The 72,089-nt window shown below is 47.4% G+C and overlaps 2 protein-coding genes across 2 annotated transcripts; both read left to right on the top strand.

Annotated features, from left to right (window-relative positions):
* The first annotated feature begins 20,729 nt into the window (after nt 1-20,729).
* LOC133359720 (nuclear factor 7, brain-like) lies at nt 20,730-31,286 on the top strand. The gene is made up of 6 exons (XM_061578238.1): nt 20,730-21,342; nt 27,088-27,183; nt 27,448-27,681; nt 28,401-28,423; nt 28,648-28,760; nt 29,926-31,286. The coding sequence occupies exons 1-6, from the start codon at nt 21,034-21,036 to the stop codon at nt 30,462-30,464; spliced, it is 1,314 nt and encodes a 437-aa protein (XP_061434222.1). The 5' UTR covers nt 20,730-21,033; the 3' UTR covers nt 30,465-31,286.
* A 26,147-nt stretch (nt 31,287-57,433) lies between these two features.
* On the top strand, nt 57,434-68,740 carry LOC133359704 (E3 ubiquitin/ISG15 ligase TRIM25-like). The gene is made up of 6 exons (XM_061578225.1): nt 57,434-58,123; nt 61,262-61,357; nt 62,103-62,336; nt 62,768-62,790; nt 64,622-64,734; nt 67,856-68,740. Exons 1-6 carry the CDS (start codon nt 57,566-57,568, stop codon nt 68,404-68,406), a joined length of 1,575 nt encoding a protein of 524 aa, XP_061434209.1. The 5' UTR covers nt 57,434-57,565; the 3' UTR covers nt 68,407-68,740.
* Nucleotides 68,741-72,089: the final 3,349 nt, after the last annotated feature.

Here is a 72,089-nt window from a genome sequence, read left to right as displayed (position 1 = left end):
TGGCATTTCGGAATGCTCTCAGTAAAGGGTTTGATATCCCTTTGAATATCAGCGGCAAGATGGGATAGCCTTGTCTGGTGCCGCTACCCAAGGGAAAGCCATCGAAAGTGTGGCTGTATAGAGGCGATATGTGTCCGGTTCCCCTGAGTTGAGTTTGAAACATCCTCGCCAGGATTTCCTTGTAGAGGGAGAAGGATCATGGAAGGGGATCCTGGCTTTCTTATATAGAAGGATGGCTTGGTCATTAAAACCTTCTCTAGTTCCAGTTTGTTGATCTCTCTCATGGTACTTTGTGATTATATGTTATTGTAGTCTTCCTGTAGGGAGGCAAGTTTCTCTTCCAGCACACGTTGCTTGTTTCTGATATTTGAATTGATCGACATTAATTCTCTGATCTCTTTTCCGACATCCTCCATCAGCAGCTTCTGATGCAGGAGTTGGTTGTTCAGCGACCAGAAGCTACGTGCCAAACACTAATCATGGACACCAGGAATGTGACAATTATTTTAAAACCAGAGCATCACCGATGCAACCGAATGACTGAGCAAACCGGGAGGGATAAGGGATAAGGATTAATCAATTATTAATCATTCACAAACCCGGTGTGCGTATACCCAAAGCCAACTGGTAACCAATCGGCATATTTTGATTACGTGAATAACCTTACTAATTGGCTGCGTCAGGTGGTGGCAGGTTTCACGACACATTTATATATTTATGCGATCTAACCCAAAAAACCTGAATTAAAAATTATATTGGTTGTAAAAGCCTACGTGTTAAAGTAAATAGAATGAAAACAAAATGTAGTGTACAATACTGTATAGGTAACCGTGTACAGTACTGTTCACTACAGGAAGTAAAAATCCTGAGCGGCTGAACTTCACTCCCTCCCCACTAGTCTAGGGACACCACGTGGCCTGGGATACCGCGATGTGACACTTGGGCGATAACATGGGGACAAGATGGCGCATTGTGTTCTTCCATGGCAGAATAATCGCGAGCAGTACAGTTACTATGTATACAGGAATCTCAAGATCAACTGCGAATGGTCGAGCCACAGGGGCACAATCGGCGAACAGTACCTCAATAAATTTGGCCCAAAACAGCAAAACCTCGTGGGAAGGGTTTGCTGTACTGTGTTGTGTCAAAATTTATTTCAGAGAAGCTGTATTTCTCTTGCAAACAAGGCTCTCTTAACCTCAAACAGTCATTCTTGTAAATTATCTAACCTTGTCACTGTCTGTTCTTCTTTCATTAGCTGTAAATTAGCCATTACTATCTTCTTGGTTCTTTCGGTAAAGTCACGTAGAATGGAAATAATAAAATAATAAAAATTAAACATAATAAAATAATTCTCACGACGTTTCGGCCACAACGCAAGCAGCCGTCTTCAGGTGGAGAACAGGTCTGTCGAGAAGACTATGTTCTCCACTTGAGGACGGCTGCTTGTGTTGTGGCCGAAACGTCGTGAGAATCATTTTATAAAGTTTTATTTTTATTATTTTATTATTTCCATTCTACGTGACTTTACCGAAAGAACCAAGAAGATGAATCCCTGCAGTCACGAAAGCTTTAAATCGAAATTTAGCCATTACTAGTTAAAAATCTGATCCAACATGATGATGTACTGCTTTTTCACCGTTTTTTTTTGCAATAGTGATGTTTGTTATTGAATTGTCGATAACGTTTGAGTCGACATGCAAATTTAGAAGTGCATTACTATTACAAATGTGTGAATAAAATGTGGTTTTGAAAGTCAAAACTGTGAATATCACAATGTTTGAAATTCCTTTCATAATTTAAACAAATCTGTATCTTGCAATGTGCAGGAAGAAAGGAGAAATGCCTTATGCATTGGCCTTACACACCTGTGGAGGACAAGGAGGAACAGACTTCAGTCTTGATGGGAGGAGAAATGGAGCAACGCTGGAAAAAATCTGGGTGTGGGTTGGAGGGTGGAAGATTAAGTGCGTGAAGACCTGGCTGACGGACGGAAGGTCTGCACAGTACGCTAATCACTCGGGATCTCACAAAGAGTTTGTGTTCCAGCCTGGGGAGCTGTTTTCGTCCCTCTCACTGTGGGGGAATGGGGCTGGCATACGCATGGGCGCCTGAAGACTGAAGACCGAGGACTTGGCTGGTAGATTCCATGCACTGGGACAGCAACAACGACAACCCGGCCTGCTTCTCCATACCGGGCTGTTATCCTCCCCGGCGTGGCCGGGCTCTGCCCCTGGCCAGGCCCCATTCCAGAATCTTCTCGAGGGTTCTGGTTCCCCATCACGTGTCCCTCTCGCCCCCTTTGGGGGGTAGCCCCTTCTAATTCGTCCGGTCACGTGTCCTCCTGGCTTCACCCAAGGGCCATGTCCTCACCCTCCCTCTCTCTCACCTTTGCCAGGGCTATGGCCCTACAGTACCATTCGTCACTTGGTACTGTCGCTGCCCTCTAATGACACCTAGTATGTCACTACATCACCCCCCCCCCCTTTGTGAAATACAGCCTGGGGGTGATAGGGTGACGTGCAAACCTTTTTGATGCTCAACAGATCACACATCTTCATAAACAAATCTTTGTTGATAGACATCTGGCTTGCAAAGTACCATCGTCTTAGAGAGATCAATTTCGCGTGAGCCATCCACATTAAAATAATGATAAGCCACGGCAGAAAATTGGTCCTACCGTGTTTCAAATCTTCCTTATGCTCACGAACACGGTCCGAGACATGTTGCTTAGTTTGCCCAATGTAACTGCTGCTGCAGATACAGCTTAGTTTGTAGACGCCAGGATATTGCATATCAGGAATCTTGTCCACAGATGGGATCAGATCACAAATTTTATGAACTTTGTTAAATCAGACCTGGATCTTGTGTTTGTTCATGATTTTGGAAATATTTTTGGTTACCCCTGCTATGTATGGCAAGGTGATGGTTTTGATTGGATCCTCAGATGGCTCCTTCCTCACGGTTGGGGTGATGGCTTTGCGAATTGTGTAGTCAGATTATCCATTCGCTTTAAGAGCTTGGTGTACGTGTTTGAGTTTACAGGTGTTCATGGTCGGAGATACATTGAGCTCTATGGTGTAGCGTTTTGATTTGGGAATTCTTCTGGGATGGATGGTGGTGGGAATCAGGTTTTAGGTAGGCGTCAGTATGGGTTACTTTCCTGTAGACATCCGGTCTATTTTTGATTAGGACATCCAATAAAGGCAGCATGCCATCCTTTTCTACCTCCATGGTTAATATGATGGTTGAGGAATTGGTTCAGAGCCGGTCGGCCATGTGGCCAGATGACAAAAGCGTCATCCACGCACCTCTTCTACAAGGACGGGCGTAGAGTGGATGCCTGGATGGCGTCTATCTCAAAATTTTCCGTGAAAATATTGGCTACAACCGGAGATAAGGGAGAACCCATTGGGGTGCCTTCAGTTTGTTTGTAGAATGTTCGATTCCAGGTGAAGTATGTATTGGTGAGGCAGGGCCGGGACATCAGCAATGATTGCAATGGTATCAGGCACAAGACCTTTGGTGAACAAAGAAACTACATCGAAACTAACGAGGAAATCACCTGGGGACAGTGAGATGTCTTTAATTGACGATACCAGGTGAGCTAAGTTCAGAAGAGGTTGTCTTACCAGTGAATTGCTGCAAAGTCTCAGACAAATATCGGGCCAGTTGGCAGGTTTCTGATTTACTGCCTTCCGGTAAATCATAGCGCTCTCCTTGGCCCAAGCCTGCGCCCATCTCACGGGGCGGGGAGAGGGCTGCGCGAATGTGCGGAGAGGGTGCTGGGGGGGGGGGGATGTCACGCGAGATGGAGCACCATGGGGTGGGGAGTTGGGGGTGTTTGGTGAGGTCGGGGGTAACTAATTTTACTGCCAGCACTGGTCCAGAGATGTAGCTTGAGTCACGAATTGTGACCAATTCTGGACATCGTTTGGAACCCAGCAGTGTCTGGAACGGTGTGGGTGTCAACCACGTGAGGGCGCTACCACTCCACTGCAGGGATTCGCGCAGCACACTGAATAATTAACGTGGCAGCCTTCAGTCTTTGTCACAGTGGAGCTGAGATTCTAATTATAATGGTTAGGTTATTTAATTAGTGTCAGGAAACTCTTCGAGCAAAGACTAAGGTTTGTAATAAAAGACGTCGTCAGGCACTGCTGGTCTCCGTTGCTCTTTTATTTAGTTTCCTCCTCGCACCCCACTGGTCCTGACCGCGGACCAGTGTCTCCTCGTGCGCACCCCGCACGCGCTCCCTCGTCGGCTCCTCTCCTCGCGCGCGCCCCGCACGCGCTCCCTCGTCAGCTCCTCCGCTCTTCCTCGCACCCCGCTGGTCCTGACAGCGGACCAGCGTCTCCTCGCGCGCGCCCACGCGTGCTCCTCCAACAGCTCCTCCGCTCCCCCACTCCGCACACTGCTGGCCGACGGCGTGCCGAAGATCCTTCAGCCACGTGGCCGATGGCGCGGATCCCCTCCGGCCACCCAACGTGGCTCAGCCTCTTTACTCCAGTAACTGACCTGGATCCCTTCGGGGCTGCCACCTATATCCTCTTTATCACGTGACCCTGACTCCTCCCCTTCCGGATCGTTAGATCCGGCCTTCCCATACTGCCCTGCTGGCTCCACCTCCATTCACCTCGCTTCCAATTGGACTCGAGGTGAACGGCGGCCCCTCCCACACGCCCCCCATACTGGGCTCCGCCCCCCAATACCCCGGGCCGGGTGATTGGGCCAGAGCCCAGCAGCAAACCCCGCTTATGCTCGCATTACAGTTGTATAAATGTTTTGAAGTTACGAAATATTTACTGGACATGAAGGGACTTGCATTTCTCCTCTTCAATCTGTAATAAAAGACTCGAACACGATGTCTGGCTTGGTGTCCTTTATTCGGTTCGTTTGCTGTCTCCCACACGGCTGTCCTCCTTTGAGACCTTCCACACGGTGCCGACGCTGTTGTTACACCCGTCACCGCTAACAGCTCCGCTGTTGGTCTCCGTCGTTCCCGTAGCCTCTTAGCAGCCTCGCTGCTGTTACCCTCACGCAGCCCCCCTGGCTGTACTCGCTGCAGCTCCTCCTCGTGTCGCTCCCGTAGCCTCGGACAGCCTCGCGGCTGTTTCCCTGTCGCTCCCGTAGCTCCTAGCAGCCTTGCTGCTGTCTCCCATACACAGCCTCCCCGGCTGTACCCGCTGCAGCTCCTCCTCGCTCTCCCTTTCCAGCAGCCCCACTGCTGTCTCCTCCCGCAGCTCCGCTGGCTGCTCCCTTAGTTGGTCACCGCTGGCCGACGGTGCCACTCTTCCCTGGCTTCGCCCTGCGTGGCCTTACCCTTGCTCAGTCTCCCACTCTCTCCCGTCTCCTTCTGGTTTCATCCCTTGAGGACCCGAACCTTACTCCCACGTCACATAACTCCACCTCTCCGTGACGTCACATCCGGAAGGTCGCTCGCGCCCGCATTACACCACCCTCCCCCGTAGAGAAAAACCCAGCCGACCTCGGCTGAACAATACCAACAGTAATGCGGGCGAAACCGACCTTGACACACCAAAAGACACCAAGCATGCAATATAACAGTAAGAACAATCAACACAACATAACATTCAACGAACACACGAGAAGCAGGCAATAAATATAACAGTAAGAACAACAATGCAACATAACAATCAACGAAACACAAGGGATTTAGAACGTGTGCGGGTCGCCGGCCCGTCCCGGACGGTCGGCGGCCCACCCGCAGAGCGGGAACGTGATGGAGTTTGAGGAGTGACAGGGCGTAATCCTCCTGTCGATGTTGGAGGTCCACCAACGTCCCGTGTCCCTGAAGAATTAGCCACGGGCGTGTCCCGCGACTGTGCCTGCAACGGGGTCGGAAGGGCCGCAGGGCCAGGAGTTCCCGCAGTCCTGGCAGGCACCCTCCGAGCAGGGCTCTTCATCATCTGCGGCGTCACGGCCGGTCTGTCTGGAACAGGCACGACAGGCGCTCTCGCAAGATCAATGGACGCAGGCAGGAGAGAGTCGGCAGCAACAGACCCCGGCAAGGCAACATTAGGAGATGACGTATCATGTAGGGGAGCAACATATGGTTTCAAGCGCGACGTGTGAACAAACCAGCGGCGAGATCCAACCTGAACACGCGCCGACTGAGGGTTGGGAACCTCAATGAGGCGGACGGGCCCTTGCCAAGGTTTGTGAAATTTAGGAGAGGTACCCGGCCGCACCTGCGGGCAATGGAGCCAGGCCAGGTCCCCAAGCTTCCAGGGGCACTCCCCCTTGGAACGTCGAGCATACCTCTCGTTCCGGGCCTGGGCTTTGGCCGTAGCCGCGCGGGCACTCTCCCGTGCCTCCGAGACCCGGCGAACAGTGTCCCGAATGTAATCTGGGAGTGGTTTACGAGGTCCCCTCACACCGGTTCCCAACTGCACATCCATCGGCGGCACGTTTTCCCGACCATACATAAGGTAAAACGGCGAATAACCTGTAGCCGCATGAGGAGTCATCCGGTACGCCAAAAGCACCCCCGGGATGTGCAGGTCCCAATCCGATTATTGTTCACTCACCGTATGGCACAGCATGGCAGACAATGTCCGGTTTAGCCGCTCAACCATACCATCCGTTTGCGGATGGTATGGGGATGTCCGTACTTTCTTAGTCCCAAGGCCCGCGCACACTTCCGCCAATAATTTAGAAGAGAAATTTCGGCCCTGGTCCGTGAGGAGTCTCTCAGGCGCACCCTTGTCCATAACGTACCCGAACAAAAAGGCGTCGGTAATGGTCACGGCCGATTGGTCGGGCAACGGCCAGGCCATCGGCCAACGGGAGAGGTACTCAACCCCAACCAGCAAATATTTATTACCCCTCGTCGATGGTGGGAAAGGTCCCAAAATGTCCAGTGCCACCAATTCATTAACCCGAGACACCTGAATTGACTGTATAGGCGGCACATAAGGATGTTTAGGTGGCTTTCGTTGGGCACAATCAGGGCACGCGCGGACGTGCCCCACGACATCTGTCGCCATGCCGTGCCAAAAGTAATGACGTTGCAACGTCAATAAGGTCTTCTGCACACCCAGATGTAATAGCGTGTCACAATGGAGAGTTCTAATCAACTCGTATCGCAGGGACGCTGGCACAACCAGACGCCAGCGCTCCTGGAGACCTTCCCTCCACATGAGCAGACCATCTCGGAGCGCGGTTTCCGGTACCCCATCCGTACCCGGACTCCCATTCTCCACTTTAGATCGCTTCCGCAAGGACAATAACGACTCATCCATCATCTGCTCCCGAATCCAAACAGACCGCGGCAGATTCAAAACCCCGTCAGTCGGCCCCGGTTCCATAGGAGCATCCGACTTCTCGACAGCTAACGCCAGCGGCTGAGGGGGGGATAGACTGGGCGTACATCTATGCGTCCCCGACGCACATTTGCAAGGGGAGCGCTGCGGCAATCTGGATAGTGCGTCTGCGTTCGCATGGCGCACCCCCTTCCGATGGTGAATTTGGAAGGAAAATTCCTGCAGCGTGTCCAACCAACGCGCCAACTGGCCGGATGGCTGATCCATTTTAAGCGCATATTGCAAGGCCGCATGATCCGTACGCACGACAAAGGAACGACCGTAAAGGTACGATCGAAACTGACGTAGAAAAAAAACAACGGCTAGGAGTTCCCTGCGAGTGACACAGTAGCGGGTTTCCGCGGGAGACAAGACCCGGCTACCATACGCCACGACGCGCTCTACGCCCCCTTTAGACTGGGATAATACCGCGCCAATACCTGTGTCACTCGCGTCCGTATCAAGAATGAATGGGCGATCGAAATCGGGATAATCCAATGTTGGGGCCGTAGCCAACAGATCGCGCAGACTCTGAAAGGCCGCCTCTTCCGGCGGTCCCCACGCAAACTTACGTCCCTTACCCGTAAGGAGGTGCAAGGGCCTCGCGATCATCGCAAAATTCTGCACAAATCTTCGATAATACGAGGCAAATCCCAAAAACCGACGTACATCCCCCACGGTGGCCGGAGTTGGCCAATCCCGGACGCACGCCGTTTTTTCCGGGTCCGTGGACACCCCCTCAGCACTCACGACCTGCCCCAAATAACGGACGGACCATTGCAGTAGGTGACATTTCTTTGGTTTGAATTTCAAATTCGCGGAGCGCATCCTCGTGAACACCGTCTCCAGCCGCCTTAAATGTTCATCAAATGTGCGGCTGAAGACAATAATATCGTCCAAATATATGAGACATGTTTCCCACTGCAACCCCGTCAACACGAGCTCCATCAGCCTTTGAAATGTGGCAGGGGCCGCATTCAGCCCTATCGGAAGGCAGTTGAATTGAAACAATCCCTGTGGCGTACGGAATGCGGTTTTCTCCCGTGAGGGCTCGTCAAGGGGAAACTGCCAAAATCCCGAAGAGAGGTCCAGTGTAGAAAAGAACTTCGCCCCCGATAATGCATCGAGGGAGTCGTCCATACGCGGCAGGAGATACGCATCTGCCACTGATATCTTATTCAATTTGCGAAAATCAACACAAAATCGCAATGTGCCATCCTTTTTCTTAACCAAAACCACAGGCGCGCCCCATGGGCTGTTAGATGGCGATATAATGTCCGCAGCCAACATGTCTTCCACTGCCCCCCGAACGTGTTCCGGCTCGGCGGGACTCATTCGGTGCGAATTCAACCGAATAGGGGCAGCGTCGCCTGTATCAATATGATGGTAAAGCAACGAGGGGCGTCCCAAATCCAAATCATTGGAGCTGAACACATCCGAATACGTCAATAACAATTTGTGAAGCGCACCACGTTGATCCACGGACAGGGAAGAATTTCCGTCACATAAGTTAGCAATCCAGCGATCATCTGAAGCCACATGCTCAGAAACACCAGCAACCACCCCCTGGCTATGCGAACAATCCTGAGCCGTAAATGCCGTCGTGGCATGTGCCACAACCGTACCAGCCGGGACGCAGACGTTTTCCGCACCCGCATTGAGCACCTGTAAAAACGGTAATTGATCCGGCCGGATGATGGTCTGTGCCCCAACCAGCGCCAACCCGGCCGTTATCGAGGCTGACGGAGACAACAAGACCCCAACCGCTCCTAGCCGATCAGGCAGGGGCTTCCGATACCGCAAGGGAATAAGCATCTGTGAGCCAGGTGGAATGTCAACAGATGCCACGGACAGCGCCTGCACTTGTGCGGCTGAAGCAGGTCGCCCCCAGGGCGACGGCAGAAACGAGATTTGACGGCCACCCGGCAGTTCAATACAATTCTCATTAATTTTGATCAAAATAGGCATCTTAGCCAGGAAATCAGTGCCCAATAAACAAGGAACTGCCAAGGACCTTGAAATCAACACAATGCCCGAGGCCGACACCTCCCCAATAGATATTTTAGCGTCCACCTGGCCCACGATGCCCATGCTACCCCCGTTCGCAACGACGCACGACCCGTAAACCGGACGCACGGCCCCGGGTGGGATGCCCAACAGATGGAAAATGACATCCGAAATAATAGTCGCGGACGCCCCGGAATCGACCAAAATGCGCACGTCCACCCCTTGTATAGACCCCGGTACAGTGGACGAACCCGTAGCGGCCGCGACAACCCTCCGTGCCAACTTGCGCCACTGCGTCACCGAGCGACAAGGCCCCGTCGATGGCCTCTCATCAACAACAACATTTGGATCGCACAACGAAGGTGATGGGTGAGGTGCAAAGCCTTGCCGGGTGTCTGGTGCGTGCCGACTTGCCTGTTTCGGAGGTTCCTTGGTCGGCTTGTCCGTTGATGAGGCCTCCTGTTGCGGCGGACCCAGGATGCGGGCCCAGCAGTCCTTTGCGTAGTGGCCCCTCCGCCCGCAGCGGAAGCATTCGACGTCGTTGCGCCGAAGCGCAGGCCTTGCATCCCGCCGGCCCCGTACCGGTGGTGCAGCACGCGGGCCCGGCCCACCGCGTCCCGACCATGGACCGGAGGCGGCCGTCAGCTCCTGAGGGCCCCCCCCATCCGGCACGTAGACCGCCTTCGTAGGGTCCCAACCCAGAGCGCCACCCTCTGCGACGGGCCCCCCCGTCCACGCCGCGACTTGTTTCCACCGTCGGAGGTTGAATTGTGCATCCAGACATTTTGCCGCCGCCCGGGAAGTGAGCTTCTCATGCCCACACACAGGCATGGGAATCCCAAGATCCCGAGACAGCTCGAGCATCTTGCCCAAGATGAGAGGCTCGAGCAGGTCAGGTGTTGTCTCTGGATATGCGGCCATAGCCAAATCAAGCACCGCACCCCTGTATGCAACGGGCGATTCCTCGGGCGCTCGTTGTCGTTGAGCAAATCGCCGATGCGCATCGTCAGGTGGCTCGTAGGCGTCGGCCATTTCTTCAAAAACTCCATATAATGTCTTCTTCTTTTCGGCCTTTATGGAACGAAAAAATCTAACTGATTCATCGTCCAGAAGAGTCGGCAACACTTCTAAGGCCTCAGCATCGGTCCACCTCGCAGAACGGACCGCCGCCAAGAATCTGCAGGTGAAAGCGCTCCAATCGCCCTCGATGGCGAATTCCTTGACTGTGGTAAGATGGCGACTCCGACTTCTCTTTACTCCGTCCTCCACCGATGGCTCCTCCGGTGGCAAGTTCAAAATGGCGTCGAACCGCGGCGTGGTCAAGATGGCGGTTTCCCGCCGCGGAACGCGCAAAATGGCGGCCTCGTGCCACGTGGCTGATGGCGTCGGAAGCGAAGACAATGTGGCGGCCTGTGGGGCACTCCCTGCTCTCTCCGTCCCCATCCTTGGCGCGACGAGATGACACAACTGCGCCAGGACGTCCTTGAGAGTCTCCAGTTGCTCCGCCATCTGCTGCCATCGTGGATCAGCGTCCGATGATGTTGGCGGGCCCGCCACCGCGGCGACATCTTCAACTCCAGTCCCCACGCTCGCTTCAGCAGGGCTCTCCTCCACCACCCCAGCAGAATCCATGGTTGGAGGGAAGTCGTCGTCGTCGGACGAAGAAGCCGATGCTGGCGCCGGAATAATTTTCTTTCTTACTTGCTTCGACATGCCGTTGCACTTCCGACACCAATGTAATAAAAGACTCGACCACGATGTCTGGCTTGGTGTCCTTTATTCAGTTCGTTTGCTGTCTCCCACACGGCTGTCCTCCTTTGAGACCTTCCACACGGTGCCGACGCTGTTGTTACACCCGTCACCGCTAACAGCTCCGCTGTTGGTCTCCGTCGTTCCCGTAGCCTCTTAGCAGCCTCGCTGCTGTTACCCTCACGCAGCCCCCCTGGCTGTACTCGCTGCAGCTCCTCCTCGTGTCGCTCCCGTAGCCTCGGACAGCCTCGCGGCTGTTTCTCTGTCGCTCCCGTAGCTCCTAGCAGCCTTGCTGCTGTCTCCCATACACAGCCTCCCCGGCTGTACCCGCTGCAGCTCCTCCTCGCTCTCCCTCTCCAGCAGCCCCACTGCTGTCTCCTCCCGCAGCTCCGCTGGCTGCTCCCTTAGTTGGTCACCGCTGGCCGACGGTGCCACTCTTCCCTGGCTTCGCCCTGCGTGGCCTTACCCTTGCTCAGTCTCCCACTCTCTCCCGTCTCCTTCCGGTTTCATCCCTTAAGGACCCGAACCTTACTCCCACGTCACATAACTCCACCTCTCTGTGACGTCACATCCGGAAGGTCGCTCGCGCCCGCATTACAAATCAATCAAAATTTATTCTAAGTGCCAATATTTCTCTCAATATAGTGGGCATCAGTGCACATTACAGCAACATGGGACTGGTACAGGGGCATAAAGCAACATGAATGGAAAAAGAAATCCCACCTCAGCATATCACACCAACTGATGAAGACCATTTGTGTTACGATCAAAACGTCGTTGGTTTTTCGCTTTATTTTTAATTTAAATTTTATTCCATTTTTAATTTTTATTTTCAATCCACCTGACTTTACCGACAGAACCAAAGAATAATTGAAGACACCGTCTTTTCCCCCTTCTTAAATTGTGGATGTTGCTGGCAGGCGAGTGTGAAAAGATGCGTCTCGTACAGACCACGGAGTTGAGAGACACTCGGCGCGTTTCCGATGTCCGGTGGCAGGGTGTGCTCGAGACGGCTCGTCCCCCCAGCGTCAGATTAACAATCCTTGTACAGTTTGGATAAATGTATTCTATCACTTGAATGCTACTCACCTATTGCATATCATATAAAGTATGGGGAAAATAACTATTGTTGAGAATATTCTTAGGTTTTTTCGGTAAAGTCACGTAGGTAAAAAATTTAAATTAACAAAAGTAAAGTAAAAAATTAAATAAAAATCACGACGTTTCGGAGGCAACACAAGCTTCCGTCTTCAGGTGGAACTGTCACAGCACGATTGCTGTATCAAGTAAGAGAAATTCGAAGAAAACAGTCCTTGTATATATACTGGTTGAGGGTGGGAGGAGCCAAGGCAGGCCCCTAGATATTATTATTGTGAGGTTCGGTGCGGCTGAAGCACGCTGCTAGGAATGAGCCTTTGTTGTGTAGACTGGTTGAATTGGGAGGTTCCAAGAGTTGTTAAGGTGCGGCTGATGTAAAGGTGCGGCTGCTGTAAATGGGACTGAACCTTTGTTATGTAGATGAAACAGCACTTTGCTACGTTGCTGGGATTAATTCTAGATGTGCCAAATATGTGTGGTAAAACTTAAAGCAGGAAAACCAGTGTGTGAAAAAAGAAGAAGAAACTATACAGTAACTGAAGAATATTGCCTGTCAAATAAGATGGTCCAAATATGTGTAGTTAAATCTTTTTTGCATGGTTAATAACATCTTTCCAATGATTACTAAGTTTGTACCAATCATCACGGTTGAAATTATGTCTGTGTTTGTATATTTGGATGGCTTCGTGTACAAACCTTTGATGGTAGCCAGCTTCAAATCTAGAATTAGGTAGCCAGGAGGTTTGCAGAGCACCTTGGTCTCGGAAAAGACAATTTCATGAGAGCCCACAGCGTTGTAGCAATGATCGGCAACGGCGGAAGAATCAGTTTTGCCGTGTTTCAGATCTGACTTGTGCTCGCGGACACGATCAGAGACGTGACGTTTCGTTTCTCCAATGTAGCAATCACCACAGCCTTAACTCAGTTTGTAGACTCCAGGGTATTGTAAGTCAGGAATGACATCTTTCACAGATGGAATTAGATCACGGATTTTATGTACTGTACTGAATCGGACTTGGATCTTATGTTTGTTTAGAATTTTGTAGATCTTTTTGGTCACGCCTGCTATGTATGGCAACGTGATAGTTTTGATCGGAGTTTCATGTGGCTGTATCTGTATGGTGGGAGAAACAGCTTGGCGGATGGTGCGGTCAGAGTATCCGTTCATCCTGAGGGTCCGATATACATGTCTTAATTCACTGGCCAGGTGGTGTTGGTCAGAAATGCAATGAGCTCTGTGGTATAGCGTTTTGATGAGATAATTCTTTTGAGATGGGTGGTGGTGGGAATCAAGTTTCAAGTAGGAATCTGTGTGGGTGGCTTTCCTGTAGACAGAATGTCCCAAGGATCCGTCATGTCTCCTCTCAAACAGAATATCTAAGAATGGTAGTTTACCATCTGTCTCCACTTCCATGGTGAATCTGGTGGATGGGTGTCTGGAATTGATGTGGTCCAAGAAGTGGTTCAATGCTGGGAGGCCATGTGGCCAAATGACGAAAGTGTCATCCACATACCTCTTCCACAGGGAAGGACGCAGGGTGGATGTCTGGATGGCGTCTCATTCAAACTTTTCCATGAAGACATTGGCTATCACTGGTGACAAGGGGGAGCATTGATGTTGACTTGCTCAGTGGATCATTGTGGAATCGTAGGATTCACGCCCTACATCTACTGTGACCTGTAAACGAATCGTCATAAATCGATAATAATTGCCTTGAGGAGCAGTGAGAGGCAACTCTGCTGAGCAGCTCACAACCCAGCTGCTTGAGAGGAGGAGAAAAAGCGAGTTTCGGGGCGAGGGTTTATCTTCAAAGAGTCAATTTGGAAGAAAACATATATGCTGACTGCCATTGGGGAAAATTTGAAATATACATTTGATACAGTACTGTACTGAACAAGTTTCGCTTGATTTGCGACACATTGTTCCTAATGAAAGAATCATCGATGAGGTAATTGATTCTTCAAATAAAAACAAAAGTGCTGCTGCATTCATGTGTCACCTGACATTTTAATGGGAGACGCTTTGTCGAAAATGCTGAACTGAATTGCCAATATGAAACAAACTACAATGGACAAAGACACATCAAGATAGCACTTGCGTTGTGGACATTTAAATGGTTTGAACAAGTGGAATTTAATATTCTAAAGTAATTAACAGGGTTACTCTGGATACTTGGTAATGTATGTTCATACGTTTAAGCATTGATGTTGACTTGCTCAGTGGATCATTGTGGAATCGTAGGATTCACGCCCTACATCTACTGTGACCTGTAAACGAATCGTCACAAACAAGCTGCGCCATAGGCATGCCGGGTGGCAGCAAGGAGGAGATGCTTGCGATACACGAACAATGCGATAGGACCCACCACTGGGGAAACCCGCATTGGAAACGAGGCCCTCGGGTAGAGCTCATTCCCAGAAGAGACATCGCTGATGAGCTGCGGTGCGCTCTCTTGCAGGCCACCACCTCAGAGCTTGGCATCGTCAACAATGAGAGTGGGCACAGTGGATGGAGATAATTTAGTTCTGCGTTTTTACAACACGCGGAACAATCCGGGCACACATCGGAGAGCAATTATTTGACCATACTTCACCACGCTTGTCAGTGCGGGTTGGGGAGACGCAGTAAATGTTGGAACATTGTGCAGCTCAACTGCACTTTCCTCTCCAGAGAACGAAGCCCCACGACAGTCGATGCCGCTTTCTGTATTCCGGTCACCCATCCAAGCACCATCCAGACTTGCGCTGATCAGCTGAGATCTGACAAAATCTGACGAAATCGGCGCATTCTGGGCTGCTGCTGTTGCTGTGCGAGTATCAGGGGCAGCTCTGAGGAAGTGGAGAGGGGGTCAGGACTAGGTGGCTATGGGGGCAGTTGGTCACTGATCACACGGCGGGGATTCCGCTTAGCATGTTCGCGTACGTGCGCCTGTGGACGACTCCGTGTGGGGAGCGGTGGCACAGTGGTTAGCGCACTGATCATTGCCAAATAGAGATCGGTAAAGTCGAGTGTTTCTGCTATGGACGGAGCTTTTCATCGACGAGGCATCCATTTCAACGTATGCAGCTATTCATCAAGATATATTTAAGAATTATTAATTTACAGCATCCACAGGCCATGCGGGTCGTGGAGTTGTTTTGGCCATACTTCACCACGCTGGCCAGTACAGGTTGGTGCTAACGTGGGATCTATGGACAGAGGTACATATTGCAGTACACAATTTAGATTTTTATGCTTTACCATGTCCTACCCACAACAATGCCCACCCCAGCAACTAGAAAAGAACTGACAGACAGAAGCAAGTCACATATAGGGCCACCTTGAAGATTTAACAAACCTGCTTCATGTATAACATCTGGCTACTTTGCAGTCTCAGCTATTTTTAGTTTCACAAATATTCGTAATCCACCAACCCTTCCTCAAAATGCTTCCACACAGGTGAGTTCCACCGAGTGATGCTAATGAAGATGGTGATGAAGCTTTCGCAATCTGTGCGTGTGTTCTACTGCCAATGCTATGCTTTACAAATTGTAATCATCTTAATCACTCAACACATTCATCAATGACGTTACCATGAAAGGAAATGCATATACGATTACAATACGCGACGTTTTTAGAAAGTTCAATTCTTCTTAAACCCATCTTGAAAATGATCTGAAGAAGGGCCATTTCCTGAAACGTCATCAAGAAAGCGTTTAATATATTTTTGGCTGTTGTTGACGAATGTGTTGAGAGTTTGTTATCTTTTGCTTGTGCACAACTGGCAACGTTATTTAATTAAATAATAATTATAAATCTACACGTTATTTAAGAGGTTTGTTTAACGTTGAGGACTGCCAGCCATCTTAAAGGTTAAAATACCTGCGAAGTAGTATTATTTATTTATTTTATTCTAAAGTTGAGTGCCTTATCTCTTGAATAGCAACAGTGAACATAGTTTAAGCACGAATTATCATTCCATTGAAACACTCTCAACAGGAAAATACAAATCACATGACACTTTTCAGGCAATTTTGGGACAATTAGGGGATATCGTCTCAAAAGTAATCGAGACTGCCTAACACCTCAAATAGTTCAACGAAATAAGTTCAACATGCATCCATAGTATACATGCATTTGTCTGATATTTGTTGAAGTCTGCATGACATTTTTCAGATGTCCCAGAATGTCCAGAATCTTTTATCGTCTCCTAAACAAATGAGGTGCAGTCAGTCTCATGAAATGCATATATTCACCGTGTGCTTTTCTAGGTTGGGTGGAGTGTTGACTATTATGCCTCTCAAGCATTTTCCAGGTGGCAAAGTGGGCATTTAAAGGAGTTAAATACGGAATACAAAAGTTACCTATATTGCGAATCCTTACGATGTCAGCAGCACGCTCATCAACGCGCAGCCTAGCTGAAGAAAGTAACTTTAAAATGCACGAATTGCTTTCTCATTAAAATTACAATAAAAGCATACAATCTCGGTTGGTGAAGTGGGGTTGAGGACCATTTCATAATCAACTTGTCAATGATGTTAGACATGGCTATATATTGAACTCGTATGACCAGATTAGCCTTGACATATCTTCACCATCGACATTGTTAGCTACTCTCACTTAATTTGCCTCCTGAAGTTCCAATGACTACTTCATTATCAGAGGTCATTTGTATAGCTCAGTGGGCCTTACCTGGAAAAAATAAATAGTAAATAATTTGTGGTGTCATTTTTTTATTTGGAAAATGACACTCGCACACAATGAGCCTATTCTTGTGACTGATGTCCGAGAATTCTTAACGTCGACTGTGCAGTAGACTGAGCAGTGACAGTTACAGCACTCGCAGTCATGGAACCTCTGAAACGAAGTGGCAAGCACCGTCGCAAGGCCACATCGCTGCTCAAAACGTGGCTCAATCGATTTTTATTTTACGTGCCAATATCGCCTTCACTGAAGTAGGCATTGGTGCACGTTATAGCAAGACGGAAACGGTACGGAAGCATAGAACAACAATAATAAAAAAAACATCACGACCTCAGCGCCTAACACCGCACTGGGAAAAATTTACCCGTAAAAACAAAGTTTTTCACTATAAATCCTTTATATGCGTGGCGGATAGAGTCCTCTCGTCCTCTGGCTTGAGATGGCTGCCACCTATGGGTCAGATGATTGCCTGCCACCATTAAGCAATTGGTAATTAAATATAATTTATTTTTTCCTAAAAAGTGTAACATTTTTGAAAAAAAATTTCACGAAGATAAATTGTCACGCACAACGAGTCTGTGTGCAAAATGTCAGCTCGATTGGATCACGGGAAGTGGGTTAAAAAACGACCGAAAGATGTGCACGGTCGTAAGCGTGCAAGCAAGTGAACTTAATATAAAGGATTTAAAAATAAAGTGCAAATGCATGCAATAATATATAGCGTGAAAAAAAATTAAGTCGTAAATAAAATAAATTATAAGTCGAGACATCGTTTACAACATAAAATTGGGTGCAAGTGGTGGGCAAGTTATCTTTGTTGGAACGACATTTGCTCCCACGCGTAATTCTGCGCTCCTTACGGGTGTAATTTTATTTGGCACACGCTGAGCCAACTTATTTTTGGCCTATATGCAAGTTAACCACGCAGTGAGGGTGGCCCGTGATGAAATATTCAGCATTCAAATGTTCCACCTGGGAAATGTCAACCGAGATGGAACCTCTCATTAGCAAGACAATGTGTCCAGGGTGCCAATTGACTCACGGCAAACAGAAAAACAGAATGAGCATCATGAAGAATAAAATAAATGCCTTCAAAATGCAACCAATAAACCCGATTTCGAAAAAGCCCCATTCAGGAAAACAGGACTGGCATGGTTCTGCCGCTCGTACAAGCCACGCACAACGCATTCCACCCGCTGTCGCCTGAGTGCAAGACTGATCCGGTTCGATGAGGAAGCCACTGGAGCTATGCACTTTTAAATACTCTTGATTGGCAGATTATTTATTTAGGACTGCTGGTTGTTCTTTTTAGTTTGTTGTCCTTCCCCCGCACCTCCGTTTAGCAGGGTTCTCTATGTACGTTGCCAAAGAGGCGCAACATGCCTACGACTACACACTACACGCCTATACACTCACCACTGTACTAATTTCTTCAGAACTGCTATTTGTGTTTAGTTTGTTGTCCTTAAACCGCACCTACAATTCACACGGTTCGCTACATACGGTGCCAAACACGCTGATAAACCCCTACCAACACACTCGGGGGTTGTAAAACTGCAGCTCTTGAGCCGTGTGCAGCTCTTTAAGGACCGCTTCCTGACGTTGTTTATTAAGGACCAATGCCAAGTCGCCCTCGTCAAGAAGCATAAACCATCACACAAACTCCGGTCAGCAACGGCTTTTGACTGGAAATCAAACAAAGATTGCCACCGCATTGCGCAGCACTTTAAAATGCGCTTCTGTGGTCGCCTGGAACGGTTTTCCATCCGACATTAGTAAAACACTTGAGATATGACTTTTAAATACCCTAGATTGAAAACTCATTAAATTAGAACTGCTTGTTGTTTTATTTAGATTGTTGTCCTTCCATTGCACCTTCGATTAGCACGGTTGGCTGCGTACGATGTGAAAGAAATTCAACACAAATACGTCTCGCATTCACATGCATTGCAGCTCTTAAAATATAGGTTCCCCCCCCCCCCAAATTAGAAAAAAACGGTTGTCATTGTTTTGGTTGCCGACTCCTGACCCAACTAGAGGTGGAGGAAATGCCCGGTTCTCTTGTGGCGGGCAAAGAGTTGGAAGAGCCAAGCCACCAACGACAAAATTTGCCCACATCTGCCGGCTTGGTCGCCCTCATCATAGAGCGTCTTAGCTCAATGGGCTCTACTCAGGAAATATCTTCCTGGTTCTTATGTGAGTGGGCGAGTGAATGAGTGGATGGGTGAGTAGTTAAAATTGTGGGTGAGTAGTTAAAATTGTGGGTGAGTGAACGAGTGAGTGGCCGAGTGAGTGTGTGGGTGCGGAAGTGAGTGTTTGAGTAGGCCAGTGAGTGTGGTGTGATTGTAATTGTGCAATGCTTTGATGTTGAAATCGCGTTTGAAAAAAAATCGTTTAATCTCAATGGACTTTACTCAGGAAAGTATAAACTTTTGGTTGTGAAGTGCGTGAGGGTGGGTTGGTGAGTTGGTTGCTATAAGTGTATGCGTGAATGGGTGAGTGAGTGTGCTAATGAGTGCCAGTGATGTTGTGAAACGCATTATCTGCCGACCAAGTAATGCTCGAACAAGAGCTTCCTAGCTCTACAGCTTTACTCGAGGAAATACGTTCCTGATTCTTCTGAAAAACCTTGAGCTGCCACGATGCCTGTGCATTGCACCATGCTGTACCCTCAACAAGCTGAGGAGCAGCGTGCTGTGATGTACAAAAACGGACCATTTGGAGAGGGGAGGGAAATGTGAAAGGATTGATGGAGGACGCGTGTTCAATAGCACGCGTACGTGGTAATATGAAACAACGCAGGTTAAATAGGCAGTGGATGTGGCCGTGAATGGTCGGCAAGGAAACTTCAGTCTCAGTCAACGAGAGGGTGAGAAACGGTGAAATCGCCAACAGTGGGTGATGGAGGAAGGTAGAGTGGGTGATAGATTCACACTGCAGGCAAAAGGCTCAAATTAGCATGGAACTGTAAGATAGGAGAGCGGCCTCCTATCTTACAGTAACATGACAATTTCTCACATTAACATCACTGGCCCCGGCCACTTCTTTATAACCCTTGAGCTACACCCATTTCAAACCTTTAAAAACAGTCTGGCTCAGCAGCAGACCATGCTTTCCCACCTGATGATGGATGCTTGTGTTGCACCCGAAACGTCGTGATTGATTTTATTTTATACCTACGTGACTTTACCGAAAGAACCAAAGAGTATGGATTCCTGCAGTCACGAAAGCTTAAAATCGAGATTATTAGAATTATGTTTTTTATTATTGTACCATATAATGCCCACTGAGCCCGTTAGCTCATTTTCAGAAGTGAACTGGCCACAAATGATAGCTCAAGTAAGAGGCTTATGTGGAAATTAATTGCAGCCAAATACTCGAAACGCGTGATAGTGATTATAAATGTGGATGGAAACCCGGAGGACAGGAGAAAAATCCACACGACCCGTGGGCGAGAGACGTGCAAACTCCAAATATACAGGCGCCAGAGTTGGGATCGAATCTACAACCTCCTGTATATCAGGGGAGGGAGATCTTGCCTCCGTGGGAACCAATCCATTGCTATCTTACCATAGACATTAACCTGTGTGCAGAGCTATGGAAGGATAATTGAATCTCTCGATACTCATATCATGAATGAGCTACCACAGCTGAGCCTCACCGATTTATATTTTTATTGTTGTTTTAAACAGTAAGTTTCTTTCATATATTTTGCTCATTTAAAGGTGTTTGCAGTAACCGTGTTCACCTTGAAGCTGGTGTTTGTGCACGAAGGTCGCAGGTTCACATTCCAGGCAGTATCTCGTGATGTCAATCACGACAATGAAATAATTTTACTTCCTTGTTCACCGTCGCTGTAAGAGAGAGTCCAGTGTATTTCTGAGCCACACAGCGAGCGATCCAAGCGAAGCCCATGGGTCGTGGCGAGCGCGAATCCAAGTGAGAGTGTGGATAGTGAGCTGAGCTGTTAATATCTGCCTGGGCACGTTCGTCTCCCCCTCCACGTTGAGCTGCAGACACTCGTTGTGCCTCCGTTCCCTGGAGGCTGCCTGGGAGACAGCGAGGAGCTTCAGCTGCCCACATTGCCAGGTGGCCTTCCCTGTCTGACCCCAGCTGAGGAGGAACGTGGCCCACGCCAACCTGGCGGAGCAGCTCAGAGTTGGAGACAGGATGGCCACGGCCGTCGTGTGTAACAACTGCGTTGACGGCCAGACTCCTGCAGTGAAGACCTGCACGAAATGCGAGACATCCTACTGTGCAGCACACTTGAGGCCTCACTTGGAGAATCCCAGGCTAAGTGACCACGTCCTGGTGGCTCCCATCGCGAATCTGGACGAGCGAAGATGCCGGCAGCACAGACAGGAGCTCATTCTTTACTGTGAACAGGATAGGAGCCTGGTCTGCACAGTCTGCACCATCTATGGGGAACATAGAGGGCATGAGGTCATTCCAGTAAAAAATGCACAACAGACAAAGCAGGTGAGATTTAAATCGCTGCTGTAACCCAATATCATAAAGTGTAACTACAACATTCTATTTTTCGATTTAAAGCTTTCGTGACTGCAGGGATTCATCTTCTTGGTTCTTTCGGTAAAGTCACGTAGAAGGGAAATAATCAAATAATAAAAATAAAACATGATAAAATAATTCTCACGACGTTTCGGCCACAACGCAAGCAGCCGAAACGTCGTGAGAATTATTTTATTATGTTTTATTTTTATTATTTTATTATTTCCCTTCTACGTGGCTTTACCGAAAGAACCAAGAAGATACAACATTCTAGGCGTATTTTGTTAAGATAGTCTGTATTTTATCATTTATATTTGCATATTATTAGCTGACTCCGATTGTGTCAACATTGTGATGGTCAATTACATCACTGTGGGCAACAATTATAAATCTGGCACACGAAAGACAGTCTATATACGGAAGACGGAAATGTTGATTTGAATGGATGGAAAAGCATGGTGTTCCATGGTTTTGTTATAAGACAGAGCACTTTGTTTTATGGCTGGCAAAGATGTAAAACATAATTCACATACGATTCATACATGTGAGAAATGTTGAGTAATGTGAGATACTTCAAACGTGAGATTCTTAAAAAGTAAACTGACCATGGACTTTAAAGAGGTAAATGGAAGGCAATTTCAGTGGGACGGTTTGATTGTTTATAGGGCGGATTTTGATTTGATTTTGTGACAATGTTTGGTGTCGAAAATGAAACAATGCCTCTAACCTTGGCCTCCATGTATTTAAATTACGTGACAGAACATTGGAGTGTAGTTGAACGTTGCCAAGGTGAAGCTTGGCCAACCACCAGAATGTTTAGCCTGGCACAGTATTTTCAGGTGAAATGGGGAAACACGCGGGACTAAGGTCACTTAGCCAGCAAAATGGGTGGGACTTGGTGTAAACAGAGTATCATGTTTACAGCGCTTCATCCTGCCAGTGACAAGCCCTGCCACAGGAAATCAAATGGGGGACAGCTTAAGGCAAATATCCCAATGAAGGATATTGAATTTCGATTTAAAGCTTTCGTGACTGCAGGGATTCATCTTCTTGGTTCTTTCGGTAAAGTCACGTAGAAGGGAAGTAATAAAATAATAAAAATAAAACATAATAAAATAATTCTCACGACGTTTCGGCCACAATGCAAGCAGCCGTCCTCAGGTGAAACCAGGTCTGTCGAGATGACAGCGTCTGAATGAAACAGCACACGTGCTTGGAGCATATATATAAGCTGGGTTGGAAGGGGGGGGGGAAAGGGCGCCTTGACAAAAGAATTTGCATATCAAGAGGAATTTAGAATATTTATGGGAAATGCAGGTATGTGATTAGTACTATTTATGTCCGTGCATTATGCAGGATTAGCAGCATCCAAGGGAGGGGATAAGGGAAATGCAGGTATGTGATTAGTGCTACTTTTCCCGTGTATTATGCAGGATTAGCAGCATCACAGGGAGGGGATAGGGGTAGCATTAATAAAGGGAAGAAGTGTTAATAGTATGTAGCTGCAGAAACTAAAACCACCACGTAAACAACTAAAGTATAAACTACATAGTATCATCATTATACTAAATATACTCTACAATAAGCTGAGTTACTAACAGTAAGTAATACATTACAATTCTACGTCGTAAAAAATATAATATGCTTCCATCTAAACTTTAAACTTTATTCTCTTACATCACACGAGTCTACACCGTAGACAAACCCAACATTGAATTATATACTGTATTGCTATAAACCACCCTAAACCATATCCATTGTAATATTACACTATGTATTATTCTACCCACCCGAATGTATATTACACTGATGTATATTCATTATACAATTACGATACTATATATTACTTTGTACATTGTATTAAGCATATACATTTTTATACTATTTGTTATTATACATTGTACCGTTGACCGTCGTGTGAAAGATACTAAGAGGAAGAAACAAGATATGTCAATGCAGCAGAGCAAAGAATCCATTCCCTGCGGAGAATACAATGCCAGTGAGTGGAACGCGGTCTGAAAGTCACCGTAAACGTGAACACAATCAGTTAAGATCCGAAATGGTTTATTACGTCCTTCCAATGATTGCTAAGCCAGAATCCATCTTCTCGGTTGAAATTGTCTCTGTGTTTGTATATGTGGATCGCCTCATGAACGAATCTCTCATGGTAGCCAGATGGCTTGCAGAGAACCTCTGTCTTGGAGAAGTCAATATCATGTGAGCCCACTGAATTGTAACAGTGATCTGCCACGGCTGAGGTGTTTGTCCTACCGTGTTTCAAATCTGCTTTATGTTCACGGATGAGGTCCGAGACATGTCGTTTGGTTTCTCCAATGTAACTGCTACCACAGAGGCAACTTAGTTTGTAGACACCAGGGTATTGCAGAATTCGTTTAGCATTAGAAGAAGTTACAGCAGCAGATGTTAGTGTAAATGCGTTTGGTATTACCTTAGAGTCGCGGCATCTCTTCAGAAAGGTGAGAGACTCGATTATCTGAGCCTTCTTATCACGGAGCTTGTTGAATGTTGTATCAAGATTATAAGGCTTACCAAAGATACATAAAGAAGATACACCTCTTCGTCCCATTGTCTCTACTATCAACTCCCCCACCTACAAACTGGCTTGTTTTTTATCTGAAATCCTACGGCTTTTCACTGGAAAAACCACCTCTGCGGTACTAAACTCTACCGACCTGGTATCGACAATCAAGGGGATTTCCCTGTCCCCAGACGACCTGCTTGTCAGTTTTGATGTGGTTTCCTTATTCACCAAAGTTCCTGTACCTGACACCATCGCAATCATTGAAGACTTGGTTCATCAAGGACTGGATACTGGGGTACCCCCCCCTGGTGAGACACTGCTTAACCAATACATACTTCACCTGGAATGGAACTTTCTACAAGCAAACTGAGGGCACCCCAATGGGCTCCCCCCTATCTCCGGTTGTAGCCAACATTTTCATGGAGAAATTTGAGACTGACGCCATCCAGACTGCCACTCTACGCCCGACCTTATGGAAGAGGTACGTAGATGACACTTTTGTCATCTGGCCACATGGCCGGCCTGCTCTAGACCATTTTCTCGACCACATCAATTCCATACACCCAGCCATCAGATTCACCATGGAAGTCGAAAAAGATGGCAAGCTACCCTTTTTGGATGTCCTAATTAAAAAGAGACCTGATGGTTCAATGAGCCACTCTGTCTACAGGAAAACCACCCATACGGATGCTTACCTAAAACCGGATTCCCACCACCATCCATCCCAGAAGAATTCCCTCATCAAGACTCTATACCATAGAGCCCAATGCATATCCGACCAGGAACACATTGCCAGTGAACTCAAACACGTACGCCAAGCTCTTAAGGCTAATGGTTACTCCGACTACACAATCTGCAAAGCCATCACTCCAACCATCAAGAAGGATCCCGTTGAGGAGCCTTTCAAGACCATCACCTTACCCTACATTGCTGGGGTCACAAAAAAGATCTCCAAAATCCTGATAAAACACAAGATCCAGGTCCGATTCAACACAGTACATAAAATCCGTGATCTGGTCCCGTCTGTAAAAGATGTGGTTCCAGACATACAGTACCCTGGCGTCTACAAACTAAGTTCCCTCTGTGGTAGCAGTTACATTGGAGAAACCAAACGACATGTCTCGGACCTCATCCGTGAACATAAAGCAGATTTGAAACACGGTAGGACAAACACCTCAGCCGTGGCAGATCACTGTTACAATTCAGTGGGCTCACATGATATTGACTTCTCCAAGACAGAGGTTCTCTGCAAGCCATCTGGCTACCATGAGAGATTCGTTCATGAGGCGATCCACATATACAAACACAGAGACAATTTCAACCGAGAAGATGGATTCTGGCTTAGCAATCATTGGAAGGACGTAATAAACCATTTCGGATCTTAACTGATTGTGTTCACGTTTACAATGACTTTCAGACCGCGTTCCACTCACTGGCATTGTATTCTCCGCAGGGAATGGATTCTTTGCTCTGCTGCATTGACATATCTTGTTTCTTCCTCTTAGTATCTTTCACACGACGGTCAACGGTACAATGTATAATAACAAATAGTCTAAAAATGTATATGCTTAATACAATGTACAAAGTAATATATAGTATCGTTTTTGTATAGTGAATATACAGCAGTGTGATATACATTAGGGTGGGTAGAATACATAGTGTAATATTACAATGTATAAAGTTTAGGGTGGTTTATAGCAATACAGTATATAATTTAATGTTGGGTTTGTCTATGGCAGTATATAGTACGGTGTCGACTTGTGTGATGTAAGAGAATAAAGTTTAGATGGAAGCATATTATATTTTTTACGACGTAGAATTGTAATGTATTACTTACTGTTAGTAACTCAGCTTATTGTAGAGTATATTTAGTATAATGATGATACTATGTAGTTTATACTTTAGTTGTTTACGTATTGGTTTTAGTTACTGCAGCTACATACTATTAACACTTCTTACCGTTATTAATGCTACCCCTATCCCCTCCCTGTGATGCTGCTAATCCTGCATAATGCACGGGCAAAGTAGCTCTAATCACATACCTGCATTTCCCTTATCCCCTCCCTTGGATACTGCTAATCCTGCACGGACATAAATAGTACTAATCACATACCTGCATTTCTCATAAATATGCTAAATTCCTCTTGATATGCAAATTCTTTTGTCAAGGCGCCCTTTCCCCCCCTCCTTCCAACCCAGCTTATATATATGCTCCAAGCACGTGTGCTGTTTCATTCAGACACTGTCGCCTCGACAGACCTGGTTTCACTAGAGGACGGCTGCTTGCGTTGTGGCCGAAACGTCGTGAGAATTATTTTATTATGTTTTATTTTTATTATTTTATTACTTCCCTTCTACGTGACTTTACCGAAAGAACCAAGAAGAAGGATATTGAAGTCAATAATCATCATCATGAATGTGTATTGTTGTTGTTGTTGTCGTTGTTGCTACTGGATATATTCCTTGTATCGTTATATGATTATAGTGTTAATATTGAAATTATTGTGTTTCCTGCTCCTGGCAATGTTATTTTGCATATATTTATTAGTATCATTATTATAAAAATTGCTCATACCATATACACTGCATTTCTAGAAAAAAAATTTTAATGTGTACGAGTGTGCGGCTCCTGCTTGCGGGAGCGGTGGTGTCGTAGTTAGCGTGCTGCGCTATGAACATGGTCACATGGCTCTCCCTACCCTGAGTTCTGTCCAACTTGTCCTGTCACACCCGAACAACAGCTCTACCAGCAACAGAGCTGTCCGTACTCCTATACCACTCTGGAACTTAGCTTGGTTTCCTTTAAGATTTTGGATTTAAGTTGTGGTGCTTACCACACTGTCACGAAAAGTGTGTGCTGTAGATATATCGTGAGTTATAATTATTGGTTACGCTCGATTACATTGTTCAGCAAAACTGGAGAAAACATGAGCATGTCAGTGAGCGCCCCTCAATAAACCACGCTGTAATCCAGCCACCTACCTGAAACACGACTGTCGTGCCACCTCCTAAACACCACCTCGCAGCCTGGGAGGTTGGACGTTTCAAAGAGCGATGATTATCTCTCAGCGATCCAGGAAACCTGCATGCATGGCTCTGGGTTAAAGACATGTGCCACATGATGATAATGTTGGGAGCAGCAAACATTGTGTATTTGTCTACCTTATGTATAGGAGGTGTTCAGACTCAAGAAGATGGTCAGAGAGGAGAAGAAGAAGACGACAGCATCGCAGACACAGCAGCTCAGAGAAGCTTACCAGCATGTGCAGGTACAGAGAGATACACACAGATACGCGCAGGTATCGACAGAGACGCATAAAATCTAGGTACATAGAGAGACATTGGCATAAGAGTGCCCATGAATATTCTGTCAAAATCTCCTTCTTTCATGCATTTCATTACTCCACGTTTTCCAAAAATACGTCACCTGCCTCTTTGTGTGGACTAAGAAGATGTGGCTTCATCGAGGTCCTTTATGATGTAATATCGCTCTGTGTTGTGTTTCAATAGCGCGTCATCGTATCTCTGCGTAGGAGTCTCTCCGTGGGACCAAGGAGCGGATCAGCCGAGAATTTAAGCGCAGGAGGGAGCAGCTGGGGGAGGAGGAGAGGGAGTCGCTGGAGCGCGTGGACGAGGAGGGCCGCTCCGTGCTGTCCCGCATCCAGGCGGATATCACTCGCTATGAGAGCAGAACACGGGACTTGGAGCAGGAGATCAATCAGCTGCTCGCCGCCCTCAGCGAGCAGGACCCACTCTCCTTCCTGCAGGTGGCCCGACCTCCATTCACTCACGGTTTTGCTTTATCAGAGATATATCTACAACTAAGAAAGAGTCACCACTCTGTGAAACATTGACATTGCAGGCAATCATATTTAAATGTTTTTCGATCTGGGTGGAAGCGGTGGTGTCTCGAAATGGAGGCGAGTTTACTTCTATGTGGCACTCAAACCTGGTATATAGACGGGTGTGGGTTCGTTCCCAACCCTGACACCTGCTGTATATTTGGAGTTTGCGTATCTCTCTCACTCTGTGGTCTTGTGGATTTTCTCCAGATCATTTGTTTTTACCTCGACACTTAGAATCAACATCACGCGTTTAGAGGATGTGGTTGCTAGTATAAATTAACACGTGATAAGCCACTTCGTTGAGCTATCATTTGTGGCCTGGTCGCTTCTGAAAAAGATCTATACAGCTCAGTGGGCCTTACCTGGTAAACAAAAAAGTTGAGTTTATTCATAGTATAAAAAATACGAGTTGTTGGACGTTATTTAACCGGTGCTGAACACGACCTGTAAAGAGCATTTTGTTACTTGTTAAATTCCGTCCGTGTCCAGTTAAGAGAGCCGTGTTTTTCACCATTCTCAGATTGGAGGTATTTGTTAATTCTCTGATGTCGTGCTACACTGTGGACAGCAGGTGATTGTGCGGAGGAGGAGCATCTACTCAGGATGTCAATGTTAATGTGAAATGTGGGGTTGTTTTTCAGGATCCCGTGCATGAGAATCTCAGGTCAGTGCCAACCCAGACTCAAACTACTGTTCTGTCTGCCACCTGGTGGACAAATAAGTGATCGGTCGTGATGTGCTTCCTAATAAACTCCATTCGATGCAGTTGCATTCCATATTTGCCATGGGTAGAGATAATTGACCCTCATTTGTCTACGTGTCTCGTGCATGTCTATAGGGACATGGACCCTCATTAGACTCCGTGTGTCCCGTGCTGTGTGAGTGCAGAAGCTCCGACTCACAGGGAACCCAGGATGCCCCTCCTCCCACATTCAGTCACCAAGAGCTCACAGAGGTCATCTCTCTAGGAGGAGTGAATACAAAGCTCATTGCTCTCGTGTGTGAGTCTCTCTGCGCTGCATACTGATCTCTGTCAACATAATTAATGACAAACACAATGTTCCAGAAAGGCACTGCTGGGTAGGCTGGTGACCTTTGTTAAGACAGGTGACATAGCATTGGGGCATGTATCTTCAAAAAATATTTGTATTTTACCAGGTAAGGCCTATTGAGCTATTTAGCGCTTTTTCAGAAGCCGCCTGGCCACAAATGATAGCTCAACGAATTGGATTATCACTTGGAAATGTATAATATCAGTCAAATAATCTAAACGCGTGACATTGATGTATACTCATGTTGATTCTAAATGTGGAGCAAACAACCGGAGGACCTAGAGAAAAATCCACGCGACCACGGGGAGAGACACACAAACTCCAAATATACAGCAGGCATCATCAGTCAAATGCACGACCTCCTGCACATCAGGCGGATCTAGAGTAAGCCTAGTGAGAAATACAGAGAAATACAAAGTTTCCCCGTATAACCTTAAAAGACTATTGGGGCAAGTCTTGTTAGCGAGCACCTATACAGGCCGGCACCGCACACGAGAAAGTGGGTGGCCAGCACCACGCCCTGCCGCTTTTGTCTCCCCTGCAACAAATGTTTACATATCACGCCAGCAGAGGGCAGTGGAGTATAATTCATTGTTGTATTGTACCTCTATGCTTCTATGGTTATGATCCCAACCTTCACCAACGAAAACTGACAAGAGTAGTAACGTATGGGCAAATAACCCTCATGACCTGCACAGGGTGGAGAGGCCCTCATCAAGCATTGGATTGACAAAATGTCTGTGCGAGGCTGTGGTGACTATTGTACAAAAGCCGTGTTTATAGAGAGATGCTACAAGAGTGGCATTGACATCGTCGTGCTGGCATCATCACCAATGTTCATTACTATGGCACACACATTCATAGTTCTATTAGTATTATTAATAATAATCATATTCGTAAGTATTTGTGTGTACATACTAGTATGCATTTGTTATGCATGTTATACTCATTGTGCATCTGTTACGTATGAGATGTATTATTTATTGCATTATTGCCATAACATAAATGATAATACAATACACAATGTGTTTTTCTATATTATCCATGCAATGCTTGTGTTGCTACTCGCCTTGCTGTGACTGATATGCGAGCGTTGTCGCTCTCGTCACCACAGATGGACGCTCACCGACTCTGGACACAAACTCAGCCCACGACAAACTTCAGATTTCCTCGGATCTCAGAACGGTGACGTGGAACGACATCTCCCAGGGTCGCCCCCACCACCCACACCGGTTTGATTGGTATCCACAAGCCCTGTGCTTTGAGATCTTCTCATCGGGTCAGCACTATTGGGAGGTGGACGTGGGGAGCGTGGAGTCATGGTGTCGGATTGGAGTCGCATACGGGTCGATCCCACGGAGAGGGGGTGGTGCTGAGTGCAGCCTGGGAGGGAGTGACGACTCCTGGAGTCTACAGAAACGTAACAACAGCTTCTTCGTGTGGCAGGGCGGGGTGAAGATCTCACTATCGGTGCCAGAACCTCCACGGAGAGTCGGAGTTCATCTGGACTGGGACGCGGGCCTCCTGTCGTTTTACGACGCCGACTCCATGACGCTGTTACACTCAGTTCGCCAAACCTTCACTCAGCCCCTACAGCCTGGACTGTGGGTGGGGGTTGGTAGCACAGTGACGATTGTGGATCTGAGTCGTTAACATGAACGCCGTAGAGAGCAGACACCACGACACACGACGCTCGCCACCGTCATCACCGTTACACGCAGTGCCACGCCCTTGACTGGTAGATGGGCGTCAGTGGTTAGGAGTGCCTAGGGTCTGCATTAGAATGTGGGTGAGTGTAAATTCCTCGCAACCTTCTGGAGAAGGAATTGGCAACCAAACTAACAAGAAAGCCATTTTATTTACGAATTCGGTCAAAAAACCCATCACTATTTCAGGAGCCACAATGCACGTGATAAATACGAGACGGTGGTCCTTAATAAATAACGTCACGGAGCAGTCCTTGAAAAGCCGCATGCGGCTCCGGAGTCGCAGGTTGCTGACCCCTGTCCTAAGGGGTGATAAAATAACAACCACCCTGTGTGTGGCGCTAAAATAGATGTATTCACCCTGCCAGAAGAGTGTGATTAGAGTGTAGGGGTGTAATTATTATATTATCAATGGTGAACTGGGATGTGCTTATACCGCGGTGATGTAACGCATTGTGGGAGAAATACAATCCAAATATACATTTTAATAGAAATAAATGTACACGTACTAAAATAGCATTGTAATGCTTGTATCGTTAATACTAAAAAAAAAATATGAAACAAAAATAATAATTTCGTTTTATGTAGCGTTATTCATGCTCATTTATTCATACAACGTTGTGCATTAATTAAATATGACGACCAAATACTACATTCAGCAACTACCAAACACATTCAATATAAAAATGAATAAGCAAATAAAGAAATGGCACCAAAAAAAAGGCACTAACAATAACAATCTAAATTTCGATGTAAAGCTTTCGTGACTGCAGGGACTTATCTTCTTGGTTCTTTCGGTAAAGTCACGTAGAATGGAAATAATAAAATAATAAAAATAAAACATAATAAAATAATTCTCACGACGTTTCGGCTACAACGCAAGCAGCCGTCCTCAGGTGAAAAACAGGTCTGTCGATAAGACAGAGTCTGAATGACACGTCCTGGGCTTGGAGCGTCTATTTAAGCTGGGAGGGAGGAGGAAGAGCGCCTTGACAAAATAATTTGCATATCAAGAGGAATTTTAGCATATTTATGTGATATTACACTGAGCCAGAGGTTCTCTGCAAGCCATCTGGCTACCATGAGAGATTCGTTCATGAGGCGATCCACATATACAAACACAGAGACAATTTCAACCGAGAAGATGGATTCTGGCTCAGTAATCATTGGAAGGACGTAATAAACCATTTCGGATCTTAACTGATTGTGTTCACGTTTACAGTCACTTTCAGACCGCGTTCCACTCACTGGCATTGACTATATCTCTTGTATTCTCTGCAGGGAATGGATTCTTTTCTCCGCTGCAAATCTCCAACCACCACTCTCCCATTGACATATTTCGCCGCTTCCTCTTAGTATCTTTCACGCGACGGTCAATGGTATAGTGTATAGCGGATTGTATAATATTAAATAGTATAAAATTGTAATGTTTAATACAATGTACAAGGTAATATATAGTTTCGTAATTGTATAGTGCATATACAGCAGTGTGGTGTGCAGTAGGGTGGGTAGAATAATACATAGTGTAATATTACGTAAAAATGCTAAAATTCCTCTTGATATGCAAATTCTTTTGTCAAGGCGCTCTTCCTCCTTCCTCCCAGCTTAAATAGACGCTCCAAGCCCAGGACGTGTCATTCAGACTCTGTCTTATCGACAGACCTGTTCTTCACCTGAGGACGGTTGCTTGCGTTGTGGCCGAACGTCGTGAGAATTATTTTATTACGTTTGATTTTTGTTATTTTATTATTTCCATTCTACGTGACTTTACCGAAAGAACCAAGAAGAATAACAATCTAACTATTTTCGACTTCATCTAATAAAAAACCTTTATTATGAATAATATTGGGTCGCGAAAGCCTACGTGTTAAACTTCTTCAAATTATCTGCTGCTGTATTATCGGCGTAGTGACGTCACCACGCACGCTTTGTGCGCCGTGACGTCACCACGCACGTTCCCGGCACGGTGACATCACCCCTCAGCAGCTGGTCGAGGAATTCTCAACCTCCTTGCCCAGCGCCAAACCCATCCACTCCCTCGCTGGTCCATCACTACTGGACATCTTTGAAAAATAGCTATATAGCTCATCGGATCTCTCCTGCAGTATAAATAAAGATTCAGAAAACAAAACGATATTCTGCCTTCCCGACACTGGGGATTCCCTGCATTGTAAACAGAAGAGACATCGCTGATGAGCCATGTGGGCGCTCTCTTGAAGGCTGCCACCTCAGAGCCTGGCATCGTCAACAACGAGAGTGGGCATAGCGGGTGGAGATAATTTAGTTCTGTGACTCCACAACACACGGTTACAACCTGCTAACACGTGAGAAAGCAATTTTTTTTACTATACTTCACCATGCTTGTCAGTGCGGGTTGGGGAAGGCGAGAAGTGTAGATGTTGGAGCGCAGTACAGCTCAACTGCACCATCCTCTATGGCAGGGGTACGTGGCAATGTCCCAGGGGGTACGTGAGGTCATTTATAAATGTGTGAAATTACATCACACATGAAAGTCATTGGTGAATAATCACGTATGAATCTGCGAAAATAAAATAACGATGATAACATTTAAATCTATATGGTAACCGACAACGATATAGTAGACCTTTCTAAACTCATTAATTGCAAACAATATGGTTGCCAAGAGTAACCAGCAGAGCACGAAGAAATTACTCCATGCATGTCTAGTGTAATAGCACCGGCTGGTGGACAACGGCAGCAACTGTGGACAGACAGTGCTCACGCCAGTGAGCGTGTGCACGGGTGTGATGCAGCGCAGATAAACTAGGGCAAGGGTCACAGAGGACCCCATCTGGAAAACCCTGGAACCTGCTTGTGGGTTCGAGAAGGGAGGCGCGGCCAGGGCGGGGCCAGGCCGTGCTGGTAGGATAAAAGGAGCCGAGAGCGGGAGCTCGAGGCTGCCGGTTCTGGGATATGACTCATCTCGACGTTGCTGTTGTCTAGTCGGCATCGTCGCTGCCGTCTTCGCTAGATATTGTGCTTCCAAAAAATGTGTGCTTGGCTGTATCAGTCAGCACCGTCAGTGTTAGACTGCTAGCATTGTGTATAGGCTAGGCTAAGCGACTGTAGAGAGTGTGTAGATGAGACCATGAATGTTACTAAATAAAGAAGGTGCCTCCTACAAACCTTGTCTCCAAATAACTGACACTAAACATGCAGACAGTACGTTGAATTTAGTTATATTTACTTGCAGGTGTAAGTACCCTGAAAAAATAGCATAAAATAGCAAAGCGGTCTCATCCAGCTCTGGAAGATCGGAGACACGCAGGGATTAGTTGAGAGGAGGGGGGAGAAGGACATGATGGTGGCCGATACTGGGAGCTGATGTGGTGCAACGGTCTCGAAGCAACTCTGCAAGCGCCGCGACTCCCCCCTGGCCCCCACCCTGAGTACACACACACAGCGCACACACATAGAGTCCTCGCGGAGGATTGCCTGGCACAATAGGTTTTAATCCGAAAGGTCCCTAAGGAGGAAAGTCCCACGGTCTCCCGGTGCCAGGAGATTAGCCGACCCTCAGGACAAGTCACATTGCGGTGCCCCTGAGTTGGCTTAAAATTGTATGGGCACCAAAAGGTTCACCGGGCCAGTCGCAATGAGTCATACACGACATCGGGGGGGGGGGGGGGGCTGGGGTGGTATATTAAGCTAGAAGAGCAAACCATGAGGTCAGGGGATTGCAGAGCCACAACCCCCCCCCCCCGACCACCATACCGAATACATACTCGCAGGGTATGTATTCGCCAGCCGGGCATCCTTCCAGATTAACCAGAGTGAGTAGCAAATGAATGAGCACGGATGGACAGACAATGGGTCGCAAAAGCAACCACCGCAGCGCTCCATGTAAGAGAAAAAAAATGGGCGATAATCACAGGTACACACACGATTGGCCGCACGATACAACGTGACCCTGGGCATTTGAAGTTAGGGGGATACAAAATTAACCCGTAAAAACAAAGTTTTTCACTATAAATCCTTTATATGCGTGGCGGCTAGAGTCCTCTCGTCCTCTGGCTTGAGATGGCTGCCACCTATGGGTCAGATGATTGCCTGGCAGCATTAAGCAATTGGTAATTAAATAAATAAAATGTTTTCCTAAAAAGTGTAAAATTTAGCAAAATTTTTTTCACGAAAATTAATTGTCACGCACAACGAGTCTGTGTGGAAAATGTCAGCTCGATTGGATCACGGGAAGTGGGTTAAAAAAAGGACCAAAAGATTTGCACGGTCGTAAGCGTGCAAGCAAGCAAGCAAACTTAATATAAAGGATTTAATAAGTAAACCCGTAAAAACAAAGTTTTTCACTCTAAATCCTTTATATGCGTGGCGGCTTGAGTCCTCTCGTCCTCTGGCTTGAGATGGCTGCCACCTATGGGTCAGATGATTGTCTGCAGTATTAAACAATTGGTAATTAAATATAATATTTTTGTCCTATAAAGTGTAAAATTTTTGAAATAAATTTTCACGAACATTAATTGTCACGCACAACGAGTCTGTGTGGAAAATGTCAACTCGATTGGATCATGGGAAGTGGGTTAAAAAACGACCGAAAGATTTACACGGTCGTAAGCAAGCAAGCACGCAAGCAAGCAAGCGAACTTAATATAAAAGATTTAAAAAGAGAAAACTGGGACCATTCCAAAGGGCATCTTGACTTCAATGTCTTGGCCGCCAAGACCCACTCCTTGCCATTCTGCCTTCTCAAGCCGCTCGCAGCATCCGTGCGACGACAGTGAGTGTCGCCACGATGGTACGTGATAGGGCGTCTGAGTATCTGGGGACTTGGGCAGCAGTAGGCTAGGCTCTTCTCGCAATAAAAGTTAGTACAGAGCATAGGCATGGTGTCTGTGATTCCTGTGTGGAGCGACTGCGTGAGTGAAAGCGCGGCGAGAGTGAACGCGGAGCCGCAGCATGGGCGTGCGTTGAGGTAATCGCTCGCAGGTGTGAGTGTAAAGTAGTAACTCGGCAGGAGACGACTTCACGGGTAGCACACTCTTTATTTTCACCAACTTGTAGTTACACGGATGACCAACACCTTTTCTCGTTACACGGGTGACTAACACCTCACTCAGCTACTCGGGTGACTAACACCCACTCAGCTACTCGGGTGACTAACACCCACTCAGCTACACGGGTGACTAACACCCACTCAGCTACACGGGTGACTAACACCCACTCAGCTACACGGGTGACCAACACCCTCCTTAGCTACTCGGGTGACTAACACCCACTCAGCTATACTGACACGGGCTCTTACGCCCCGTAGCCTTCCGGGACACACCCAGCCGGGGTGCCCGTCTCGGCTCTGGGTACCACCGTCCCGACCCACACGGGCGTCGGACTACGGGTTCCCCAGTCTCGGCTCCGAGCCACACAGGGCCCCGGTCCTCACAAGGACGGCGGGACTAGGGGTCTCGGGCCACTATCTCCTCCACCCCGTCTTCGGTCTTCAACTGGTTAACACTGACCACGAGTGCTCTCGCGCGTCTCCCTTTATACCCCTCCTGCGGACGTCGCTGAGAGCACCCATCTTATCTGACCAATCACTGCGCACTCGCTACGATCCTCTTTTCCCAGCTTGTGTCAGCGCGCCTTACCACCGGCGCGCGCGTCCATACCACGCCCACATCGCGTGCCCAACCCCGCGCCCCGTGATCCATCACTGTCGGCGCACGTCAATACCACCACTACATCACCCCCTACCACATAGCTCGCAGCCGACCCGGCTGCTAATAAAATATACAACACCCCTTCACCCCTATGTGTGCCCCGTAACATAACAACAAAACCCTAACAACACAACATGAACACCGCAATCCGCAAAACCCAGCAAGCGCCACACCCACAACAAGAATAATATGCACAATCCGGCGAGTGGCAACGATAATGTGTATGCGGAAAGAGTAACAATAAAAATAAAAAAAAATATTTTTCATTTTCTCTTCTTTTCTCTCCGATTCGTGCAGCGTCCCAATGTGTCCGAGCGTCCCTTGAACGGGACATTACCCCGGCAGAGGGGGACCCCGGCAGCGAGGTCGGGCTTTAAACAAAAAAAAGAAATTTTTTTTTTTTTTTTTTTCATGAAAAGTGTTGCGTCCTAGCCCGAGTCCGCCTTGCCGGTCCGTCGTACGGCACCAGACGCGGTCGGCCATCCGGTGGCGCCGGCAGTTCAGGAAGGCATGGGCCAGGCATCGGGGCTCCGCGCGAGCCGCGGGGTTCCGGTTCCCGACGGTCAACAGCCGTCAGGTCCGAGACACCTGGGGGTGGGTCAGGTGGAGACACGTGAGGATCAGCCTGCGACACATCTCCCCCCGAGTCGACGGTCACATCACACGCTCGGTCGTCACGGCACAACCCGGGGTCACGCGGCGCCGCGTAGGGTTTCAGTCGGGAGGGGTGCATGTACCAACGGCGTTTTCCCCATTTAATCTGTATACTCTGGGGTCGTGCAACCCGCACAATTTCCACCGGTCCCCTCCATGGTCTCAACAGTTTGGGGGACGTAGCCAACGGTGCGTGTGGACAATGCAGCCAGGCCTTATCGCCCGGTTCCCAATTGTGCGTATGTACTTTCCGTCCGTGCAATCGCTCGTTCGCGATCTGCCGAGACCGCGAATTCAATCTCGCAGCCTCGCGCGCTTCAGCCAATTTGGCGATGTTAAACTTGATGTGGTCTGCCAATTTAGATTTTTCACGTGGCTGGGAAATCCCCAGTTGGACGTCCATGGCCGGATCGGCCTCCCGCCCATACATCAGAAAAAATGGAGAAAACCCCGTCGCCGCATGAGGTGCCATCCGATAGGCCGCTAGTACCCCCGGTACCTGTAAGTCCCAATCCACCTGGTCGTCGCATACCCGTTGGCACAGCATAGACGTAATTGTCCTGTTCAGACGTTCAACCATACCGTCAGTCTGCGGGTGGTACGGGGAGGTACGTACTTTCTTTGTACCCAACAGGTCGCACACCTCGCGCAACAAAACGCTCGAAAAATTTTTCCCTTGATCCGTCAGCAAGCGTTCGGGGGCGCCTTTGTCCAAGACATAACCTTGGACAAAGGCGTCCGCCACTGCCGCAGCCGACTGGTTGGCGAGTGGCCATGCCATGGGCCAGCGGGTGAAGTACTCTACGCCAACCAGCAGGAACTTATATCCCCGAGGTGTAGCGGGAAAGGGCCCCAAGATGTCTAGCGCGACCAATTCGTTCGTGCGCGAAACTTGAATGGATTGCAGCGGTGGATTAGCCGCTATTGGTGGCGGTTTTCTTTTGGCGCACCCTACACATCCCTTAAGAATGTTCGCCACGTCGTTGCCCATCCCCGGCCAATAGTAGTCTCGCTGAATGAGGGCGAGCGTTTTGTGAAAGCCCAGATGCATGAGTCGTTCATGGGCAGCCAGGACGACCCTACCCCGTACAGCAATTGGCACCACGAGCATGTGACGCCGGAACATGTTGTCCCACTTCATCAAGAGGCCCTGCCTGCACACCCAGGAACCGACCCGCGCTTCCCCCCCCTCGGGATTGTCAACCTTCCGACGCAGCGCGAGTAGGGAGCTGTCGGCCATTTGCAGACGGCCCCACTCGATGAGAGGCAATGCTAACAGCGAGTCCCTCCCCGTGGGGGCGTCGACCCCCGTAGTATCCGTGGCGGCGAGCACCACTTCCGCGGGGACAGCGACAGAGGGTTTACACCGCGCCGATCCTAACAGACAAGCGCATTCCGTGCGTAGCGGCAACCGTGACAATGCGTCCGCATTCGAGTGGCGCAACCCCTTGCGGTAAATCGTCGTGAATTGGTAGTCCTGAAGGACCTCCAACCATCGGGACAATTGGCCGGATGGCTGCGCCACCCGCATAGCGTATTGGAGAGCCGCATGGTCCGTGCGAACCGTAAAGTGACGGCCATACAGATACGGCCTGAATTGCTGTATAAAAAACACAATCGCCAGCAATTCCCGCCATGTCACGCAGTAGCGTTGTTCCGCTGGGGACAGAACCCTGCTACCGTAGGCGACCACCCGTTCGACCCCCCCGACCACCTGTGAGAGCACTCCCCCGATACCCGTGTTACTGGCATCCGTGTCGAGCACAAACGGTTGCGTGAAATCGGGGTAACACAAGGGGGGAGCCCGCACCAAGGCGTCACGAAGGGAGCAGAACGCGGCCTCCTCCTCTGGCCCCCAGTGAAACCGCACCCCTTTAGCCGTCAAAGCGTGCAGGGGCCTGGCTATGGTGGCAAACTGCTTGACAAAACGACGGTAATAGGAGGCAAATCCTATGAAGCTGCGGACTTCAGTAACAGAGGTCGGCGTTGGCCATGAGCCGACGCATTGCGTCTTAGCAGGGTCCGTCGAGATCCCCGAACGGCTAACGATATGGCCCAAATACTTGACCGATTCCCGAAGCAGAAAACATTTAGCCGGTTTAAATTTTAGCTTAGCGGAACGCATCCTGAGGAACACTGCTCTCAGTCGCTGGAGGTGCTCCTCAAAAGTCCGGCTGAAAACGATGATATCATCGAGGTAAATCAAACAGGTGTCCCATTGGAGGCCTGACAAAACCAATTCCATGAGCCTCTGGAACGTGGCAGGAGCGGAATGTAAACCCATGGGCAATCGGTTGAACTCAAATAGGCCTCCCGGTGTCCGGAAAGCGGTTTTTGGTTTTGATTCGTCATCGAGGGGCAATTGCCAAAATCCCGAAAGCAAATCGAGCGTCGAAAAAAACTGTGCTCCTGCCAAGGCATCCAGCGACTCATCCATCCTGGGGAGCGGATACGCATCGGCCATTGATATTTTGTTTAGGCGGCGGAAATCGACACAGAACCGCAGGGATCCATCCTGTTTTTTAACCAAGACGATAGGAGCACCCCACGGACTGGAAGAGGGCGCAATGATGTCGGCCGCCAACATGTCATTTACCGCCGACTGCACATGCTCCTTCTCGGCTGGACTGAGCCGGAAGGGATTCTGTCGAATAGGGGCCGCGTCCCCAGTAGCTATGTGGTGGCGCAACAGGTCTGTGCAGCCAATATCGTACTTGTGCCTGCTAAACACGTCAGCGAACTCGAGCAGCAAGCCCCTCAATGCACCCAACTGCACACTGGACAAGGTACTGGACCCGGCACACAACGAGTCCAACCACTCCGTCCCCTCCTCACTTTGGGGACGCGTATCGACATTTGAATCGGCGTGAGCAACGAGCTGTTCCTCGATGGGTAGCGGCGCGGCGTGAGCCAGCACCGTTCCCTGCGTAATCACGGCCGGCCGCGACCCCGTATTCAGGACCACAACGAACGGCTCACTGTCCCCCCTCACCATGGTCTGGGCCACCGCTAAGTCGAGGTCCCCTTTAGCCCTGTTAGACGGCCCCAACAGAACTCCCTGTGCCCCCGCATCCGCCCCAAGGGGTTTTCTCAACCGAAGGGGTACCAACATTTGCGATCCTGGGGGCACCCGTACAGTCCGGGTCGCCAGCGCCTGCACCGTCGCACAAGCCGTGCGTATCTTATTAGGACTCTTCAAAAACTCAACCCGCCGTCCCGACGGAAGCTCAATGCAGGCCTGGTCTATGAGAATTTTGATGGGCATTTTAGACAGAAAGTCCGTGCCTAGTAAACAAGGAACGGCCAACGATGATGATACAAAAATAGGACCCGCCAATTTAATGTCGCCAATACAAATATTTGCCCGAATCTGGCCGATGATTCCCAAAGATCCCCCGTTCGCCGCGTAAAATGGTACGTCCACCGGCAGAAGGGGTCGACATTGGACGGGAAGAATGTTATAAATAAGGTCTGAAATGATAGTGGCCGACGCACCCGTGTCTACGAGCACCCGGACCTCAACCCCGTCAATATACCCCGTTACCACGGACGACCCGGCCGACGCAGCCACTATCCTGTGGGCCAATTCGGACCACTCGACTGCATTCGGGCCGTACGCGGACCCCTCTCGCCGAACCGAACCCCCGGTGCCCATACACGGTCCCCCCACCGCTAAGCGGCGACCCGAACGTGCCGTGCGTGTGGACCGAACGTGTGAGGTGCCGCGACTTGCCGGGTTCAGCTGGGATGTCTTGAAGCCCTGGTCGTCGTCCGGACGTGGTCCCGCGGTGCGTTGACGCGGGGCCCGGCACCCGGACGCGACGTGGCCCCGGAGGCCGCAGTTGTAGCAGACGACGAGGGACGTCGCAGGTTTCGGTTGCTCCAGCTTGCGGGAGGAACGTGTGGGCGAACGACCTCCCGTTCTCCACTCCCCCGGCCTTGAACCAGCGAAGGCCTCCTCCCGAGGCACAGCAGGCTGAGGTCCGATGATCGTGGCGGCCGGTGCCCCGTTCTCCACCGATGCGCAGACGACCGTCGGCTTCCGCTTTAGGACCTCGTAAGCGTGAATACTCGTGGCAATCCCCAGGGAGCAGATGTCCATTTCGTCCGCCGTATTAATGGGAACTCCCAATCCGTGAGCCAACGCCAGCAGCTGCTCCGTCACCATGGCGTCCTTCCCCTCCTTGTCCATGCGGGGAAAAGCTGAGTCCGCCAGGGCGAGCAGCGACGTGCGATAGGCGAGCGTTGTTTCTCCAACCACCTTTCGCCGATCGTAGAACTGGTGGCGACAGGTCGAGGGTGGCCCGAACACCTTGGCCATCAGGTGTAGCGCGGCCTGGAGCGTTGAGCGGGACGACCGCGGGGCAGATGTGAAGGCCGCAAGCGCGTCGTCGTCGAGCATCGCTGGCAGCGCGCGCAGGGCAGTGGTGTCGGACCACCCCGACATTTCTTGATGCGCGATGAACCGTCGCTGGAAGGCTCCCCAGTCGCCCCCGTCCGCCTTGAACACCGACAGCGCGGGCAATCGTTGCTGGAGGACCCGATCGTCGTCGTCGTCGTTGGAACGATTTTCCCGCGCGCCGCTGTGGTTGTAGAAAATGTCGGCTCCGTCTGCAGGCACAAAATGGAGAGCTCCGGCGCGCGCCGATGACGCGGGCTGCGCTGTGTGGAGATCTCCGGCCACGTGGTGTCCGCGTTTCCCGCCAACCGGTGGCGGCCCCTCAAAAATGGCGCCAACTCCAAAACTTTTGGCGCGAAACGCCTTATGGCGGGATCCCTCCAGCCTCGCCGCCTCCTCCAACCCCGCAGCCGTTCCCCCGCCCGCTGGAACGGAGATTTCCGCCAAGATCGCGGCGGCGGCGAGCAGCAACTCCGCCAGGCGGGAGTGTGCGTCCTGCAGGCTGGTGTCGGAGGCAAGCGGAGCATCGGCCATTTCCGCGAAGTGCTGCATCGGCGGCAACTCCTCGTCCTCTCCTCCCGAGGGTGGTGTCTCCGGTACGCCGTCGTCTCCCCGATCTTGCACGTGGGAACGAGAAGTCTTCCTTGTGTCCATTCTCCTTGAAGACAGGTTTACTTCTGACGCCAGTTGTAAAGTAGTAACTCGGCAGGAGACGACTTCACGGGTAGCACACTCTTTATTTTCACCAACTTGTAGTTACACGGATGACCAACACCCTTTCTCGTTACACGGGTGACTAACACCTCACTCAGCTACTCGGGTGACTAACACCCACTCAGCTACTCGGGTGACTAACACCCACTCAGCTACACGGGTGACTAACACCCACTCAGCTACACGGGTGACTAACACCCACTCAGCTACACGGGTGACCAACACCCTCCTTAGCTACTCGGGTGACTAACACCCACTCAGCTATACTGACACGGGCTCTTACGCCCCGTAGCCTTCCGGGACACACCCAGCCGGGGTGCCCGTCTCGGCTCTGGGTACCACCGTCCCGACCCACACGGGCGTCGGACTACGGGTTCCCCAGTCTCGGCTCCGAGCCACACAGGGCCCCGGTCCTCACAAGGACGGCGGGACTAGGGGTCTCGGGCCACTATCTCCTCCACCCCGTCTTCGGTCTTCAACTGGTTAACACTGACCACGAGTGCTCTCGCGCGTCTCCCTTTATACCCCTCCTGCGGACGTCGCTGAGAGCACCCATCTTATCTGACCAATCACTGCGCACTCGCTACGATCCTCTTTTCCCAGCTTGTGTCAGCGCGCCTTACCACCGGCGCGCGCGTCCATACCACGCCCACATCGCGTGCCCAACCCCGCGCCCCGTGATCCATCACTGTCGGCGCACGTCAATACCACCACTACATGAGCACGAGCGTGCCGCTGTGTTAGCGATAGCTGCGGTGTGCACGGGTGTGTGGGTTAACTCTGTGCGGCCGTGAGTCAGCAGTACGAGTATGTCCCTCAGAGAGGGCGCTAGCGCGGGGGCCCGATCACTCGGTTGGTGGGGGCCCGACAGGAGCCGACCGACGCGGTGGAGGAGGGAGCGAAATGGGCGGACGTCGCTCCCCACCTGCCTAGCGAAGACGTCGGGCCCCACACTGACGTGTCTATAAAGAGAGCCCTTCCCTGTGTGCTGAGCCTCTGTGTTCCTTCATATTTGTATACTAGCCATTTAGGATACCTCTCAAAATGGATAATTCCTTAAAATATTGATGTTCGTTATTCATACATTTATTTCTCAAAACAATGTTGGGTCAGGCAAGCGAGTCCTCGGTTAAAACTAAATTCACCAAGGGGAACAGTAGCCTAAAAAGGTTAAGAAGCACTGCTCTATGCTGTGATAACATGAGTGTATCACTCAAAACTCAGCATATAAATGAACCCTCAGAGTTGAGTCTGACTCGTAAAAAGCAAACAAGATTTTATTTTTCACGATGCTAGCTTTTTTGTGGGATTCCATTTGATACTGTTATAAACCAATAGCGTTTGTAAATGTATGGCTGCATCGAGACAACTCTGTACTGGATCTGTGTGCAACGTGAGGCTATTTGCCTCATAGGTTGTGCACGACATTGCATGGCCAAATTCAATGGTTTTCTGATGGTTATGGGGAGAGGCTTGAGCTGGTTCAGGTTGAGAGGATCTACAGATGAGAGGGGAAGGATTCAGAGTGGTATGGCCACACAGAAGTCGCGTGATTCATGGGAGGCTTGAGCTGGTTTAGGGATAGAGATTCCGGCAAACCAGGCTGAGCGCGACCCCCATAGAACGCTGATTAGTTATAGCGCTCTTTGTACTGGAGAACATTTTATCAAAAAGAAATGAAATCAACAAATCTACAAAGTTTATTCGAGTGAGAATACCAGGCAGCGTTGAACGAGGAAATGTACCCGCCCCCACTTTCGCTCAGCCAATGAGAGTGACGTACGCTCTGAGCCAATCAAATCCCACCCCCGTGATTCGATTATCACGATTCGTAGTCACGATTTCTTTTTATCCACTCCCCCTATGGTATTATAGTACGTTTAGCCTGGTGAGTACTCATGAGACCACGATAGTCTCAGGCTCCACCCAAAAGAATCCTCACCACAGAAATGTTGACTGAGGGCATCGCTAAGATTCAGATGGGGATCGCAGCAGCTCCTCCAGCCTCATCTTCCACGGCTGCTTTGTAAGAGGAGTACAGTAGAATGCATTCGTGGGGACAGTATATAGTACTTACTGATGCTATCATGTTAATTTAATTGATGAAATAATGTTAACCATCTGTATGATTGTAATTTTTGTAATGCAACTTCATGCTGTCATATACCAAGATAGTTTGTAAAAATAAATATAAATCTAGACAGCTATGTGCAGTCACCAATGACTGCACAAAACCACCCATCACATTGAATTTCGGCACTTAACGTGACTAAATTCTATCTCATAATAAAAAAATCCAGTTGGCTCTTGGGCAACGAACATCACTCTCATATTCAGAGTGGGTGGGAAAACTGCTGCCCTCAACTGTGACCAGAGGTCTCCACTTTGAAGGTTTCTCAGAGGTGGCTCTGTGATATCCACTTCGTGGACCGTTCTCTAACACAGAGGGTCGCACTGCTGTGCGATAGATAAGACTGGATTCATAATTTCATGACGGGTTAAAGGCGTGGAGAGAATGGATAAATATGGTGATATAACCAAGCGCAATCGTGATATCACCAAGCGCGATGGTGATATTGCTGCCATTTAATGGTGAACGCCGATTGGCATACGTGTTGCTGCACACTCATGCATGTGTAGTGCCTGAAAGTACGCGTCACGCGCGGAGGTCGGTGTGCGCGCACGCGGCGTACAGTGGGAGAAAATAAGGACACGGGGCGCTGATTGGCTGGTCGTTGTCGGGATGTGGAGCCGCGCTGTCTGAAGATGGTAGCAGGTGGCAGGGAGTAATTAAGGACGCAGGGCGCTGATTGGCCGAGAGGGTGTTGTTGTCGCGGAGTGGCGCCACATTGTCTGAAAAAACATGCCAAATGGCAGCGGGGGCTGGGGCGAGTGGCGTCGCGGGGGATGCCCCTGATTAATTGGGGATTAATTGGCTCGGGGATAAAGACAGGGGTTTTTGGAGGAGACGGGAGTTCGCGCCTGGGAGGAGACAGAGGATGGAAGAGTCGGAGCAGCAGAGCTAATAACAGTATAGGGTAGCAGTGGAGAAGCGTAGGGTAGCAGTGGAGAAGCGTAGGGTAGCAGTAGAGAAGTGTAGAGTAACAGTGAGACGACGAAGCCAGTAGGAAGCGGCTGGAGTGTGGGAAGAGAAGCTGATGTAGTTACGACAGTGGGACGGCGGAGCTGATAAAGAGCAGCCGAACTGTGGCGGAGAGAGTGGAGAGGAGAGTCGACGGAGGAGTGATGGGGAGCGAGTGAGGCCAGCGGAACGCGGCGAGCGAGCGGAGAGCACGCTGGAGGAATGTTGATTGGTGTTAGCGGGAGGAACGTTAAGCGATGTTGGACGGAGGAGTGTTGATCGAAATACCCGAAATAAAGTAAAGAGGAAAGACAAGAAGCTGTTTTATCGGTTAGAGCACTTGTCATGCCGCCGCCACGAAGCCGTTCAGCAGGCGCCCCACCTACGACCTCGCCACCCGCACGCATTTCCCCCCCCCCCCATAGAGCTGGAAGGGAAGGTCACCTGATCGACCGGTTTTTATCCGAGAAACCCTTATCGGGATTAACTCTCACGGTTTCCGGCGATCAGGGAATTGGATGACCTCCCCCGTGCTACGTGGCACCGCGGCGCTGCGGCCAGCCTTAATATGGTGTGGTCGCGGCGTGGGGCATTCGGCCACCGCGGTTGAGGCGCATTTCCCCCCACACACGCCAGTATCGACGGGGCAGGCAGAGGGAATAAGCATTGTGATGGAGGAGCATCATTAGAAAACACGCAGCGCATCTGAACTGCATAATCAGGCACCCCCGCACAGGCAGCGGAGGGACGGCATAATTACGCTCGGGTACGCAGGCACCATTGTTAGGGGAGTTAAAGGATAAGGCTATTAGTATAAATAACCTGGAGAGCGGGGTCACGCGGGCAGCCGTGCACAAATTCCCACGGCGCGCCTTTGTGATGGACACCGCCGCATGAACCTCGATGATGGGGGCCCGCGCGGACAAAGGATTAATTAGCATAGCGAAGGCGCACGGTGCGTGGGAAGGGGGTAGGGGCCCGGGTCCGGGAATCAGGATAAATGGGGAGCGCAAAGGGGAAATCGCGCTCTTCCTCCAGCGCCAGGCGACCAGACGCAGTTCCAGCCAGCGACCCGGACGTCCGTGCGACGCACCGAGGCACGCGGTTAGCACAAGGATCAGCGGACCGCCGTGGACACTTAACAGTGAGTAAGAAGGTGAATTAGAATCATAGCAGATAAATCGGGAATAGGTATAGAGGTATCAGCGTAGGCCAGCCTTGTCGACTCACTGATTTAACATCTAGTTCCAGGTAGCGGATAATAAATCATTAATAGCTGATCGTGGACTCGTGTGATCTCGTGTTATAAGTGTGAACGCGTGTGGTACGGTGTATGCGTAAGCTCTCGGCGTGCGTAATCGGCGTACCCCAGGTGCGCGATCATAACGTGAGCGGCCAGCGCGGCGCAGAGCGGCGCAAGAGTGGGTATCGCGTGTGGAGCTGTATGTGTGTGCGCGCACGTTCACGACGTGTATAATACAGGTGCGCGATCCTAACGCGAGTAGTCAGTGTTGAGTGAGTGCCGCGCAGAGCTGTGTGTGGGTGTGCGCGTACGTAATTAACCATGCCTGCTACGCGGACCTGCGGTGGAGGGGAATCCTCGGGCGACGGCTCCCACACCACGGGTGAGGAACCTAGCAGCGGGGGGGCGATTGATGATGTTAGCCCGGCCGTTAGCATTATCGAGGGAGGGATCTCGGGGGCTAGCGACCCCCACACACTACACATGTAGCACGTTAAACGTTTTCCCCCTAAGTAACATGGCTAAACGGTACAATGCCAATGGGTCTTTAATGTAAAAAATACTACTTTAGAGTCACTAGATACTACTCACTGTATTGTATGTAGGGTGTTTATGATTATATGCCTACGTGGGGGTAAAAATATTTTTTGAGGGTGGCGTGGGGATCGACAATTTTCGGAAACCTTTCAGATCAACTATTTACCCCCCATTTTCTATAACTTTTTTTACTTATAATTTTGTTTGCAGACAAATGGACAGACAATAGCTTAGTATTTGTGTATGTATATGTTATGTTTTTAAGTTTTGATATATATTTTTCCCCTGGGCAACTTCCCGCTAGTATACCATAAAAAGGTAGAATGAAAACAACACGGTTGGTAAAATATTTCTTCATTTAATTAGCCATATGTCACGTGTCAATAAAATATTTGCAAACGTGCCATTCTTTCTGTGCAGTGGAGATGTTCGATGAGCCATGGGTAAGATAGGATCGTCTTAGCTCGCTTTGGTAAACTTTTCGAGGGAGGTTTTATGACAACTTTATACACGGTCGCCACACTTATGCCGGTTAGTAACCAAATCAGATACATCCAGGCAACGTGTTTAGTGCAATCTAGGTCAGGTTCAGAGTCCAACTCAGGTATAAAGTTGACGGCATGCTTTGTGTACGGTTAACAACTTGCAGGTGCACCAACTTAATGAACAACTTACCTATACATATCAAGAGTACACCTACGAATAATACATTGAAGACTAAATTAAAGAGTTTATATTCAGATTGTGTTTGAATAACTCACATTTTGTGGGCAAAAAAATGTCGTCTCAAGTAGTTTTTCTGTTTGTCAATTTACTTTGTTATACACTATATATACAATTGTTTTTAACATCGTAGACATACACTTATCACTTCCTTACTCGGTAAATATCTCAAATACTTGTTTGTTTTGGTACCTTGAAATGTGGCCCTGTGGTGGTGAGATGTTATCTCCCTCGTCTGGTATGGAGGTCGTGGGTTCAATCCTGATCCCGACCCTGACGCCTGTGTATTTTGAGTTTTCATGTTCTCCCGTGGTCACATGGATTTTCCTCAGGGTCCTCCGGTTTTTCCCTCCACATTTAGAAACATGCATTTAGAGTATTTGGCTGCTATATATTTCCACATGATAAGACACCTCGTTGAGCTATGATTTGTGGGCAGATCGCTTCTGAAAAAGCACTATACAGCTCAGTGGGCCTTCTCCTGTTAAAATAAAAATAGTTTACTTTTCTTAGTTTTTGTATGTACTTCATGGGAGGCGCAATTTTAGAGACATACAGAAGCATGTACAGTACTACATACAGATCCTTTACCGAAAGAACCAAAGAGTATGGATTCCTGCAGTCACGAAAGCTTCAAATCAAGATTAAACCGCCTCTACGGGGAGGGTTTCCACACATCTATTAGAACTTTAAACAGACTGCGAGACAAGAAGGCTCACCTGATCGAGTCGCTGACCTTTCTCAAGAGATGCCGCGATAACAAGGTAATACCGGTCGCATTTTACACTCACATCTGCTGCTGTCACGTCTCCTAACGCTAAACGGTCTTGTTCAAAGCTAGCCTATCGCTAATCTCAGAGATAATAAGATTGCTCCGATTTGAACTTGATAATTTAGACAAGACTCTCTTACAATCACACTTAAAATTAACAGATAGGATGTCCACTTATGATTGGGACCATGCAGATAACATGCCAGTTTCTTCTGCTACTTCAATGTTAACCAAATGTAAAGTTAACTTGATCGCTAAATTCAACCTCCTATCAAAAAAGAAGCCAGAGCCACACGATAAAAAGTTAGATGTTAACAAGATTGTCAGCAATCATAGTAACATCCCAATTTCCAACAGCCTAAAATCGGTACTAGCCAAAGGGTTGAATTGTGCAGTCACCCCTAAACACATCCCAGTGGATGATATAATTGCCCAGGTCGACGTAGCCCTCAAAGGCTTGGGACACATCCCGACAGACGTTGCTAGATCTGAAATCACTGCTATCCTCAAAAACGCTAAGAAACCCATTAGCAACATCAGCAAGAGCGAGCATTTTGAATTCTCAAAATAAAAAAAACAGAGATGGCATTGTCATCCTCTCAGCCGACAAGAGCAATGCCACTGTCATCATGGTTAAAACTACTTACAACAACAAAATTCAGGACCTTCTTAATGATGGCAGCTATACCAAAATCAACAGATCCCACCAACCGCCTAGCTACAAAACCAACACTATCATCACTAAATCGACCTCTCTAATCGATCAGTCCAAGCAGAGCTCCCTAAAACCTTCGGCTGCTAGACCACCCAGATTTGATGGCCTTCCAAAAATCCACAAAGTAGGTACCCCGCTCCGTCCTATCGTCTCAACCATTAACTCACCCACCTACAAACTGGCCTGATTTATTTCTGAGACCCTGCTTCCTTTCACGGGCAAGTCCACCTCAGCTGTACTTAACTCAGCTCACTTGGTTTCTCTAATCAAGGACATCTCACTGTCTCCAGATGATTTGCTTGTCAGTTTCGATGTAGTCTCTCTGTTCACCAATGTACCTATATCTGACACCATTGCAATAATTGAAGACTTGGTCCAACAAGGACTGAATCCAGATATACCAACTTTAGTAAGGCACTGCCTTACCTACACATACTTCACCTGGAATGGTACATTTTACAAACAAAATTAGGGTACCCCTATGGGTTCTCCCTTATCGCCAGTGGTAGCGAATGTTTTCATGGAGAAATTTGAGACAGATGCCATCCAGACATCCACCCTACGTCCTTCCTTGTGGAAGAGATACGTGGGTGACACATTCGTCATCTGGCCACATGGCCTGCCAGCACTGAACCATTTTCTCAATCACATCAATTCCATACACCCGTCTATCAAATCCACCATGGAAGTGGAAAAGGATGGCAAGCTACCATTCCTGGATGTTTTGATCGAGAAGAGACCTGATGGCTCGTTGGGACATTTGGTCTACAGGAAAGCCACCCACACGGATGCCTATCTTAAGCCTGACTCCCACCACTATCCAGCCCAGAAGAATTCCCTCATCAAAACACTACACCATAGGGCCCATTGCATCTCCGACCAGCACCACCTAGCCAGTGAGTTGGAGCACGTACACAAAGCCCTCAGGATTAACGGATACTCGGACCGTACAATCCGCAAAGCTGTCTTCCCAACCATGCGGAGACAACCTTCTAAGGATCCAACAAAAACCATCACTTTACTGTACATAGCAGGGGTTACCAAAAATATTTCCAAAATTTTAAACAAACACAAGATGCAGGTTCGTTTCAACCCAGTACACAAAATCCGTCATTTAATCCCATCTGTAAAGGATGTGATTGCTGACATGCAATACCCTGGTGTCTACAAACTGAGTTGTGGTTGCGGCAGCAGTTACATTGGGGAAACGAAACGACGTCTCAGACCGCATTCGTGAACACAAGGCAGATCTGAAACACGGTAGGACCAATACCTCTGCCATTGCCGATCATTGTTTAAAAGCTGTGGGCTCACACGAAATAGATTTTACCAAAAGATGGACGTACTCTGCAAACCTACCGGCTACCTTCAGAGATTTCTTCATGAAGCCATCCAGATATATAAACACAGACACAACTTCAACCGAGAGGATGGGTACAAACTGAGCAATCATTGTGTAATAAACCCACTCTGGACAATATTGTATTTTCTTGTCTTGTCTTTATTCGTTTCTTTTCCCCGTTCACAGCTCTCTCTCACACTGGGTTCCTTTTCCCGTTACTCCCGCTCGCTTCCCTCGCCCCCTCACACCGCTGGCTAACGGCGTTTGGGAGACAGCCTCCGGCCGGCCACGTGGCCGCTGGCGTGCCGGAGGCACAATTCGTAGTCTCTCCTTCAAGCTCTTCACACTGACCCCGAACTGTCTCTCTCCACCCCTTATATCACCTGGCTCACGTGATGCCACGCAGCCAATCATAAGCCTCTCCCATGGAACCTTCTCGATGTTGCTATACAGCCCCAGGGCTACGCCCTTGGCTCGACGTCCCATTGGCTGTGGCATGAGGCCGGCAGAGCCTATCACCATCGCCCAGTTACTCCCAGGTGCATCCTCATATTACAATTGGAAGGACGTTATTAACCAGGTAAAGTCTTAACTGACTGTGATGTTTCCATCTGACCTGCCTATGTCAGCTGTTATTTCTGACTCTCTGTGTCTCTCTCTCTATGCCTCTCTCTTAGATCTCTCATGCTTACATGTCCTTTGCATTGCACTCTCATGCCTTTGGATTGCACTCTCATGCTCACATGTCCTTTGGATTGCACCCATTGGGTTGCACTCCCTCGTCGAGGAGGCCGCTCTCCTCCTATCTTACATTTACATGCTAATTTCTCACAGTGACATCATGCTAATCTCTCACATTAACATAGCCACTTCCGTGCCCTTATCGAGGAGGCCGTTTTCCTATCTTATAGTTACATGTTAATTTCTCACATTAACATAACTAGCCCCAGCCACTTCTTTATGACCCTTGGGCTACACTTATTTCAAACCTTTTAAAACAGTTTGCCTCAGCAGCAGACCATGCTTTCCCACCTGATGATGGACGCTTGTGTTGTGCCTGAAACGTCGTGATTTATTTTATTTCATACCTATCTGACTTTACCGAAAGAACCAAAGAGTATAGAGACACACAGATTAGAGATACACACAGAGGCTGTTCACACATACTAGATACACAGAAAAGCATGTACAGCACTGCACATAGACAGACTAGAGACACACAGAAGCATGTACAGGACTACACACAGAGAGATTAGAGACACACACAGAGGCTGTACACACAGACTAGACACACATAACCATATCCAGTACTGTACTACACAGAGAGACTCACACAGACTAGAGACACAAAGAAGTATAGATATTACTACCCACAGAGACACACACAGAGGCTTTCATTTGTAGTGAGATAGTGCCGACTGCTGTCCAGCAGCGGCAACTGCGGTGGACAGTTCACGCACACGCCATTGAGCACATACACGGTGCGTGTGCCGGCAGGGCGGAGTAACTCGGGCAAGGGTCATGGAAGACCTCATCTGGAAGCTCCTGGAACCCGCTAGTGGGTTCGAGAAGGGAGGCGTGGCCAGGGTGGATCCAGGCCGTGCCGAGTAGGATAAACGCAGCGGAGAGCGAGAGCTCCATGCTGCCGGTTTTGGAAAGTGGACTCGTCTCGTCGTCACTGTCATTTTCGCCGCCTTCGTCGCTGCCACCTTCACTCGATAATTGGCGGGCTGGATAGTTGTTGGCTGTCTCGGTCGACGCCGTCAGTGTAACGCGGTTAGGGTTGTTTCTAGGATAGGCTATAAGACTCGGAAGGAACGAGGGCGAACTTGTGAACCCAAGAGTGTTAATTAAGAAGGTGCCTCCTCAAGAATCCTGTCTCCCAGCCCGTCGACACTCCACATACACACAGACTATAAACAGTACAGCAGCCCCTTGAATATCGCGGGGGTTACGTTCTTGGAAAGTGCCGCGAAAGCCAAAATCGTGATATCAATCATTAAGCATCACCTGTTTAATGGGGTTAGATCAACAGCAACCAAAAATAGACACATCACAATTTAAATAAGTGGTGTACTGTATGCCAAATATAAACAAAAAATTGAATTGAACATGTAAAAACCCGATACAAAAATATTCCTAGACGATAAATAGTAGTACAACTACTGAATAAATACTGTATTTACGAATAATGATGATCCAAAGTGAGACTGTGTGCTTGTCCGCGAGTGGGGAGGAGTGGTGCAGCGGTTAGCGCGCTGCTCTGCCAACTTGGCGAGCCAAGTTCGATTCCCGGTCATGGCCAACAACACCAGTGATGATTATCTGAACTGGTCATGGGTCTCTCCTAAGTCATCTCAGCCTTACATGAATACCTGGTGCGATGTGTAAACATTTCCACCCACCCCCTCGTGTGCCATGCCGGCAACAGTATGTTGAGGCTTTTCAGGGGTATATTGTCAATCATCATGATTATGGACATCAGTGGCGGCTGGTGATATTTATTTTTTGGGGGGCGCATTTTTTTTATTTTATTGAGGGGGGCAAATAAATATAAAGCAGTACCAAAAACCATTTTGACTACTTGAATATAAATTTTGATGATCTTTATTTACATTTCAGACCAAAAGAAGTACCAAAAAGCATGTTTCCTACTTGAACATAAATGTTTCTCTTTTATATACATTTCAGACCAAAGTACCAAAAAGCATGTTTCCTACTTGAACATAAATTTTGCTCTTCTTTCTTTCTAGCCAGCAAATTTTTCAACTACTCTCTGATTAAAGTCAGTCATCTCCGTAACAAGTCTCTTTTCCATGGACAGCAATGCCAGTGCATTCAGCCTCTCCTGGGTCATGGTGTTTCTGAGAAAAGTTTTTATTCGTTTCAAGGTTGAGAAGCACCTCTCAGCTTCAGCCGTGGTCATGGGTGTGGTAATGATAACTTTTAGGAGAGTCACAATTTCGGAAAAGACTTCTTCGAGATTATTCTCCATAAACAGCTGGAGTAGGTCCACAGCACCACGGCAGGCTCTGAACTCTTCCTTGCTGTAGATGAGACTGAGCTCCGTCTTCAGCTTGCTTCCACTGAGCATCTGGTACGCTTTCATGGTGCTGCTCAATGCATCTTCAGGAAAGGTATCCTTGTACTCATCAAACCTGTCCCCCTGCAACAAGGTGGCACAGACAAGGTGGTCTGTGAAGGAGAAACGCTCCCTAGTGTGTCCCAGGATTGTGTCACAGACCTATAGAGATAATTAAACAAATAGATATATAAATGTAAGGTAGTAGCCTGGAGTAGACCACTAATTGTCACAGTTGCAATTACTTTCAAAAGAAAAATAGAGCCATTTGAGTTTTTGTCCCATACAAGACTGTAGTTTTTGGTGGCTTCAAATTTCATTTGATCATTTATTTTTATGTTGCCAATTTATTATTTTTGGGATGCTATTGTATATTAAAATTAAGATTTTTGTTAGGATTTATACCAAACTAAAAATGTTTTCTTGAGTCTGTAGAATATGATATGTGGGCAGGACATCTCTGCAGCACAACAATAATTAAAATGGTATTTTGACTGATTTCTATAACAAACTCACCTCTGCTGCAATCCTTTCACGGTCTTCCGAACTGAGCGCCCGGCGCCTCTTTGTTGGACGAGAACCACTGCTTTGCTCACCAATGGAGTGAAGAGAGTTTCTGTAAAGGACAAAGATAATTTATTATAATTTTGGCAAAGGATAAAGAGAGTTAAAAATGAAAGAGAAAGCAAATAATGATCATATTACAGGAATAAAGTTACCTGATCTTTTGTATTTCTTGGTGGAGCTGTTGGATGCTCACTTTGATATGGACTGAATCAATGTTCTTTTTCTGGAGCTTGGCATAGAGGAAGTCTACATGTGGCATGATGTGGTGATAAAGTTCCAGAAAGAACTTAAAATCCTCATCCTCCAGTAGCATGGCCAGGGCTCCTGCTTCTCTGACAGTATTGCGGTCGAAGTCACCTGAGTCTTGTATGCTCTCAAAACAGTGAATGAGATCCTCTCTGTGCTCAAAAACAGTATTAATGGCACGGCTATGAAAGTTCCATCTGATGTTGCTGGATCTTGGCAGTCTATGGGCAACCACTTTATCCAGAAAACATGTCCGCTTGGGTGACTTAGAAAAAAAGCTGGCAAATCCACCAATGTTAGAAAAAAATATTCTCGTCTTGGATATGTGAGACGTGGCCTGTTGCATTATCAGGTTGAGCTGATGTGCGTAGCAGTGGATGTAGTGGGCATTTGGGTACACATCTTGTATTTTTCTCTGAACACCTGCAGTGGCACCCCTCATCACGCTGGCCCCATCATATGCCTGGCAGATGAGCTTACTTTTCTGATCCTTAGGAAGGATAGAAGCAAGACGCTCTTTTAGTGCAGTAGCAATGGACTCAGCTGTAGCTGACTGCAGAGGGATGAACTCAAAAAATCTTTCCTGCACGTTATTTTTGTCGTCGATGTAGCGCAGCACAAGCACAAGTTGGGACTGTGTGGCAATATCTGTTGTTTCATCTGCCTGGATTGATAAAAAACTACTTGTCTGGACTTCTTTGATTATTTCTTCTCTTGTAACAGACAACATACAGTCCAGTAGCTCGTTCTGTATAGTTTTCGACGTTCCCTTAAATACAGTAGCACTGTCAAGGTGCTCTTTCAATGCTCCATCAAGAGAGGCAACAAAATCCACCAACCCGCGAAATATACCGGGGTTATCTGAGCTCTCACTCTCATCATGGCCACGTAACGCCAACTCAAATGCTCCACAAAATTTCACACAGTCTATTATCCTGGACAGTATGTGTCGATTTTTTGTCACCTCTTCGTTGTGCCTTCTAATGCCAATCCTGTAGCCTTCATCTAGTTGTTCAGCAATGCTAACTCTGCCCAAAAACGTTAGTTTCATGCTATTATCAATATGGCTGCGGCTACTTTCATGACGTTTGCATTTGTCAGAGAGATGTTTGAGGTCTCTTACCCCCGTCGTTGTCCACAAAACTTCAGTGCCGACACTTTGAAATAAAAGACAGGGAAAACAAAAAAGAGAATTGCTAACATCACATCCAGCCAGCCACCACCGTTTCTCATAACAAGCGCGGGTGAAGCTTCGTGTGTAGCTTCGTCCTCTGTCACTGGCCTGCTGCTGGATTTGTAAATCGGGTTGGTCCGGTCCGAGATCCTTTATCTTTTTTATTTCTTCCAGCGAAAGCCTTGTGAAAGGGTTTTTTTGTAAATAAATAACAGAATTTGGATGAACTGCTGCCATTGTTTACACAAAAAATTTGATCAGCCTAGCAAGTGTCGAAGTGGTGTCGCCTGCGCACTCGCAGTAGTGGCCCAGAGCGTAAAGTTGAATGACAGGTGACGAGAACCAATCAGATTGGATAAAATAACATGTATCCAATTCTGATTGGCCAGGGACGCAACGACTTGCGCCCTGAGGAGAATCTTTAAGAAACCAATTAGAGACCAGCTTCAGGTCACATGCTGTCCGAAAATTTAAAGTCTCACATAGACATCCATTTGTCCGGCGTCCCGCATGAAACACATTGAAAAACATAGAAAATAGTTGACCGATTAAAGCCAGTTTTTATTAAATGCTGATGCTTTTCTTACTACCAGCCGGCACATCGTATGAAAAAAATATTTTATTTATGTATTTTTATATAATTTTTGTATATGTATATTTCTTGAATCTTGATGGGGGCGGCGCCCCAGCGCCCTCTATTGACAAGCCGCCACTGATGGACATGCTTGTTGTTGCAGGTAATATTACTGTTATAATTATATGATTATAGTGTTAATATGAACATGATTGTGTTTCCTGCTACTGCCAATGTTTTTCTGCAAAAATATTAGTAGCAATATTTTTTGCATTACGAGTACGATATCACATACCCTAAATTACTGGAAATATGTTGAAACTGTGTACGAGTGTGTGGTTGTTCCTGAAATGGGGAGTGGTGGTATAGTCGTTAGCGCGCCGCGCTAGGAACCCAGTGACCCGAGTTCGATTCGCGGCCAACAATAGTTACAATTGTCTGAACTGGTCAAGGGCCTCCGCTAGGTTGATTCACCATAAAATTAGTTCCTGGTGAATTGTGTAGACATCGCCACCCCCTCGTGTGCCGTGCAGGCCTTCAGAGGTCCTCGTTAACAGCACTTGCCCCAACAGTGTTACTGGGGGTCTTTGTCCGCCAGATGCTTGCACGGCAAAGGTTAAGGTGCCACTGACTGACTTGCATCCATTGCCCGCCCTTCACCACGATATCAGTCAATAATACAGTACTTACGTGTAGAGTATAGCCGTGAAAGTCCAAAGAGCTAACCTCCGCGATAGATAAATTAGTACACTAAGATATTGCCCGCAATAGATCGAAACCGCGGACGATAAAACTGCGAAATTCAAGGGTCCACCGTATACGAAAACAGATTACACAAAGAGCCCCCGTATAATATTAGCAGACTGTTGGAGCAAGTTTTATTATTGAGCAGCAGCGACCATGAAGGCTGCCAGGGCACACGAGGGGGTGGGTGACCAGCACAATGCCCGGCCGCCTTTTTCTCCTCAGTCGCGATGTTTACTACACACTGCACTAGGTACTCCCTTGAGACTTAGTTGACCTAGGGGAGAAGGCCCAGGACCGGTTCAGATAATTGCAACCACTCGTGGTGGTGTTGGTGGCAACCGTGAGCAGGAATAAAACTCGCATCTCTGCCGGGTTCATAGTCCAGTGGTAATTGCACAGACGCCTATGCTCTAAGCTGTGGAAGAATGGGATTATCTCTCAATACTCATCTCACAACAAAGCCATCGCGGTTGAGTCTCTGATTTGTATTAACAAAAAACAAGCTCTTTTATTTAGATCAGTGTTTTTTTTTAAGGAATATATTCCTTCGATAAATGATCATTTTAAGCTGAATCTAGAGAAGTGTGTGCGGTATCCATGTACAACTTGACGTACAGTATTTGTTTATCTAGGGCACAGGCTAACATTCTAGGGTGTGTCTCGTGATGCCAATAACATTGAAAGCATTTTAGGTTTTTTACTTCCTTCTTTACTCTCGCTATAAGAGTTCCTGGTCCAGCGTCTATCTGAACCACACAGCGAGTGATCCGAGTGAAGCACATAACTCATGGCAAGTGCGAATCCCAGTGAGAGTGTGGATAGTGAGCTGAGCTGCTCCATCTGCCTGGACACGTTCGTCTGCCCTTCCACGCTGAGCTGTGGACACTCGTACTGCATCCAGTGTCTGGAGGCCGCCTGGGAGACAGCGAGCAGCTTCCGCTGCCCGCAGTGCCGAGCAGCCTTCCCTGTCCGACCCCTGCTGAGGAGGAACGTGGCCCTCGCCAACCTGGCGGAGCAGCTCAGAGCTGAAGATGTGATGACCACGGGCGTCGTGTGTGACCACTGCAGAAACGGACAGACTCCTGCAGTGAGGACCTGCTTGAGATGTGAGATGTCTTACTGTGCGACGCACTTGAGGCCACACGTGGAGAATCCCAGGCTAAGAGACCACCTCCTGGTGGATCCCATCGCTAACCTGGGGGAACGACGGTGCCGGCAGCACAGACAGGACCTCATTCTTTACTGTCAACAGGATGAGAGCCTGGTCTGCACATTTTGCACCATGGCTGGGGAACATAGAGGGCATGAGGTCATTACAGTGGAAAATGCTCAATGGTCAAAACAGGTGAGATATAAATCGCTGCTGTAACCCAATATCCTACAGTGTGACTGCAGCATTCTCGGTGTGTATTAAGTGCGAAAGTCTGTATATTATCATTTAGATTTACATATTATGAGGTAACTCATATTTTATTTTGAGGGAACTCATATTTTGCCAGTATTGTGACGTTCAATCAATTCAATGTGGGCAATACGGATTGTAAAACTGGCACACAATAGAGAGCAGAGACACGGAAGATGAGAATGTTGATTTGAATGGATGTAAAAGCAGGGTATTACCTGCTTTATTTATAAGACAAAGCACTTCGTGGCATAGGTAGCAGCGATGTAAAATGCAATTCACAGGATAAGATTTATACATGTGATTATCAATGATAGGTGGAGAGAAATTTGGAGTAATTTGAGATTCTTCAAAAGTGCTTTGACCATGGACTTAAAGGAGGCAAATGGAAGACCATTTCAGTGCGAGAAACAAGGCCGTCAGACAGGATTTGATTGTCAATAGAGCAGATTTAGATTTGTCTCGAAAATTACAACTTGCCGCTAATATAAACGCTGTGTGTTACATTCTTTGACAGAACATTGGCTTGTGGTTGAACGTTGCCACGGTGAAGCTTGGCCAACCACCAGAGTGATAATTGTTTTTTAACCCTTCTATCTGGCAACAAAACTGACACCTTTTTACAAGGAGTCATGTTTGCATAGACCACAATACCTGCAGTCATAATGGAAACAAAAAACAACTCTGATAATGTGCACTGTCCTTGAAGTTGATTGGTCCACACCCGAGACAGCTTTCCTTAGAGCCTAGTCTCACATGGGTTGGACCAGATGACGCCAAAAGGCGCCCAGATGACGCCAAAAGGCGCCATCTGGTCCAACCCATGTGAGACTAGGCTCTAAGGAAAGCTGTCTCGGGTGTGGACCATAGAGCCTAGTCTCACATGGGTTGGACCAGATGGCGCCTTTTGGCGTCATCTGGGCGCCTTTTGGCGTCATCTGGTCCAACCCATGTGAGACTAGGCTCTAAGGAAAGCTGTCTCGGGTGTGGACCAATCAACTTCAAGGACAGTGCACATTATCAGAGTTGTGTTTTTTGTTTGCATTATGACTGCAGGTATTGTGGTCTATGCAAACATGACTCCTTGTAAAAAGGTGTCAGTTTTGTTGCCAGATAGAAGGGTAAAAAACCCATTATCATATTTTTACTAGCAAATGAGGTTCCAATGGTGTAACCACCAGAGTGTTTAGCCGTCAGGCTATTGACAGGTGAAATGGAGCAACACAGTGCGGGATTAAGGCCCCATAGCCTGCAGACTGGGTGGGACTTGGCGTCGGCAGTTTCATGTATAGAGCACTTACTCCTGCCAATGCCAAGCCGTACCAGAGGCAATCACATGGGTACAGATTGCATTGTGAAATCTGAGTACTTGGGTTTAATTTTACAGAAAGTTAAGTTAAACATCCCAATAAATTTCGATTTAAAGTTTTCGTGACTGCAGGGATTCATCTTCTTGGTTCTTTCGGTAAAGTCACGTTGAAGGGAAATAATAAAATAGATTTTTTTTATTATTCTTTTATTATTTCCCTTCTACATCCCAATAAAGGCTATTCACGTCAATAATCTTCGCCATCATTATGAATATGGTTGTGGTTGCTGTTTGCGTTGTTGCTGGTAATATTCCTCATATCGTTATCCGATTATAGTGTTAATATTGACGTTATTGGGTTTCCTGTTGCTGACAATATTATTCTGAATATATTTATTCATATCGATATTCTTAGAAATACTCGTACCACATTTATAAAATACTAGCGGGAAGTACCCGGCGTTGCCCGGGTCTTAAAAATATTTCAAAACTACTCTTAAAGATCTAACAGCAGTGCGTACTGACTGTGGTGGTACCTGCTATGATTACAGCAGTGCATACTGTGGTGGTACCTGCTATGATAACAGCAGTGCATATCGACTGTGGTGGTACCTGCTATGATTACAGCAGTGCATAATGACTGTGGTGGTACCTGCTACGATTACCCCCAGCCACAATCTCCCCGGCCGCTCTGCAGTAATATCTACGGCCTATAGTGGTAGCATCCAGCGACTGTATAGTTGTAATAACTGCACGCATCGGGGTGGGGGGGACATCACACAGTGAAGAATTAACGTCAACGTTTAGTGTATTTTTATAGCACACAGTGAAGAATTAACGTCAGCGTTTAGTGTATTTTTATAGCATTTTTAACGCAAAAGAAAATGTCCCCCTCACTCCCACCGAAGGCGTGCGACTTGGAATGAACTGTCCGACCCACCAAAGGCGCGTGAGTTGGTATGGTCGTGCAGGCGTCATAAATAAATAAATAAAAGGGAAGCGCACAAAATCGGTAATTACACTAATTTTTAGTTTACGGATGTGAAAAAGGAATAGGGCTTGCTCACCGCGGGGCTTACGGCATGGTACCTAGCTATTTTCTTTTCACATAAACCCCACCGTTGGATATCCAAGCGCGCGACCACACACAAACCCACACACAAACCCACACACAATTAGTTTTTTTTTATATATAGAAGATAGATGTTTAACCTGTGTATGAGGGTGTGGTTGTTCCTGCATTGGACAGCGGTGGTGTAGTGGTTAGAGCACTGTGCTATGAACATCATCACATGGCTCTCCCTACCCTGAGTCCTGTCCAACTTGTCCGAACACACCCAAGCAGCAGCCCTACCAGCATCAGAGCTGTCTGTACTCCTGATACCACTCTTGAACGTAGGTTGGTTTTGTTTAAGATTTAGGATTTAAGTTTTGGTGTTTGCCGCACCTTCATGCAAAGTGTGTGCTGTAGATATCTCGGGAGTTATGGTTATTGGTTACCCGAGATTACATTGTTGGGAAAAAAACTGGAAAAAACACGAGCATGCGAGTTGGCACCCCTTAATAAACCAGCCACCTACTTGAGACACGACTGTTGTGATGCCTCCTAAAGACCACCTCGCAGCCTGGGAGGTTGGACGTTTCAAAAGAGCGATGATTATCTCTGGGTGATCCAGGAAACCTGCCTACAAGGCTTTGAGTTAAAGACATGTGCCAGATGATGAAAATGATGGTAATACTAAACATTGCGTGTTTATCTCCCCCATGTAAAGGAGGTGTTTAGACTCGAGAAGACGATGAGAGAGGAGAAGAAGACTACAGCAGAATCACGGACACAGCAGCTCAAGGGCGCCTACAAGCGTGTGCAGGTACAGAAATACACACATACACATGCATGTACAGAGACACAGACGCGCAGGTACAGAGAGGCAGGTATTGTAGCTACAGAGGCACATGCACCTACAGGTATACAGAGAGATACAGACACCTACAGGTATAAATAGACAGGTGCAGATACAGAAAGATACACAGACACGTGCAGGCACAGAGAGAGAGAGAGACACACACACACAGACTCATGCAAGTATAGAGGCACAGACCCAATGACACGTAGATACAGAGAGATACACAGACGCATGCAGTTACAAACAGAGACACAAACAATACAGATACACAGAGAGACAGTGTAACATGTAGTAGGCTTTTGCCGTCAATATTTTCCAGCCAATTAGTAAGGTTTGTCACTTAAACAAAAAATGCCAATTAGTTACTAGTTCAGCACATCGGTATGTTAGAAAGTACACCCAAAAAAATTACAATTTGAGTATGACGTTTCACTGGTCGGGTGATGGCGGGTTTAACGAAATATTTACATTTACACGATCTAACCAAAAGAAAACCCTCTATTATGGACACAGAGAGATTGGCTTAAGACTGCCCATGAATAATTTATTTGAATCTCCTTTCATGCATTGAATTTCTCCACGTTCTAAAAAAATGTCACCTGCCTCTCTGTATGAAGTTAGGAGACATGGCTGTATCGAGGTTCTTTATGAAGTCACATCGCACTGTGTTGTGTGCTGTTTCAAAGCGCATCATGGTGTCTCTGCATAGGAGTCACTGAATGGAACCAAAGAGCGGATCAACAGAGAATTTAAGTGCAGGAGGGAGCAGCTGAGGGAGGAGGAGAGGGAGGCGCTGGAGCGCGTGGACGAGGAGGGCCGCTCTGTGCTGTCCCGCATCCAGGCGACCATCGCTCGCTATGAGAGCAGAGCACAGGATCTGGAGCAGGAGATCAACCAGCTGCTCGCCGCCCTCACCGTGCAGGACCCGCTTTCCTTCCTACAGGTGGCCCGACTTCCATTCACTCACGGCCTTGGTTTATCAGAGGGTTCATCTACAACCAGAAAAGGGTCACCACTCTGCGAGACGTTAACATTGTAGGCAATTTAATTTCAAAGTTTTTCGATCTGGGTGGAATATGTGGTGTCCAGAAATAGACGTAAGTTTGCTTCCATGTGACAATCAGATTTGGACTTGTTCAATACAACCTCACCATAGTCAAAACTACAATATGTCACTTGGTAAACATTATTTAACCATTAATTTAGGTGCTAGACCTGTAACGAGTGGTTTTATCATTTGTAGAGGTCCGTCCGTGTCCAGTAAAACAAACTCTTTTTTTCACCATTCTCCAATTGCAGTTACTTGATCATTTCGTGATGGGGCATCTGTTTAGGATGTCAATGTAATGTAAATTGTGGGTTTGTGTTTTTCAGAATCCCGTGCATGAGAATTTCAGGTCAGTACCAACCCAGACTCAAACTCGAGCTCTGTCTGCCACCTGGTGGACAAATCAGTGAATGGTCGTGATGTGCTTCCGAATAAATTCCATTGTATGCAGCCTGTACAGGTCGTCCCGATATGTTGTTTCACACTCACGTCACCGACTTGAGGAATACAACGTAAAATGTCCCCGCACATACGTCGTTTGACTGAGGTGCATAGCAGTTAGCACGCCGCTCTACGAGCCCGGCGATCCGAGTTCAATTCCTGCTCACGACCAACAACCAGTGACGACGATTATGTTTTTTTCATTTTTGACTCGGCTCAGCTGAACTCTAACCTGGGAGGAGGGGGGGGGACTGTAAAACTCGCGCATGCGCCGCCTTGTTCTCAGTCCCATCGTGTACTCTCGCGTGCGTTGTGAGTGCTCATTGTAATCGGCGTGGACTTTCGCAAAATATCGTTGCACAACTCATCCACTCCTCAAAGTAAGATTTTTTTTTAATTATAGGTTAAGGTAAATCATTTTTTTAAATGCTGTTTAAGATTCTGTGCTCTTTTCCACAAATGTTTTTTTCTGTTTGAGTCATTGCTTAAACAATTCACATACGTTTTCTATTAAAAAAGGGAAAATGTTTTAAAGTGTACAGGGCTGCTTCGCAATGCTCGGTAAATGGTGTTCAATTAAATGTTTGATAAGTGTAAATTATGTTTAAAGGTTCTTGAACTCAGAATTGGTTAGAAATGTGTACATTTTGTTGTACGCTGTAGTACATGTACAGTACATGCACAGTACCTGGATTTGTCCCATGTAATGTAGGTATTTTGGTTGCTAGTTACGAAACACAACATTTCCCTAAGTTATGATCCCTTCCCTACCTTATTCCATTGTTTTTTAACGGGAAAAATTGATCTGCTTTGCATCGCATAGGTCCCTACCCTCCCTTCTGCCATTTGCATTCCTCTGGGGAAAAAGTTCTCGTTATACATCGTTTCGTTATAAGTCGCAACTTTCCAGTCCCATCACCGACGTATATCGGGGATGCCCTGTATATTATCTTTGTTACCTTTTGAAGCAAAGGTAATTAGTTAATCTCTTAATTAACTGTCAATCATCCAGATCAAATTCATACCATAAATACATTTTGTACATTACCATTTGCCGAATCAAATCCAGACTGAAAATATTAACCATGGCCACGAGTAAATAACTTCACAATTATTCTTAATCCAAATGTTTGGTCAGAAACGGACAGTTATTGAGGACTTTCAGTGAGACTTCTTAAGCAGCCAAGACTCCATGTTCAGTAATCGCAGTTTCAGTGCTGTGGAGCCAGAGCGAGCTGTCTGAAGGAGGGAAGGTAAAGAATGACCCTGATTCCTTAAGGAACCTCATCAGAGACACGGACCCTCCTCAGACTCTGTGTGCCTCGTATTGCGTGTGTAGAAGGACATGACTTCTCATTAGACTTTGTGTGTTTCGTGCTGTTGAGTGGAGAGAGATGGACCCTCACTGGACTCTGTGGGTCCCGTGCTGTGCGACATGAGTTGAATTCCCGCTCGCGGCCAACACTAGTGACAATCATATTATCTGAACCGGTTCTGGGCCTCCCCTAGATCGACTCAGCCTCCAATGAGCACCTGGTGTAGTGTGTAAACATCGCCACCATGGAGACAAAGGCGGCCAGGCGTGGTGATGGCCACCCATCCCTTGTGTGCCGTACCAGCTTTCATAGGTGCTCTCTAATAGCACTTGCCCCAACAGTCTGTTAAGGCTATACTGGGAATATTTGTCTTTGTAGAGAAATAGACCCTCAGACTCTGTGTGTCCTGTGCTGTGAGTACAGGAGCTCAGTCTCTCAGGGGTCTCAGGATGACCCAGCCCCCATCTCCAGCTGTCTGAACCTCGCAAAAGCCATCTCAGTGGGAGGCGTCCAAACGAAGCTTCTGCCTTTTCTCGGTACGTACCTCTGCCACATTAGCCTTCGTTAGACTCCATTACAGACACTGGATTGCCTACAAATCCTACTTGTGTGCAGGGTGTCCTTTATTTTACCCAGGCTTGAGTGCATTAATTCAGCTTGTCCCTTTTGCAAGGGGGGCCTGCATAGATTCAGTTCATGAAACAGGCACAAAGGTGCTGGACAAAAAATAGTCAATAACATGAAGGGTCTCATTTATCAAGAGTTGCAAACAACAATGTGAAAATGGTTATTGAGAGCAAAAGGGCGAATTTGTAAGCCATGAATGAAGCACGTTCCAGTCCTGTCACGCTCATTTAGACACTGACGACCACGCGTTTTGTAGTGGGTACGAAGTTGGTTGAGGAAAGTGAATTCTTAGTTAGAATTTAGATGAACATGAACCACATACAAGTAACCTATCACACTAGTCTGCGTTAGTATTTGTGTACACATACTATTCCTCGGCAATATATGTGTGCATCATCATAATGCTCCATGGGCAGATATCCAGTAGGTGTCCACTGCCCATTTCGTATATTTTTTCCACTTTTTTCTGTCTTGTGCCAATATGGTCAAGTAGTACCATATCTTTCTAGCACCAATCTCTTATAACACCGTCGTCAAGCCATTCTCTCTTAGCTCTTCCTCTGTTTCTATCATTTTTCAGAACACACTTGGAATTTTCCTGTTGTCCATCCTACATATGTGTCCAAATAGTGCCAGTTTCCTTCTCATCATTGTCTCTATCAGGTATTCTTATATGTCCAACCTTTTTATTCTACATTGGTCACTCCACTAATCGAGCTTCGATGCAGTATCCTTCTGTAGCAATACATTTGAAGTGGCAATATTTGACAATATTTTTAGAGTTTCCAAGTCTCGCAGGCATATAAAATTGTACTGGACACGCATGTTCTGAAGATGTTCAGTTTGGTTTTGTAGCCGATTTTCTTGCTTTTCCAGATATTATAGAATTCTGCCATTACTTATTTTGCCTTTGCGATCCTCGATCTTATGTCTTTTGTGCAGTCCCATGTCAGCACGCTTCCCAAGTATACAGATTTCTTTACATTCACAATCTTTCTGCTTTCTATTATTACTTCTTTATCAATATCATCCCATCCGAACACCTTCGTCTTTGTCTTTTCCACATTCATCCTCAGGCCAGCATCCTTTTCTGACCTATTCAGTGTATGAACCCTTTCCTGCAGTGCGATGCAGCTTTCTACCATCAAATCTATGACGTCCGCGAATCTCAGGTTATTTATTCTTTCTCCTTGCACATATATTTCTGTGCTGTTGTCCTGAGTGGTATCGATCACTCTTTACAAGTACGTAATGAAGTTGTTTGGTGATAGTGGCTCTCCCTGTCTCATACCTATTGTTATTATGAGTCATTGTCCTATTTTATGTCTAAACTTTATTACTGTCTTTGACCTTTCATCTATATCCTGCATAATCTGTAAGTCTTTTCCTTACTCCATTTGATGTAAATTTTGCCCATGTTATATCTTGCTTAGTCGAATCCAATGCTTTCTGGAAATCGATTAAACAATTAAAAACCAGCCTATTCTTTCTCTTTGCTGTCTGGTATGAGCCGTAACATCTTTCCTAAACCCTGTCTATTCATCCACCAAATAGTCCTCAGTGTGTGCCTTTAATCAAGTAAATAGGAGCGTCATTAGTATCTTCCCCATGTGGCACATTAGTGCAATGGTTTTGCAATTTCTACAATTGGTGAGATCTCCTTTCTTGGGTATCGCCACAAATATGGATTTTGTACATTGCTCCAGTATTTTCCCTTCTCTCCATATTTGCTTGTACAGATCATGGATGTTTTTCATAAGTTCCTTACCACCAGATTTTATGGTTTCTTCACTTATGCCTTCTACTCCTGGACTTTTGCTTTCCTTAACGTTTTATTGCCTTTTCTACTTCTTTGTACAAGATGTTATATTTTTCGTCATTCCATAGTGGTGGGGGTATCCTTTCTTATTCATCCAGAAGCTCTTTATTATTTTGATCTGTCTCCATATTCAGATCACTGCAATACTCAGTCCATCTATTTTTTGTATCTTGTTTGTCCATCAGGATCTTACCGTTCTTGGCTTTTATCGCTGTTTGCCTTGGTTGCCATTTCCTATCTGTGCTCTTCACTAGTTTGTAGACCTCCCTGGTCTTGTATACTCCAGCGTAGGATTCACTGTCGCTAAATTACTTTTCCAGCCATTCCTGATTATCCTTTATTGCCGATGTCAACAAGGATGCGGACCTTGTTGACCCGGGTGACGTCTGAGCCGGTATCCTTCTTATGTGGTCGTCATGTGCATTGGATTACTTTAATCTTTTTCTTCATGGCTGAAGTATCAGCAACCTTTTGCCTGACCCTCCTGTTAATCCAGGCTTGGGGCAAGCTCAGATATCCAGTGGATTAGGCACCCACGGGGCAGAGTTTATTTGTATACACATGTTGTGTGGTGAACGACGACTCGGAGGTAGGTTTCCAGGTAAGGACTTGCGCCGGTTTATTAACACAAGGGAGCAATAACTGTACCAGAGGTAGGTTTCCCAATACTGGGTCCTTCACGCGGACCTCGGGCTCTATCTGCTGCTAGCCCAGCTATCTCTCGCTCTCTCACTCGAGTCTGAACAAGGGCTTAACCAACACCGCCCGACCGAGGAGAGCAGCGCCCCGCCTAACCCTAGCTGGCTCGTGCAGCCCTCTCCCAGCCTTATCCCTGGCTATCTCTTGAACCTCTCTCCTTCCCGGGCTCCCACAACAACCCCCTTTCGTCACGGGGCCCCCCTTAAGTACCCCCAGGTTGACATGACGTCCTCGCACCTCACCGCGCATATGACGTCACGTCTCCATACTACTCCTCTACACATATACTAGTATGCATTAGTATTTGAGTACACATACTAGTATTCATATTGTCATACATTTTATAATCATTGTGCATTAATTTCCTATTTGAATTATTGCATAATTACTATAATAGAAATTATTATACAGTACACAATGTGCATTTGTACACGGTAATTGTAATGCTTGTGTTGCTATCGTACACACATTGTTGTGACTGCATGCACGTGTCTTCACTGTCATTACCACAGATGGATGCTCACCAACTCTAGACACAAACTCAGCCCACAACGAACTCCAGATTTCCTCTGATCTCAGAACAGTGACATGGAGCGGTGTCTCCCAGGGTCGCCCCCATCACCCACACCGATTTGAAGTCTATCGACAAGCTCTGTGCTCCGAGAGCTTCTCGTCGGGTCAGCACTACTGGGAGGTGGACGTGGGGAGCAGTGCATGGTTGTGTCGGATTGCAGTCGCATACGGGACAATCCCACAGAGAGGAAGTGGTCCTGAGTACCTCCTAGGAGGGAGTGATGTCTCCTGGAGTCTACAGAAATATAACAACAGCTTATCAGTGTGGCATGGCGGGGTAGAGACCTTACTGTCAGTGCCAGAGCCTCCGCAGAGAGTCGGGGTGCATTTGGATTGGGATGCAGGACTCCTGTCATTTTACAGCATCGACTCCATGGTGCTGTTACACTCATTTTACCAAACCTTCACTCAACCCCTTTATCCTGGGCTGTACGTGTGGGGTAAAGTTGGTGACTCAGTGACGATTGTGGATCTGAGTCGTGAATCCTGAGAAAGATGAATGTGAACACCGTAGAGGTCTGATACAACACACGACAATCACACCATCATCACTTACACGCAGTGCTACATCTTGGTGGGCACAGTGGTTTGGAGTGCATGGCTTCGATTATAACGTAGGTGAGTGTAATTCCTCACAACCTTTTAGGGATCATAAAATAACTACCACTGTGGGTGTGAAGCCAACATCATTGTATTCTCCCTGCCAGTGGATTGTGTTTATAGTGTAGGGGTACAATGTTGAGCAATCGTTAAATGGAATGTGTTTATATAGTAGTGGTGTAATGGATAGGGGTACAATGATTCTCTACTATTGCAACTCAATTAACTGGTGAATGCAACAGCATCTAGTGGTTGGAATATAAAAATATTCTTACAGATGCATTGAGTCTGCGATTCTCTGTGTGAGTTTGTGTCTGTGTGTCAATGTATTGTCTGTGTGTGATATGGGCCTCTGTGTGTGTACAAAAACGTCATTATAATACTTGTATCATTGATTCCACATTAAACAATTTTCACGAATCTAACAATGTTTGTACATTGAAGTTCATTCGCACCGTACATAACCACTGCGCTTATCGAAGGTACGGTGGAAGGACAACAAACTAAATACAAAAAGCAGTTTGAAAAAAGTGAGATTTCAATCTCGATGTAAAAGTGCATAGCGCCAGTGACTTCCTCATATCAGAAGGAAGCGTGTTCCAGATGGACACAAGCACATCCAAAAACGCACGATGCAAATGTTGTATAAAGAGGCTTTTTCCAAAAATGTATATTAAGAATGAGTCTGCCTATTTTTTTGTTGTTGTAATAATTGATCGGGGTGTAGCGCGGGGGCGCGAAAAGGGGTTCCCTCCCCCCCTTTTGCCTCCTGCCTCTACCGGGCTTCAAAGGCCGCCACAAAGCACTTACAAACAGTAGGGGCCACGGATCTTCCCGAATGGTGAGAACAGGAGGGGCGATTGAACAGACAACTGTTTTTTGTTTATTTTAGTACAACGGTAAAAGTTCGAAGCTTGGCTATTAGAAAAAGTCGCCATTATAGACTGCACTCAGATTAAGAACCAGGCTACAATCTACATTAGTGGGTTATTATTTCTCGTATATTATTATATTAATATTATTCACCTTTATTTATTATTTTTCTTCTATCTACGCGACTTTACCGAAAGAACCAAATAATGAATAAGAAGCACGGATCCCTGGCGACACAGACGGAGAACAAGTTAATAAAACCCTTGGAATACCTGTGGTAACAACTATGGTAGATCACAAATCTTGTTTAAACATAAACCAAATAATACTTATGAAGTATTAGACTGAGGGTCATCCATAAGAAATACAATGCGAAACAGATAAATCACACACGACCAAGATAATATGTATTCCATAAAATCAGAGCCTCCCAACCTCCTTTGTCTTCCAGAAGTACGTGGTAGCAATAAATGACACATACAGGGAGGGCGCCTCCCCTTGAGATATCAAACACAATGAAGAAATTCCAAACCACGACGGAAGTACTGTAAACACTTACAAACAGCAGGGGCCACAGATCTTCAAAACATACCTTTGATCCACTTACAGAGTCAAAACCGCAAAAAGGGATACAAGACTAAGGTGAGGGGTGGAAAATAATATTTATTTTCTCTCAATTTACAACCCGTAAGAGTGAACGGAGAACATGGTAACAGGAGGTCATACTTCAAGAGACGGCACCCCTCTTTGTGAGAGACAAGAAAATGTAACACCGCCAACCGTGAGGGAAGAGGGAGGGATGCAACCGGACAAAAGGAACCCACCCCCTCCTTCCAGATTAATTATTGCAGAAAGTTTAAAAGCTAGAAAAACACACTTATGGGAAATTGAAAGCATCTGTTTCCACAGATGGCGAGATGGCTTGAGGAAGGAGACAGGAACCAGGCCTTGATGTGACTTAACAGACTACTTCAATACATGATAACGGACACACACACGTACATCGGACAAACAGTTGCTCCCACAGGCTGAGTGCGAAATCAAAGGAATTCCGGTCCTTTGTGAGAAGGGGAGCCGAGGTGGGGGAATTTCAGATATAAGCAAGAATACAGCACACACGTTTTAGTCTTGCTGCGGCAAGCTCCGGGGGTGGGCCCCGCAATCGACCAAGGACGGCGAGGCTTGCAGAGTAGTGATTTGTCACCGAGTGTGAGTTCAGCGCTGACAGACGAAGTATCGCTTAAAGTTTTATTTTACATTGAGTGCCAGCTCCCACCAGCAGCTGCAGTAGAAGAGAAAGGGAGAGAAAGAGTAACGAGCAATGACAAGCAAGCAACCTGGAGAAAGGGCGGAAAGCGCCAAGTATCGACCAAGCGAGCATCGCACAGGGCCAGCAGCGGCTAACGACTGCCCACGAGTGTGTGGACTCGGAAGCCGAGCACACTCCTGCAAAGGTCGCGTCTACAAGGATCAACCGTGCATAGTGCAAGGGAGAAAGTGTGACCGGCGCAACCTAGGAAGGGTGTCGGCACTGGCGACCAGCGGACGAGCTGCGAGTGCAATCGGGCGCCATCAAGGATGAGCGTTGTGCCGGCTCGGAATCATTCAGCAGTGGAGAAGAAAGCACGGAGAAAGAGAGATAGTCCGTGACCAGCGCGACCGAGGAAGGGTGTCGGCACTGGCGACCAGCGGACAAGCTGCGAGCGCAATCGGGCACCGTCAGGGACAAGCGTCGTGCCGACTCAGCTCATCCAGCAGCAGAGAGGCCTTTAGCTGCCGCCAAGAGATAGAGAGAGAGAGCGCCATGTGTATGACACGCCCACACATACACGACTCATCGCCCAGCAAGGAACCAAGGCATTTTGGGTACAATAAACGCCCCACCTCGGCGTCTGCTTAACGCAAAAAGTTGAGCAAGAAGACAATACACCCACACACACACATAACGCACATATCGGGACTGATAAGATTACTCCAAAGTTCTCCTTGTGTTTCGAACAGGGCCATCCTAAGGTGGTGCGTCAACTATTAGCTGATCATGAAAAGCATTGCTGCCCATTGAGTTACGTGGATATGGTCGTTTAGAAGTATTTTAGTCATTTTTGTTAACTGCATAACTGTACCAATGAATTAATTGATGAAACTAAACATTTATAATCATTTATGTTACGAATCTACACACTTACAGGGATACTATTGTGTTAAAATATTTATTTTGATCACAGAATCTTGCCCGCGAATGTATTGAAGCCTGAGCCAATTGAGAATCATTTCTTCGACAAGCAGGGACAGCTGCCGCACAGCATTGTTCCAAGACATTTCGTTAATTGAATAATCTTACCAATGAATTAATTGAGGTCTACTTTTGCCTTAGGCACATGCTTATTTATTACTGTTAATATGAATATTGTCACATTAATTTTAAGGACTTTTTCCTATCGCCGTGTATGGTCACTTTACTCTGAGGAATTAGCCGAATGTTCTATTACCCAGTTTAACAAATGTGACCATTGAGGGCTAAATGTACGGATCAATGAGGAAAACATCTCCAGGAGTACTGTGTTGACATTCCTAGCACAAGAGGTGGCATATTAGAATGTTATGTTTTTTTAGATATTAAAGTTGCTTAACACAGAAGAGTCTGAGTGGTGCCTTCCTAAGTTCATGCATAATAATCTTAATTATAAGAACTGTTTCCTG

Source organism: Lethenteron reissneri, chromosome 65, assembly GCF_015708825.2.
Source record: "Lethenteron reissneri isolate LAM-NWPU_2019-01 chromosome 65, ASM1570882v1, whole genome shotgun sequence".
Taxonomy (NCBI): Eukaryota; Metazoa; Chordata; class Hyperoartia; order Petromyzontiformes; family Petromyzontidae; genus Lethenteron; species Lethenteron reissneri.
The sequence above is the reverse complement of the archived record's forward strand: the minus strand, read 5'-3'. Positions and strand labels throughout refer to the sequence as shown.

Bases quoted from the DNA above. Each gene is read 5' to 3' on its own strand.
- LOC133359720 (XM_061578238.1), top strand. From the start codon at position 21,034: ATGGCCACGGCCGTCGTGTGTAACAACTGCGTTGACGGCCAGACTCCT. The intron at 27,682-28,400 runs GTGGCCCGACCT...GTTGTTTTTCAG, and splicing joins ACCCACTCTCCTTCCTGCAG to GATCCCGTGCATGAGAATCT. The intron at 28,424-28,647 runs GTCAGTGCCAAC...GTGTGAGTGCAG, and splicing joins CCCGTGCATGAGAATCTCAG to AAGCTCCGACTCACAGGGAA.
- LOC133359704 (XM_061578225.1), top strand. From the start codon at position 57,566: ATGGCAAGTGCGAATCCCAGTGAGAGTGTGGATAGTGAGCTGAGCTGC. The intron at 61,358-62,102 runs GTACAGAAATAC...GTCTCTGCATAG, and splicing joins GCGCCTACAAGCGTGTGCAG to GAGTCACTGAATGGAACCAA. The intron at 64,735-67,855 runs GTACGTACCTCT...TCATTACCACAG, and splicing joins GAAGCTTCTGCCTTTTCTCG to ATGGATGCTCACCAACTCTA.